Below are 72,089 nucleotides of genomic sequence, written 5' to 3'. Positions count from 1 at the left end.
TTGAAAAAAAGCACACGCGAAATCGAAACTCAGAGACGAGATAGACATCATGCGAGATAAACAGGGCATTGAGACACCATGCGAGATAGACAAGGCATTGAACCACCAACCACTATGAAGGTGTCCAATGCCATTCAAAAACTCGAACGAAATAAAGGTACAAGGGTCGACGACATACCCCAGTACTGCTGAAGGATCGCGGCGAAGAAATTTCAAACAAGCTAACCGATCTCATGGGCAAAGTCTGGGTACAGGTTGAAATTCCCCAAGAGTGGAAAACAGCTGGAATAATACCAGTAAACAAAAAAGGCGATAATGCGGTTTGTGGCAGCTACAGAGGAACATCTCTGTTGTAAAAGCCTTTGAAAGTCTCGAAGTGATACTTAAAAATTGACTTGAGCCTGCATGCATTCGAGAGGTAAGCAATGAAAAACCAGGCTGCTTTAAACCCAAACGAAGCTGCCGGATCCAAGTTTTCTCAATCCGCCAAGCCTTAGAACAAAGAAGACACTTTATAAACGAAACAAATCTGATATTCATTGGCTTCAAAGCAGCGTTCGATAGTGTAGATAGAGAGAGTATCTGGAAAGTTCGTCGCAACCTTGGTCTAACAGATAGTCTAATAAACCTTTTGAAGTCTATGTACATTGAAATTTACGGTCAAGTGAGTCAAGTGAGAGTCTTCAATAGCATTTCAAGAAATTTTAGTACTATCAGTGGTGTCAGACAATGGTAAATCTGGCACACTTGTTTTTTCATCTGACAATCGTTTAGGCAATATCCAGAGCCCTCGAAGGAGAAAATCTGGGAATTGCACTAGACGATATGCTTGTTGAGGATCTGGAGTTTGGAGATGACATCTGCTTGTTCGACGATAATACGGAGGACGCACAGAAGCTCTTTGATCGATTTGCTCGAAACGCAACATGCGTTGGACTCGAAAAAAAATTGACAAGACCAAGTTCTGCTCTCACAGCATTGTCTAGAATTTTACTGTCAACAACCAAGAAATAGAAGGTATAGAAGACTTTGTGTCTTTGGGAAGTAGAATCCAATTGAATGGCGATATATCAAAAGAGGTCAAAACCCGGGTTGGAATGGCAGCCGGAAAATTAAACAGTTTAAAGCACACTTGGAATCGTAGAAAAAGTCTCGAAAGCAATAAATCCAAAATCTACAATGCCTGTGTCAGAAATGTTCTGCTTTATGGATTCGAAACTTGGCCCATCGAAGAATCTGATATCAACCGAATGGAAGCCTTTGAAAGCAAGTGCTTGCAAAACATTCTCAACAATGGATACAACCTACCAACATAAGACATGAGGCTGAAAGCAAAACTGGATAAAAGCATAGCATTGACCATGCAATTCAGAAGGTTGAATTGACTCGATCATGGTCTTGGCTTGGACCCCTCGGAGATCCCAAGTACTTCCCTAGAGTTTGAAAAAGGAGACGTCTGGTGACGACCCCCAGGTTGCAGCAGAAAATCGTGATTCAAAATAGTTCGTGATGAAACTAAAAATCATCTGAAGCCGCCCAAAACTACGATCAAGACATGGGAGAGTGAGTGGTGTGAACGATGCAAAGACGTGGCACAAAAAGGAAGCAGTGGAGAGCTTTGTGTCGGTATATCACTGTGGCGGACGATGGGCACCATTACCTCAAATAGACTTACCTGGACCTGGGATGAGACAATTCACAGAGAAGACAAAACTTTGAAGGATTGCTGCAAAAAGCGCACAGTTAACAAAGAAACAGAGGGTAAAAATGACGCACACCCACAAAGAAGGTAGATAAACGATTAAAATGACTAGCTAAAAAACCTGCAAGTTTATAAAAATTTCCAATTTAAACTCTTTGTTGCAACGAGAGAATTTCATCCTTATTTAGTCATTTTAATTCTGATCGTAGTGAATTTTTTTAAAATCGGAAAAAGACAACAGTACACCGAAAAGAAAGAACAATCTTCGACATGCTGTTGTCTACTGCTTAATATGGTAATAGTTTTTTTTACGTGAACGCCAGTTGTGCAAAAACGCTGACGTTGTGGTTAATTCACAACCGTTCAGATCCTTCTTAGATTATCAAACGTAGGTACTCAATTAAGAATGCGATAAGTTTTGTGATTATAATTTTTAATTTTTACTCTGGAGGAAACGGGGAGGTTGACTTTACGCAGGGCAACACCACGTTTAGCTTTGGTTTGATAGAATATTCAGGTTTTCTAAAACCCGAGTAAGGTAAAGGAATAAATTGAAATCATCAAGTCGAAAATTGATGTAATGGTTTTTTCTGGTAAAAGCGACAACTTTTCTTTCTTTTGACGAATAATTGTAAATTTATTGGAAAATGAACAAGGTCTTAAGCGAGCCTGCAGTCGATGAGCGTTTTATGCTAAAAGTAAAATTGAACAAGTATGCAAATCGAAAGAGTTACATATCTGGGAATAACTTAGGCAGGCTCTAGATAGAAAATAATTTTGGTTTTAACGACCTTAAAAAAAGCAACGTTGGCAAAACTTGCGATGTTTCCGGAGTGATCTTGAAATATTTTGATAGACCTAGACTGCAAAAAGTAATCACCAAGCGTTTTAAAAAAACGGCAATCATTTGGTGACTTAGGTTTCATTTTTGTTATAATGCAAGCTTATAAATTTGAAAACAGCAATTGTTGGATGACAACATCAGGGTAGGTTAGTATACTCATATCAAGACCTCTAAAACTGTTTGCTGAGCAGTTTGAAGTATCTTCTGCATAGTTATGTTCCACAGGGATGAGATAAGCTCTGAAAACGTTTTTAAAATTAGAGACTTTTGATAATCATTAAAATAACCGTGAAAATGAGAATACTAGATTTGTCAGAACGACCAAAATAAATCTTAAACATTTTTCTTAGTGGTGTATAGAAAGTTCAATCTAGCAGACGAGAATTTGAAGTCGCCTCCTTGTCGAATAAATGATCAAAAGTTATCTGCCTAATGCTTTTAATATTATCTGCCATAATGCTCACAGTTACAATCATGTGCTTACATTCTTCTGTAGGCAAAACGCCATATGAAGTTGCATGCAGTAGGATCTAACTTGACCTCAATCAAACTTTTTCACTTCAATAGCTCCTAAACGAAAAGCAGTTCTGTAAAAAATAAACAGACACACGAGAAAAGGATTGTATCTGGAAGATACGGATAAAAATACCTCCTCAACTGAAAAGATTTGAGAATGAAGGAAAGTGCAAGAATATTAAAAATTTGATAATCTACGTCGAGAACAAACAGTAGCTGAAGAGCAAAACAACGTAAACAATAGCAGAGCGCTTTTTCGAAAGCTAATGGAAACCTAACAGATAGTTCAGCAGATCCTAACTAGCAAGAGGCAATGCAAAAACAATTTGATTCCTCAAAGAAAAAATTAAACTGAGATAAGTTAAGACAAAAAACCTGTAAGTATTGGGTGGCAAGAAACTACTGGAGTTAAAGTCAGATTTGAGGTATTCGTCGACTAAAACAATGAAAAAATCTATTTCAGATTTAAATTCAATCTGAAATTTTGTTTTTCTTAGCTATTTCAGATCTGAAAAAATCTATTCCAGATCTAGTTTCAGATCTAAAATTTTTTTTTCTTGGCTATTCCTAGTCTTAAAAGTTCCCACAATTGACGTAGTTTTTTCACTCAGCTTGGTTGATTTGATTACTTTAACACGTTGGTTTCGGTTCAAAAAGTTGAAAACATGAAAAAAAATCAGTAAATTATGATCAACAAGGTTTTATTAACAAGGTTTTAATTTGAGAAGTTTTTTCCAATGATCTTCTTCTTTCGTTCTCCTTCTTTCATTCTCCTTCATGATCTCCTCCTTCCCTAAAAATTGACGATAAAAACAGTTTCGTATACATAAACCTTAAAAAAACATAGCCGACAGAAGCTTGGAAAAAGCAAACATGGAAACCAATAAATTGACCAAAAAATATTGAATCTTTTTAGCTTTCCAAGAACACATATCAGTTTAAAATTCTTTAACTTTCAAGAAAACATTACAGTCAAAAGGATTTTGTCATGATGAAATAAAATTTATTCCAGCAAACTTAATGGCCGAAAAGCAACGGAAATTATTTAAAGGTGATTCGTTATTTGAATAGTGATGTGGCGTTTAAACAGAATTGAGTGCAAATTTTTTTAAAAAAAGACAAGACTTCAATGAAAACGAATACGTCCAACCCATTGATTTTAATTTTTAAAAAACAAAAAAGTAGATATGAAATTTCAGATGCTACCAAATCTAGTTCGCAAATCGTAAAACGCACCAGGTTGTTCTTTTGAGGTTTCTAATTTTGCTGACTTCTTAGTGTGTATAGAAAGCTCAATATAGCAAACGAGAATTTGAAGTCGCCTCCTTGTCGAATAAATAATCAAAAATTATCTGCCTAAAGCTTTTAATATGGCTCACTGTTACAATCATGTGCTTACATTCTTCTTTAGGTAAAACACCATCTGAAGTTGTATGCAGTAAGATCTAACTTAATTTTTTTCATTTCAACAGCTCCTAAACGAAAAGCAGTTCTATAAAATTTGTACAGAAAAGCGAGAAAAGGATTGTATCTGGAAAATTTGGTTAAAAATACATCATCAACTGAAAAGATTTGAGAATGAAAGAAAGTGCAAGACTATTAAAATTTTGATGATCTACTTCGAGAATTAACAGTACCTGAAGAGCAAGATAACGTAAACAATAGCCGAGCGCCTTTCGAACGGCAATGGGAACCTAACACTTAGTTCAGCAGATCCTAACTGGCAAGAAGCAATGCAAAAGCAATTTGATTCCTCAAAGAAAAAACTAAACTGAGATTAGTCAAGACAAAAAACCTGTAAGTATTGGGTGACAAGAAACTACTGGAGTTAAAGTCAGATTTGTTGCAACTCAATTTGGATGACAAAAAAACACTTTAGAGGTATTCGTCGGCTAAAACAATGAAAAAATCTATTTCAGACCTAAATTCAATCGGAACTTTTGTTTTTCTTAGCTATTTCAGATCTGAAAAAATCTATTCCACATCTAGTTTCAGATCTGAAATTTTGTTTTTCTTGGCTATTCCTAGTCTTAAAAGTTCCCAGGTCTGACATAGTTTTTTCACTCAGTTTGGTTGATTTGTTTACTTTAACACGTTGGTTTCGGTTCAAAAAGTTGAAAACATGAAAAAAAATCAGTAAATTGGGTTCCCATTGCCTGATCGTAAAAAGCACCAGGTTGTTCTTTTGAGGTTTCTAATTTTGCTGACTTCTTAGTGTATATAGAAAGCTCAATATAGCAAACGAGAATTTGAAGTCGCCTCCTTGTCGAATAAATAATCAAAAATTATCTGCCTAAAGCTTTTAATATGGCTCACAGTTACAATCATGTGCTTACATTCTTCTTTAGGTAAAACACCATCTGAAGTTGTATGCAGTAAGATCTAACTTAACCTCAATCAATTTTTTTCATTTCAACAGCTCCTAAACGAAAAGCAGTTCTATAAAATTTGTACAGAAAAGCGAGAAAAGGATTGTATCTGGAAGATTTGTTTAAAAATACATCATCAACTGAAAAGATTTGAGAATGAAGGAAAGTGCAAGACTATTAAAATTTTGATGATCTACTTCGAGAGTTAACAGTACCTGAAGAGCAAGATAACGTAAACAATAGCCGAGCGCCTTTCGAACGGCAATGGGAACCTAACACTTAGTTCAGCAGATCCTAACTGGCAAGAAGCAATGCAAAAGCAATTTGATTCCTCAAAGAAAAAACTAAACTGAGATTAGTCAAGACAAAAAACCTGTAAGTATTGGGTGACAAGAAACTACTGGAGTTAAAGTCAGATTTGTTGCAACTCAATTTGGATGACAAAAAAACACTTGAGAGGTATTCGTCGGCTAAAACAATGAAAAAATCTATTTCAGACCTAAATTCAATCGGAACTTTTGTTTTTCTTAGCTATTTCAGATCTGAAAAAATCTATTCCACATCTAGTTTCAGATCTGAAATTTTGTTTTTCTTGGCTATTCCTAGTCTTAAAAGTTCCCACGTCTGACATAGTTTTTTCACTCAGTTTGGTTGATTTGTTTACTTTAACACGTTGGTTTCGGTTCAAAAAGTTGAAAACATGAAAAAAAATCAGTAAATTGGGTTCCCATTGCCTGATCGTAAAAAGCACCAGGTTGTTCTTTTGAGGTTTCTAATTTTGCTGACTTCTTAGTGTGTATAGAAAGCTCAATATAGCAAACGAGAATTTGAAGTCGCCTCCTTGTCGAATAAATAATCAAAAATTATCTGCCTAAAGCTTTTAATATGGCTCACAGTTACAATCATGTGCTTACATTCTTCTTTAGGTAAAACACCATCTGAAGTTGTATGCAGTAAGATCTAACTTAACCTCAATCAATTTTTTTCATTTCAACAGCTCCTAAACGAAAAGCAGTTCTATAAAATTTGTACAGAAAAGCGAGAAAAGGATTGTATCTGGAAAATTTGGTTAAAAATACATCATCAACTGAAAAGAGTTGAGAATGAAGGAAAGTGCAAAACTAATAAAATTTTGATGATCTACTTCGAGTTTTAACAGTACCTGAAGAGCAAGATAACGTAAACAATAGCGGAGCGCTTTTTCGAACGCTAGATTTTCAAATGCTGCCAAATCTAGTTCGCAAATCGTAATAAGCACCAGAGTGTTCTACTAAGATTTCCGTTTTTGTTGACTTCTGATTGGCAGAAAGTTGGATTATTGTAATTTACTTAACAGTCTCTGCCCCCGTCGTTCAAGAAACAGGAGGGAGATTATTGCTGAAGAGGTTAAATAATTCAATTTTTTATCAATCAGAAGGTAACAAAATTAGAACTCTCAATAGAACGATCTTGTGCTTATTTACAATTTTTTTGTTGCAACTCAATTTGGATGACAAAAAAAACACTTGAGAGGTATTCGTCGGCTAAAACAATGAAAAAATCTATTTCAGACCTAAATTCAATCGGAACTTTTGTTTTTCTTAGCTATTTCAGATCTGAAAAAATCTATTCCACATCTAGTTTCAGATCTGAAATTTAGTTTTTCTTGGCTATTCCTAGTCTTAAAAGTTCCCACGTCTGACGTAGTTTTTTCACTCAGTTTGGTTGATTTGTTTACTTTAAAACGTTGGTTTCGGTTCAAAAAATTGGAAACATGAAAAAAAATCAGTAAATCAGGTTCCCATTGCCTGATCGTAAAAAGCACCAGGTTGTTCTTTTGAGGTTTCTAATTGTGCTGACTTCTTAGTGTGTATAGAAAGCTCAATATAGCAAACGAGAATTTGAAGTCGCCTCCTTGTCGATTAAATAATCAAAAGTTATCTGCCTAAAGCTTTTAATATGGCTCACAGTTACAATCATGTGCTTACATTCTTCTTTAGGTAAAACACCATCTGAAGTTGTATGCAGTAAGATCTAACTTAACCTCAATCAATTTTTTTCATTTCAACAGCTCCTAAACGAAAAGCAGCTCTATAAAATTTGTACAGAAAAGCGAGAAAAGGATTGTATCTGGAAGATTTGGTTAAAAATACATCATCAACTGAAAAGATTTGAGAATGAAGGAAAGTGCAAGACTAATAAAATTTTGATGATCTACTTCGAGAATTAACAGTACCTGAAGAGCAAGATAACGTAAGCAATAGCCGAGCGCTTTTTCGAACGGCAATGGGAACCTAACACATAGTTCAGCAGATCCTAGCTGGCAAGAAGCAATGCAAAAGCAATTTGATTCCTCAAAGAAAAAACTAAACTGAGAGTAGTCAAGACAAAAAACCTGTAAGTATTGGGTGACAAGAAACTACTGGAGTTAAAGTCAGATTTGTTACAACTCAATTTGGATGACAAAAAAACACTTGAGAGGTATTCGTCGGCTAAAACAATGAAAAAATCTATTTCAGACCTAAATTCAATCGGAACTTTTGTTTTTCTTAGCTATTTCAGATCTGAAAAAAATCTATTCCACATCTAGTTTCAGATCTAAAATTTTTTTTTCTTGGCTATTCCTAGTCTTAAAAATTCCCACAATTGACGTAGTTTTTTCACTCAGCTTGGTTGATTTGATTACTTTAACACGTTGGTTTCGGTTCAAAAAGTTGAAAACATGAAAAAAAATCAGTAAATTATGATCAACAAGGTTTTATTAACAAAGTTTTAATTTGAAAAGTTTTTTTCCGATGATCTTCTTCTTTTGTTTTACTTCTTTCATTCTCTTTCATAATCTCTTCCTTCCCATAAAATTTACGACAAAAACAGTTTCGTATATATAAACCTTAAAAAAACATAGCCAACAGAAGCTTGGAAAAAGCAAACATGGAAACCAATAAATTGACCAAAAAATATTGAATCTTTTTAGCTTTTCAAGAACACATATCAGTTTAAAACTCTTTAAATTTCAAGAAAAAATTATGATCAAAAGGATTTTGTCAGGATAAAATGAAACTTATTCGAGCAAATTTAATAGTCGAAATGCAACGGAATTTAATTCAAGGTGATTCGTTTTTTGAATAGTGATGTGGCGTTTAATCAAAATTGAGAGTTAAAAAATCTTGAGAGTGAATTTAATTTTGAAAGACAAAAAAGTAGATATGAATTTTCAAATGCTGCCAAATCTAGTTCGCAAATCGTAATAAGCACCAGAGTGTTCTACTAAGATTTCCGTTTTTGCTGACTTCTGATTGGCAGAAAGTTGGATTATTGTAATTGACTTAACAGTCTCTGCCGCCGTCGTTCAAGAAACAAGAGGGAGATTATTGTTGAAGAGGTTAAATAATTCAATTTTCTATCAATCAGAAGGCAACAAAATTAGAATTCTCAATAGAACGATCTTGTCTTTATTTACAGTATTTATTTATAAGTGTTGAAACTCTTGATGGTTCGAATGATGAAAAATTTTTGACCCAATAAAATCTATAGTCATTCTTATCGGCTAGATGATTTTCACGCGAAACCCAAGTCATTATTAGCAAAAAAGTTTTTTACGCACAGCAAATGTTTGCTGAACAGTTAGTGCAGATATACATTCGTTTCTTAGTTCATAAGTTCTTTCGTTTTGTTTTTTTTTCAATTTTGAAAATTGGTTTGTACGTTTTTCCAAAACGCAAACTCGATTTGGCAGTATTCAAAGATTCAAAGAGTTTTTTTTCTTTCAAAACTACGTTTAATGGCCTGTACTTATTCGTTTTCTTTGAGATTTTCAATTACCAATTTTGATTAGACACCAACACAATATTCAAATAAAAAATCACCTCCAAAAGTTTTTCAATGCTTTTCCACCAATTTTTTTGCTCGATGTAAGCTTTATTCTCGTCCTGATAGAATGCTATCGATCATAAGCTTTTTTGAACTGAAATTATTTCTGGGAAAGCCACAAATATTCAGTAAGTTTTGGTCATTTTTTCAGTTTCCATGTTTTGCTTTTTTCCAAGCTTCTGTTAGCTGTCTTCTGTTGGCTATCATAAGGCTATTGATCATAAGTTTTTTTGAAACTCAAAAGTTTTAAACAGAAATTTTTTCATGTAAAGCTAAAACTATTCATTAATTTTTTGATCATTTATTTTTGGTTTTCCAAGCTAGCTTCTGTTGGCTGTCTTTTTTTTGCTTATAAATACAAAATTGATCTTTTCGTGAAGTTAAATGAAAAGAAGAGATCATGGAAAAGGAAAAAAAGAAGGAGAGCAAAAGCAGAAGATTGTCGGGTAAAGGTATTTTATGAAAAAACCTTGTTAATAAAACCTTGTTGATTATTTTTTCATTGAGTATTTCATTCATGTTTTCATCATTTTCAATCAAGTGCAACTGATAAAATAATTAATTTAACCAAACTGAGCCAAGATATTAAGTCAGTTGTGAAAACTTTTTATACTAGAAACTGCCAAGACAAACAAAGTTTCCGATCTGAACTTAGATTGAAATAGATTTTTTCAGATCTGACAAAGACAAAAAAATCAAATTTTCAGATCTGTAATTAAATCTGAAGTAGATATTCTCAGATCTGAAATAACCAAAGAAAAATAAAATTTCAGATCTCAAGTTAGATCTGAAATATCCCATCCTTAAAGCATATTAAAGGTCGCCACCGCTAACTTGGGTCGAACAGTCGTTCACTTTTTACGTCGAATTGGTCAAAACATTGTTGGCATCCAATTTGCAGTCGAGTAAAATTATCCAATCTATCCTCTGAGTTGCTCAGTATTATCGAAACAGAAGGAATAGAAAAAGAGGGAGGGTCGAAACAGTCGAAACAGTAAAAAAAAGGAGATAAATTGCTGCTCACTTCGATTGATAAATTTTCATTGGTGGTTTTAAAACAAACTTGAATGCCCTTTTCGTATATGTTCTCTCTAAACTCGTACCTAATAAATGTTCTTATTCAGATCTTCATCATTTTTCCACTTTAATGAAATTGATCGAGATACGTTTTTGAAGCAACCTGAAGCATTTAATCATTTCAAACAATGAGAAAAATTGTTAGAATTGACATAAAAGTCAAACTATTTATCTGAAGGAAACAAAATTTTTTATTTCGATTTTCAATGAGTACTTTTTTTATCCTTATACAGAAAATCAGGAAAACTAAAGAGATAAAATTGCATCTTGCTAGATGTTTGACCTTTGGGGAGTGGTTGAAAAAATTAGGATTAAATGGAAATAATTCTGAAACAAGCCAGGAAAATACTTCAATTAGTTTTGAAAATTGAAAATTGATTATTAAAAAACAATATCGAGAAAATAGGAGGCCAGTAAAGTATCAATTAAACTATCAAAAGAGCTAGGACGTGGGATGCGGGACCGATATCTTCTCCCTTCGGCAAAAAGGAGAAACCTACTCAAGAAGACTGCCTGCAGGTGGTAGCATAGTTTGATAAACTGTGAAGTAGAAGATTTATTTGTTGTTTTTTGTACTGTTATGTTTGTCAAGTGCTTCCGACCTTTGCTTCTCTGAAATTCGTTTCATAGAAGTTTCTTCGCTTTCGTAGAGTTAATTCATAAATAATTAAGGCAACATTTTCTTAAAGGTTTTGTTATCTACTAGGAGACGCGAACTTAACTTTGTTTTCTGTGACAGATAAAGCTGTCGAGGTGAAATTTTCAGGTGCTGTTTCGGCTGGTCACTTAGTGAGTAGAAGATATCTCGACGACATTGTGTTAGGCTTCGCGTCAAGTCAAGCGTTACAAGTTGGCCTAGTCTGCTTCAGCGGAGGCAGAGCAATAAGCAGAAAATAGTCTAAGAGCAGAATGAGTCCAAGAGCAGAAAAACAGAAAAATATTATTTTTTTTGATTATATGGGAAAATTGAGAACCTTCTTAGATTATCAAACGCAGGTGCTCAATAAGTATGCGGTGGGTATTGTGATTATAATTTTTATTTTTTACTCTGAGGAAACGGGGAGGTTGATTTTACGCAGGGCAACACCACGCTTAGCTTTGGTTTGATAAAATATTAAGGTTTTCTAAAACCTGAGTAAGGTAAAGGAATAAATTGAAATCATCAAGTCGAAAATTGATGTAATGGTATTTTCTGGTAAAAGCGACAACTTTTTTTTCTTTTGACGAATAATTGTAAATTTATTGGAAAATGAACAAGGTCTTAAGCGAGCCTGCAGTCGATGAGCGTTTTATGCTAAAAGTAAAAATGAACAAGTGTGCAAATCGAAAGAGTTACATATCTGGGAATGACTTGGGCAGGCTCTAGATAGAAAATCATTTTGGTTTTAACGACCTTAAAAAAGCAACGTTGGCAAAACTTGCGAAGCTTCCGGAGTGATCTTGAAAAACTTTGATAGACCTAGACTGCAAAAAGTAATCACCAAGCGTTTTAAAAAAACGGCAACTTAGGTTTCATTTTTGTTATAATGCAAGCTTAAAAATTTGAAAACAGCAAATGTTGGATGACAACATCAGGGTAGGTTAGTATACTCATATCAAGACCTCTGAAACTGTTTACTGAGCAGTTTGAAGTATCTTCTGCATAGTTATGTTCCACAGGGATGAGATAAGCTCTGAAAACTTTTTTTAAAATTAGAGAATTTTGATAATCGTTAAAATAACCATGAAAATGAGTATACTAGACTTGTCAGAAAGACCAAAATAAATCTTAAACATTTTTCTTAGTGGTGTATAGAAATTAAATATAGCAGACGAGATTTTGAAGTCGCCTCCTTTTCGAATAAATGATCAAAAGTTATCTGCCTAATGCTTTTAATATGGCTCACAATTACAATCATGTACTTACATTCTTCTGTAGGCAAAACACCATATGAAGTTGCATGCAGTAAGATCTAACTTAACCTCAATCAAACTTTTTCACTTCAATAGCTCCTAAACGAAAAGCAGTTCTGTAAAAAATAAACAGACACACGAGAAAAGGATTGTATCTGGAAGATACGGATAAAAATACCTCCTCAACTGAAAAGATTTGAGACTGAAGGAAAGTGCAAGAATATTAAAAATTTGATAATCTACTTCGAGAATAAACAGTAGCTGAAGAGCATGACAACGTAAACAACAGCAGAGCGCTTTTTTGAAAGCTAATAGAAACCTAACACATAGTTCAGCAGATCCTAACTAGCAAAAAGCAATGCAAAAACAATTTGATTCCTCAAAGAAAAAATTAAACTGAGATTAGTTAAGACAAAAAACCTGTAAGTATTGGGTGGAAAGAAAATACTCGAGTTAAAGTCAGATTTGAGGTATTAGTCGACTAAAACAATGAAAAAATCTATTATCTGAAATTTTGTTTTTCTTAGCTATTTCAGATCTGAAAAAATCTATTCCAGATCTAGTTTCAGATCTGAATTTTTTTTCTTGGCTTTTCCTAGTCTTAAAATTTCCCACATCTGACGTAGTTTTTTCACTCAGTTTGGTTATATTGTTTACTTTAACACGGTGGTTTCGGTTGAAAAAGATGAAAACATGAAAAAAAATTCAGTAAAAGTTTTTTTCAGATGATCTTCTTCTTTTGTTTTACTTCTTTCATTCTCTTTCATAATCTCCTCTTTCCCATAAAATTGACGACAAAAACAGTTTTGTATATATGAACCTTAAAACAACATAGCTAACAGAAGCTTGGAAAAAGCAAACATGGAAACCAATAAATTGAACAAAAAATAATTAATCTTTTTAGCTTTCCAAGAACACATATCAGTTTAAAATTCTTTAATTTTCAAGAAAACATTACAGTCAAAAGGATTTTGTCAGGAAGAAATAAAACGTATTTGAGCAAATTTAATGGTCGAAAAGCAACGGAAATTATTTAAAGGTGATTCGTTATTTGAATAGTGATGTGGCGTTTAATCAGAATTGAGTGAAAAAATTTTTAAAAAAAACAAGACTTCAATGAAAACGAACACGTCCAACTCATTAATTTAATTTTGAAAGACAAAAAAGTAGATATGAATTTTCAAATGCTGCCAAATCTAGTTCGCAAATCGTAATAAGCACCAGAGTGTTCTACTAAGATTTCCGTTTTTGCTGACTTCTGATTGGCAGAAAGTTGGATTATTGTAATTTACTTAACAGTCTCTGCCCCCGTCGTTCAAGAAACAAGAGGGAGATTATTGTTGAAGAGGTTAAATAATTCAATTTTCTATCAATCAGAAGGCAACAAAATTAGAACTCTCAATAGAACGATCTTGTGCTTATATACAGTATTTATTTATAAGTGTGGAAACTCTTGATGGTTCGAATGATGAAAAAATTTTGACCATATAAAATCTATAGACATTCTTATCAACTAAATGATTTTTACGCGAAACCCAAGTCATTATTAGCAAAAAAGTTTTATACGCACAGCAAATGTTTGCTGAACAGTTAGTGCAGATATACATTCGTTTCTAAGTTCATAAGTTCTTTCGTTTTGTTTTTTCAATTTTAAAATATGGTTTGTACGTTTTGAAACTGAAAAAATGACCAAAACTTACTGAATATTTCTGGCTTTCCCAGAAAACATTTCAGTTCAAAAAAGCTTATGATCGATAGCATTCTATCAGGACGAGAATAAAGCTTATATCGAGCAAACAAATTGGTGGAAAAGCATTGAAAAACTTTTAGAGGTGATTTGTTATTTGAATATTGTGTTGGTGTCTAATCAAAATTGGTAATTGAAAATCTCAAAGAAAACGAATAAGTACAGGCCATTGAACGTAGTTTTGAAAGAAAAAAAACTCTTTGAATTTTTGAATACTGCCAACTCGAGTTTGCGTTTTGGAAAAACGTACAAACCAATTTTCAAAATTGAAAAAACAAAACGAAAGAATTTTTGAACTTAGAAACGAATGTATATCTGCACTAACTGTTCAGCAAACATTTGCTGTGCGTATAAAACTTTTTTGCTAATAATGACTTTGGTTTCGCGTAAAAATCATTTAGCCGATAAGAATGTCTATAGAATTATTGGGTCAAAATTTTTTCATCATTCGAACCATCAAGAGTTTCCACACTTATAAATAAATACTGTAAATAAGCACAAGATCGTTCTATTGAGAGTTCTAATTTTGTTGCCTTCTGATTGATAGAAAATTGAATTATTTAACCTCTTCAACGATAATCTCCCTCTTGTTTATTGAACGACAGGGGCAGAGACTGTTAAGTAAATTACAATAATCCAACTTTCTGCCAATCAGAAGTCAGCAAAAACGGAAATCTTTGTAGAACACTCTAGTGCTTTTTACGATTTGCAAACTAGATTTGGCAGCATTTGAAAATTCATATCTACGATGTATTCGTTTTCATTGAAGTTTTTTTAAAGATTCTTTAACTCTCAATTTTGATTAAACGCCACATCACTATTCAAAAAACGAATCACCCATTGAATTAATTTCCGTTGTTTTTCGACTATTAAATTTGCTCGAATAAGTTTCATTTTATCCTGACAAAATCCTTTTGTTCATAATTTTTTCTCAAAAATTAAAGAGTTTTAAACTGATATGTGTTCTTGAAAAGCTAAAAAGATTCAATAATTTTTGGTCAATTTATTGGTTTCCATGTTTGCTTTTTCCAAGCTTCTGTTGGCTATGTTTTTTTAAGGTTTATTGATACGAAACTGTTTTTATCGTAAATTTTATGGGAAGGAGGAGATTATGAAAGAGAATGAAAGAAGTAAAACAAAAGAAGAAGATCATCGGAAAAAAACTTTTCAAATTAAAACTTTGTTAATAAAACCTTGTTGACTATATTTTTTGAACTTTTTTCATGTTTTCATCATTTTGAACCGAAATGCACGTGTTAAAGTAAACAAGTCAACCAAACTGAGTGAAAAAACTATGTCAGACGTGGGAACTTTCAAGACTAGGAATAGCCAAGAAAAACAAAATTTCAGATCTGAAACTAGATGTGGAATAGAATTTTTCAGATCTGAAATAGCTAAGAAAAACAAAAGTTCCGATTGAATTTAGGTCTGAAATAGATTTTTTCATTGTTTTAGTCGACGAATACCTCTCAAGTGTTTTTTGTCATCCAAATTGAGTTGCAACAAATCTGATTTTAACTCCAGTAGTTTCTTGTCACCCAATACTTACAGGTTTTTTGTCTTGACTAATCTCAGTTTAGTTTTTTCTTTGAGGAATCAAATTGTTTTTACATTGCTTCTTGCCAGTTAGGATCTGCTGAACTATGTGTTAGGTTCCCATTGCCTTTCGAAAAAGCACTCCGCTATTGTTTACGTTGTCTTGCTCTTCAGGTACTAATTATTCTCGAAGTAGATTTAATGGGTTGGACGTATTCGTTTTCATTGAAGTTTTTTTTAAAGATCTTTTAAAGATTTTTTAACTCTCAATTTTGATTAAACGCCACATCACTATTCGAAAAACGAATCACCTTGAATTAATTTCCGTTGCATTTCGACTATTAAATTATCTCGAATAAGTTTCATTTTATTCTGACAAAATCCTTTTGATCATAATTTTTTCTTGAAAATTAAAGAGTTTTAAACTGATATGTGTTCTTGAAAAGCTAAAAAGATCCAATATTTTTTGGTCATTTTTTCAGTTTCCATGTTTTACCTTTTTCCAAGTTTCTGTTAGCTGTCTTCTGTTGGCTGTCATAAGGCTATTGATCATAAATTTTTTTGAAACTCAAAAGTTTTAAACTGAAATTTTTTCATGTAAAGCTAAAAATATTCAATAATTTTTGGTCATTTTTTTTGGTTTTCCAAGCTAGCTTCTGTTGGCTGTCTTTTTTTTGCTTATAAATACAAAATTGATGTTTTCGTGAAGTTAATTGAAAAGAAGAGATCATGAAAAAGAAAAAAAGAAGGAGAGCAAAAGCAGAAGATTGTCGGAAAAACGTATTTTATGAAAAAACCTTGTTAATAAAACCTTGTTGATTACTTTTTCATTGAGTTTTTCATTCATGTTTTCATCATTTTTGAACCAAGTGCAACTGATAAAATAATTAATTCAGCCAAACTGAGCCAAGATATTAAGTCAGTTGTGAGAACTTTGTATACTAGAAACAGCCACTTCGGAAACTGCCACTGACATTTCCGTTCTGAACTTAGATTGAAATAGATTTTTTCAGATCTGAAAAAGACAAAAAAAATCAAATTTTTAGATCTGTCATTAAATCTGAAATAGATATTTTCAGATCTGAAATAACCAAAGAAAAACAAAATTTCAGATCTCAAGTTAGATCTGAAATATCCCATCCTTAAAGCATATTAAAGGTCGCCACCGCTAATTTGGGTCGAACAGTCGTTCACTTTTTACGTCGAATTGGTCAAAACATTGTTGGCATCCAATTTGCAGTCGAGTAAAATCATCCAATCTATCCTCTGAGTTGCTCAGTATTATCGAAACAGAAGGAATAGAAAAAGAGGGAGGGTCGAAACAGTCGAAACAGTAAAAAAAAAAGGAGATAAATTGCTGCTCACTTCGATTGATAAATTTTCATTGGTCGTTTTAAAACAAACTTGAATGCCCTTTTCGTATTTGTTCTCTCTAAACTCGTACCTAATAAATGTTCTTATTCAGATCTGAAATAGTCTTCATCAGTTTTCTACTTTACTGAAATTGATCAAGATACGTTTTTGAAGCAACCTGAAGCATTTAATCAATTGAAACAATGCGAAAAATTGTTAGAATTGACATAAAAGTCAAACTATTTATCTGAAGGAAACAAAATTTATTATTTCGATTTTCAATGAGTACTTTTTTTATCCTTATACAGAAAATCAGGAAAACTAAAGATATAAAATTGCATCTTGCTAGATGTTTGACCATTGGGGAGTGGTTGAAAAAATTAGGATTAAATGGAAATAATTCTGAAACAAGCCAGGAAAATACTTCAATTAGTTTTGAAAATTGAAAACTGATTATTTAAAAACGATATCGAGAAAATAGGAGGCCAGTAAAGTATCAATTAAACTATCAAAAGAGCTAGGACGTGTGATGCGGGACCGATATCTTCTCCCTGCGGCAAAAAGGAGAAACATACTCAAGAAGACTGCCTGCAGGTGGTAGCATAGATTAATAAACTGTGAAATCGAAGATTTATTGGTTGTTGTTTGTACTGTTATGTTTGTCAAGTGCGTCCGATCTTTGCTTATCTGAAATTCTTTTCATAGAAGTTTCTTCGCTTTCATAGTGTTCAGGGGCGGATTTAGGGGGCGGGGGTCCCCCCTTTGATACTTTTTCAGAAATCCATTTTTGCCCGACCGACCCTAAAATTTTTCTAAAGGCGCCTTTGGCGCCAATATATACTAACTTTGAGGGGGAGCGCGCGCCAAAAAAACGCGATTTGTTTGTCAAAATTTTTCATAAAGTGCCCAAAAACGGCTTTTTTTGACTGTTTTTTCAAAAGTTTGCCTGCGGCGCAGAAAATTTTGCCAAAATAGGGGCAAAACACTGCTTTGGGAGAGCTCGAAAAATCAATTTGGTCGACCTAAAAAAAAAAGGTCGTCAAAATTTTCAAATTTTTTTTGAAAATTCGCCCTCCCTCGAGAAAATCCTAGATCCGCCCCTGATAGAGTTAATTCATAAAAAATTAAGGCAACATTTTCTTCAAGGTTTTGTTATCTACTAGGAAGCGCGAACTTAACTTTGTTTTCTGTGACAGATAAAGCTGTCGAGATGAAAAACTTTTCAGGTGCAGTTTCGGCTGGACACTTAGTGAGTAGAAGATATCACGACGTCATTGTGTTAAGCTTAGCGTCAAGTCAAGCGTTACAAGTTGGCCTAGTCTGCTTCAGCGGAGGCAGAGCAATAAGCAGAATATAGTCTAAGAGCAGAATGAGTCCAAGAGCAGAAAAACAGAAAAATATTATTTTTTATTGATTATATGGGCAAATTGAGAAAAACAATTATCAGAATCGTCAAAAAAAACCAAGAAAATGAAAAAAAAAATTTATGAATTGATTAATTTGATCAAGTTTTTTATTATCGAATTTTTATAAAAATCTCGATTAAATTACTCAAATTATGCAAAAAATATTAACTTTTTTGTTAATATTGACTATTATTATACTTAATTTACCGATCAGCTTATAAAAATTAATATTTTTCTGTTTTTCTGCTATTGAACCCATTCTGCTCTTAGACCATACTGCTTATTGACTGGCCACCGAATTCAGCGTTGTTGTAAGTTTCTACAGCTAAAAAAAATCATAAACTTTTGCAGCAACAGTAGAACACATTTTTTTTCTGGGGATACCCAGTAGCTGAGACATTAGATTTTTATGCCTTCTTAGTTTTTTGTAGACACTCAAGCTTTTTCCGCACTCAATAAACACCCCATGATGCCAAACCTGCTGCCATTAAACTACACTTTCTCCGGCAGTTAGTTTAGGAGAAAAGTTCGTACATTTTTTTTGTCGACAGAACTTTTTTGCAGACTCTTTGATCATGAGGTAAGCAAAAAGCAAAATTGCACGAGACTTTTTATAGGGAACGAGCTAATTTGAAGACTGATTTTTTTATAATTTAAGTTTCATTAGAAAATTTCAACAAAAATTTTTGCATAATTTTCATCTGAAAGATGATTAAACTGGTATTCCACATTTTACAGTTTTTATTTCAGTGACCAAAAACTTCAGTTTTAATTTTAGAGACCAATTTATGAAAGAACCTTTCTGAAAGATGATCAAACTTGTACTCTACTTTTTTCCGAGCGGCTTTTGCAAAAAACTTAGAATGGATTTGAACTTACGTAAACTTCCCGGGAAATAAAAGTTAAAATCATTCAGCTCAACTTATACGGTACAACTTTGTGCGCGGTATAACAATTTGTATTACGCTTTTAAAAACATAGCTGAGAACTTAAGAAATTGAACGGGAAATTAACGTAAGTTCAAATGCATTCTAAGTTCTCAGCTATGTTTTTAAAAGCGTAATACAAATTGTTATACCGCGCACAAAGTTGTACCGTATAAGTTGAGCTGAATGATTTTAACTTTTATTTCCCGTTCGGGTTCTCACAACAGACTTGCGACCTTCAAAAAAGACTTCGTACTAAAAACGGTAGACTTTGAATCCTTCACAACCATTGCTGTTTCTCGCTTCCGATCACGTCACGAACTTGACAATTTACATTACCTAAAAGAAACTTTATATCAAAGCTTTCAACCGTGTTTTGGATTCCAAAAAGTTGACTTAATGTCGAGAAAAGTTGGTCTGACCTTTTTCGTTTTTCAGACGAAGCTCAAGAAAATTTATGACAAACTTATGAATTTCGAGACATTTAGAAAACCAATGAAAAGATTCGAGAAAAAAGTTATTTTAATTTTAAAAGATTTTGACAGCAACTGGCTATCCTGACAATGATTGGATTGACTTAGAAGCGCTATAATTGAGATTCAGTTTTTAGAAATTTTTTCTAATTTTGAAGAAGAAATCCAGCTGTATTTTATTTTCATCATAGTCAATGCTAGTTTGGCGCTCATGGACCCAAATTTAGATTTCTTAGTCGTCTGAAATATAAAAACGCAGTTAATTTTCACGCTTATATGTATTCTAGTGATAATTATACCTCAAAATGCGGCGCCGATAGCTTCCGCGATCTAAAGTCTAACGGGAAGTTTTAAAATCACGCGCTGCGATCTCCCGTGCGGACTCACCCAACAGACTTCCGACCTTCACAAAAGACTTCAGACCAACATGGTAGACTTTGAATTCTTCAATACAATTTCAAAACATGTAGGCATTTGTACACCTTGACATGTACTTTTCTGATTTATATATTTCATTTGTAGCGTAAGACCTTTTTTTGCTTTTTTCTCTCCTTTTCTCCGCCTTAATAACTATTTTTGATGTTGTTGTCCTCTGTCTGTTCTGTTTAATTTCGGTCATTTGCTGGCGGCACTTTGGGATTAACTCGATTAAATCCTATTCTTTAGGAATTTTTCCATTTATCATTCCCCATCAGCGGCTTTATATGTGATCATTGGCACTAAAAAGACAATAAAAACATACCTTTTAACGGGACTTTTTGTACTTCATTTTATGCGGATAATCAAAATATCATTTTTCACTGTCATGCTTATACACAGACAACTTGTTCCTTCCTGTAATATATACGTTGATTTTTCTGATAAATTTTCTTTTAAATGCCAGATTCTCGTAGTTAAAAATTTCCCGTATCTTTCAGGTCAAACCATTGGAAAAAACCTGAGCATATTTTGTTCATTCGGTCTCTATGCTTAAACTAAATTAATTATAATGGAACTAATGAACGGTATCCAAAAAATCCTGATGGTTTCATAGCTGCCAAAATTGTTTAAAACATTTTGTTTCCTTACTACTTATTAATTTTGCTTTTAACTTCTCTTTCAAATGGTCGCTTAAAATCATTATAAATATCTTGTATCTCAAAAGGTTTGCTAGAAAAGTTCAATTATTCAATGACCAGAGTTCTACCTGTTTCAATTTTTGGGCTAAAAAGTATTTGAAGCAAGTAGTAGTATATGCCACTTCAGTGCAGACTGCTTGAAAATTCAGCCAATTGGAGGCGTGAAATTTTTTCCAATTTCCCGTGGTTGGAAAAAATCAGAAAGTCTCTTACCTCCATTTAACTCAAGTGCAAAAAAAGAGTTGGAATAAATTACTCTTCTTATAGCCATTCTTTCTCATAACCAATGTTTTCATGTTATCTTAATAAACTTTCAATCTAAAAACGTCAAAATCTTTCTCTGGCGTCATTATTTTTTCCAAATGTCACAAGCTGAAATGATTTTGAGTTATTTCAAAATTTAGCTCCACAATGGCTTGCCCACTTTTTCAATCAATAAGTAAATCACTTACCATCGACTATCAGCCATGAAAGACTGTTCACGGCTGATGGGTGACAATTTCACGGTCGGTTGACCGTTAGGTTTTTATTATGAAGACTGCATGGTGTTTTACGGCGGATTATTATTTTTACACTCCGTTAGTTGTTTAATTGTGTTTTTTTTCTGCGCCCTTCGCTCTAAGCTTGCATTCCTGTGTACCTGGAAAAAAATTGTTGCTCTCAAAACTAGTTGATCATCTTCGTATATCATAAACTATAATGACCTTTTCTGAGTAACTAGTGTTTTTTCTTTTCCTAGTTCTTTGCTTCATTTATTGTTTCGAAGCTTGTAAATTCTGAAGCAATTTCCATACTTGGTCTCAAAATGGATGTGCAAGTGGAGTCTAACGGCTTCGAAACTCCTAAATCGATCCTAAGGCGAACCCACGAATACCCAATGAAGCAGCTCTCTCATAATAGTGACTTATCTAACGGGTCGCTAAAAGCTGTGGACTCAAAAATCACGACTGTAATAGACTCCAAAAATACCTTTTACCCTGGAACTAATCTCCAGTACTCACCTGTTCGGAAGTTGCGAATCCAAGAACAGTCCTGGACGGCCGGGCAAAAAGCGGCCAAACTGGCGGTTATTTTGGCAATTTTGATCGCAGTTGCTCTTTTGTGTGCCTCTATTATTCTATACAGTTTTTCTACAGAGTTGGATGCGTTCAGCTGTGGGACTAGCGGAATTTGTGATTTCGGATCTGGCAAAGTCTACCAAGGTAAGAGTTTTGAATGCCGACCGAACCTAAATTTATTCTAAGGATGCTTTTGACGCCAATATATACTACTTTTGAGGTGAATCACGCTCGGATGAAACGCAACGTTGGTCGAAATTTCCAAAAGGTGACTAGAAGCAGCTTTGACTTTGACCTGGTACTTTTTCAAAAAACCTTCATTTCAATAAAAGCTAGTCTAAATAGACAGTAAAGCTGAAAACTCGCAATTAATTGAACCAAAAGCATACAAAATTTTTTAAAGTAGTCTCAATGTCTAGAAAAATGAATTGGACAATGTGACTAAACAACTACACAAAAATTGGACAGATACCAATTGACATGTTGCAATGTATCATAGTGCTAAATCAGTTATCCAAGTCTGTTTAGTTCTTGATAGTTCCTTTTGTCAAACATTTCATTTCATCTCAATGCTAAACATCTTTGGCAGGTGTTTGGCCTTCGGAGTCTTTGACACCTTCGGATATTATCTAAAACATTGTCTCGTTTGATCTAAGCTATAATCAAGTTGCACTTTCTGGAAATTTTAATTCAAGTATCGAATTAGCGTTTTTCCCATCAGGCGCAGTCAACAGGCCCAAGTGAGGAAAAAAACCCACTAGGAATTCAATCATTTTGGCCAGCTAAAAGTGTGGAACACCCCATGTTATGGGAGTTTTGGTTGAATCGCTTCCAGTGGGGAATGGTCGCGAAACATTCTATAAATCCAAAGAATTATTGCTAGGCGGATAAACTGGACGAAGTTGCCGGAAGAAGTGGATGGAAAAACTAGGTTAGTGGGGGAACAAATTTTAATCTCGAACTTATACCTTTGCCTGGGAGAGAAAAGACAGGAGGAGTTTCACAAACGTAGACCACATCTGGAATTGGTGGGAGACGCACGTTATCCGAGGGTGCTCGATGCGATGGAGGGGGAATTCAAAAAGGAACGAAATGAAACCTACGAAAAATTTCAGATGTTGTCGAGAAAGCGGAGAATCGGGGAATCATTGGAGCAGTTTCATGCTGTTCTTAGTGGATTGGCGGCGTGTCGTTCATTCGGGACACTGGAGTCACGAGTGTTACGCGATGTTTTCATTGTTAATATGACAAATCGTGAGGCCCAAAACGAGTTGTGCAGGGCCACAAAAACCCCGGAAGAGGCGTACTGGATCGCTCTCTCTTATGCGCGAGGGGACAAAAAGCTAAAACTTATGTTACGATCGGAGGCACAGCGTCCAGCAGTACCGGAGGCGGCGGAATACAAATCAGGACGGAACCGGTGGGAGCCATTCGAGGAAGATATCGAAGTAACCGGGGGAGAAGACGCAGCCAAACGAAAGGCCAAAGATCGTACCGAGGGGGCATAAACACGGAGACCGGAGGTGCTACATTTGCGACAAACCCGGGTTCAAGAGAGAGCACATGAACGAGTGTGCTGCCAAAAATGTGACTTGCAACTTCTGCCGGAAAATTGGGAACTTCGAACGGACCTGTCGGGCCAAGAAAAACAATAGGGAGAATTCATCGGTCGGAATTATTCAGGGGCAGGATAGTCAGTGACGATTCGAATCCAAAGAAACGGGGGACGAAGAATCGCAGCACGAAAGCTCGGTGGGATGGAAGAAGGATGGTAAAGAAAAAAGAGTCCGATCATGGGATTCCGATAGTTCGGGGGGGGGGGGGGGGGCTTTATCGTGATGGCAGTACCAACAAGGAAGCAGACGGAGCTACGCGTAGCGGGGGCGAAATTTCCCATTCAATCAACAGGCGAAAAACTAGTGTGTGCATCGACAGTGGGTCGGTAATCTCAATATTTACCATTAATGAACTCCGAAAACATTAGGCGCCTCAGGTATAAATTTTCAGGAAGTCGAGCCGAAGGACAAAGCATTTCGCAATACGGGAATAAACCAATGAACTTACTGGAGACGATGTGAGTAGAGCTGGCATCGAATGGGTGGAGTACAGCTGCTGTAATCAAGGTAATTTGAGGAGCTCGACCATCAGTTATCGGACTAGACTTGATGGCCCGCTTAGGATTGCATTTAGTCCAGAGAAAGCTGGGTCAGGAAGTGATGGCGATCCAGGACGAATCCGGTGTCGACAACGGGGTTCAGTTGTAGAAGTGGGAAGATTAGTTCAGTAAGCCATTCACTTATATCTTTAAACGGGTGGGAAAATACGTAATTATAAAATGTAAGCCGAGTTTTTTGCTAACTTGATACCGATTCAACATAAAGGACGAAGGGTCCCAATCGTGCTGCAAGAGAAGTTCGACGGGGAGATTTATAAACTACTTAAACAAGGGCATATAGAAAAATTGGAAGAATGTTCAGACAAATTTTTTGTATCACCACCGATCAGCACGGCGAAGAAGGACGGTTCGGTAAAACTCGCACTGGAGGCACGTGAATTGAATTAGCAAGTACAAAAAAATAAGTACCAAATGTCAAATTTTGAAGAAATAAATAGATTTGGCTAACTGATTTAGCACTATGACATACCCTCTTGTAAAAACAAATGTACTGCACTGGTATTGATTTAGGTAAATTTAAAAAGTATACAAAAAGTTTTCAAACACAAAGTTTTGATTGGCCCCGCCGACCCTAGAATGGGAAATTTCGCCCCCGCTACGCATAGCTCCGTCTGCTTCCTTGTTCGTCCCCCTCCCCCAAACAATCGGAACCCCATGATCTGACTTGTTTTTCTTTACCATCCTTCACCCATCCCACTGAGCTTTCGTGCTGCGATTATTCGTCCCCCGTCTCTTCCGATTCGAATCGTTCCTGACTAACATGCCCCTGAATAATTCCGACCGATGAATTCTCCCTATTGTTTTTCTTGGCCCGACAGGTCCGTTCGAAGTGCCCAATAAGGTGGCAGAAGTTACAGGTCGCATTTTTGGCAGCACACTCGTTCATATGCTCTCTCGTGAACCCGGGTTTGTCGCAATTGTAGCACCTCCGGTCTCCCGTGTTTATGACCTCTAATTTAGCCTAAATTTAAACTATTTAGCCTAGATTTTCTCATTTTTGCTGCATTAAATTTAGTTTGCAGTTTGCTTTTGTTTTAAAAACATGCGGAACGAAAAAATTTAAAAAACACAAAACTTCAAAAACAATGAAAACTTTTTGTTTTATTTTTAAAAAATGTCAAACCATTTTTGCTTTTGCTGATTATTTCTTTAGTATTTGATTTTCACAAGTTCAACATCTGCGGTCAGAACATCTCGTGTTGCATTTACAGCGAACAGATAGCCTTGCTACCCCTAAATTTATTTGTTTGTTTGAAAAGAGTGTAATATCAGTGCTACTATAGAATATAAGTTTCAGTACGTTTTTTCTCTCTACGATGAAAAAGAGCAAAATTACCATAGAGAGTTGTTAAAAATTTATCTAAGCTTTTCGATATTTTTTTTCTGACGCTCCATTTTGCCAAATTTGGAACTATGAGATGATCGCTCAAATGCTTCTTATTTCATGACAAAGCCGGCATCATACATGCAAAGAAACAACCTGACGAAAAATTCTGTCACGTTATGTGATGTCGACCAGCACAAAATTTCAGAATTTTTGGGAATTTGTTCATTACATATTTAAAAAAATACCATCTGAGGTCTCAGGTCTCCGAAGCTTACTTCCGATTCAATGCTTATTTGATCAACAAACAGACTTGATCTATTTTAGCTATTATGAATTTTTTTACATAAGAAAAAATGTCTGAAACCGGCAACAAACTCCTGGAACTGGCAAAAATTTGTATCGTTAGCAATAAGTTAAATCAAAGATTATCTTCAGGGCCGGATTTAAGAGGGGGCAGCGGGGGGCGTACGCCCCCTCCCCCAGGGATTCGACCACCTGCCTACCCAAAGTTTCCCCCCTTTGTACTATTGTGAGATATCCAGACTTGGCGACGGATCCTAAAATTTTTCTAAAGGCGCCTTTGGCGCCAATAAATACTCATTTTAAGGGGGAGCGCGCACCAAAATTTAGTCAAGAAGCGCGCGCGCAGAAAATTTGGTCAAAACAGCGTCTTTTAGTGCTTCAGGTTAGCTCGCAAAATCAATTTGGTCGACCTAAAAAAAGGTCGTCAAAGTTTTAGAAAATTTTTTGAAAATCCGCCCCCCTCAAAAATCGAGAAAATCCTAGATCTGCCCCTGGTTATCTTATTAATTTCATATTCTGCAAAAAAACAACAAAAAAACAACTTTTAATGACGGCTGTGCTGTTTTCGGTTACCGGATATTGTTTGTTGATCAGACGCCATCTTGAAAAAATCTTGTCAATAGAAGATGTTATCTTAAATTATTGACTCTCTGATATCAGAATAAAAAGAATAAAAGTGAACTAATTTTAAACAAGACTCCTTGTTAAACACGAATGATCCCTTAAACAAGAATTCAAGCAGGAATGTACCATCTGCCTCTAAATGGTCTCATTTAAATTTGATAAAGAAAAATTTTTTTGTCTCACAGCAGCTAACACAAAGTTTGAGAAATTTGAGTCATTCAGGGAATTAATTTGACCAATATCTTGCCTCAATTCGAATTGGAACTTCTAGCGTGCAGGATAATTCACCGCTCGCAATCAACTTGCGCCACGCTCTCAGCTTCATATTTGAAACCTTCAAAAAACCCGCAAAAAGTTTTTAATTTTCAAATCCCCGGATTTCTACCAAAAAAGAAAAAAACATTGCCTCTGAAATATCATTTGAGATAAGAACTCAAGGAACCAAAACTTAATTGAGTATAAGAAGGAAATTTCATAAAAATTACTATTTTGATTGTCGAATTTGGTCTAGTAAAACAAAACCACCGCAAACATAATTATAAAGTTACTTTCTTCAAAGGTTAGAACCACAGGTGCAAACTTTAAATGCATCTTTTTTGGGCGTTGTCGAGTGGTAAAAAAATTATACGCTAAGCATTTATTTATGTTCAGTTTTGCAACAAGCTTCACAATATAATTTTGCTCGAACCGTTTCATTTCTGATCTCTTGCACATAGTTCTTGATTCAAAACTAAGTAATCCTCTTTAACTAGTTCAAACTGATGAAAAAATTCAATAACGAGTTATAGATCAACCCAACAGGTAAAATCAACGAATTAAAAAATTCAAATGGCGAAGTGACGATCAAAGAATTGTTTCAAAAACCTCGATTTTTGATGCTTGAACGTTATTGAGCCGGGAAAGGTTATTTGAAAATTCTTCAGCAAAATTCGTGAGTAAAATCAAACAGTTACCTAACTGCCACCAAACAGCAAAGCGGAGCAAAATTGACATTAAAACCCAGAATATTAGAACGAAAGCTGCAGATATCTGACAGAAAACTATATAGCTAAAAGGACTGCATCTTTATAGACAAGGCTGAAATGAATCTCATTGATTTCTAAAGATTTTATGGGAGTTGTTCCTGCGTAAACTTGATTACAAAATTGTTGCCGTGGCTATAAAAGCCATATTTATCATTTTGGCTGTTGAAACCAAAATTTTTTGTATTTGATTTCCTTGTAACTATTAGTTTTTTTAATTAATTAAATAATAAAAAAATTTAATTTGACGTTTCGTTTGTTTCCCTTTCATGTCAATTTTTACATTGATAGCTATATCGCACTATTGCCTAAAATTTATCTGTCTTGAATAGTTTTTTGCACTTTTGATGCTTCATTGTTTCTCAAAAGGCTTTCCTATACATAATTTTTTTCAACTAACTTTTTCCATTGATAAAAATTGATTATCTTAGACTTCTGTAGCATAACTATTGACACTATGATTGAATACAAATGCCATTTTCAGAAGTTGACTCCGTTTTGAATAGATAATAATCGATTGTAATCCATTTCAAACTATTTAAAAAAACCTCCTTTATTGAATTTTTGGCTAAATTGAATGATTACTTGAAACCTCGTGCAGACGCAGAAAACTTATTTTTGTAGTATTTGAAGTCATCTAGTTTTTTTAAAAACATTGCAATGGGTTCCTTAAATATAATTACGTTTGCAAAAAAAAGACTGTGTTGTAATTATGAACTGGAGTTTTTTACCGTGAACAACTTATCGTGCAACTTTTTACTCAGTTTCATTACCGAATACTAACAACTTCCAGATTCCTTCGCACTTGGCCATTCGTAACGCAGTCACTTTTGCTCCTCAGGTCCGGTGTTCAAATCCCGGCCTGGAACTTCTTTTTTCATTAAGTTTGCGATAGATTTTTTTCCGGTGGAACTTGATTTGCTGGATTTTAATTTATCTGTGCAACTTTTCGGCTTAATTGCCAGATATTTTTGTGCTGTAAGAAAGTATCCTGGAGTTGCAAGCTTTCGAAAAAGTCTGTGGGGAAATATTTGACCCGTTATTTTTTCGTTTTCTCAAAAACTACCCTTCCAAATCTGATATTTGGTCTAAATAAACACAACAGGTTTTGGAAAGCTCCCTGCATAAGCGGCTACATCAATTTTCATACACATAAAGTTATGGTCCGGGAATAGTCAAATTTTTGATTTTTTGACCGTTTTTTGAATAATTTTAACTTTTCTCGAAAACTAACCTCTCAAATCTGAGACTGCTAGTTCAATGGAGATAAAGAGTATCGGGCAGCAAGAAGTTCGGCTGCAATAACGGCCACTCACAAAAATTTTGATATCAAAAGTATAGCCCTCGGAAAAGTCGAAACTCTTTGATTTTTTTAAAACTGACTTTCTCGAGAATTACCCTCCCAAATCTGAGTTTTTGGGTTTAATCGAAATTAAAGGTTATGTGAATATGTTTTGCATCAGCGGCTATGCAAAAAAACTCTTTACATAAAAAACAATGCTTCTCAAAAATGTTTTTTTTTTGACAACTTTTTGGACTTTTCTCGCTAACCATCCTGCCAAATCTCATATCATAAGTTTAATCAAAACAACAAGTAGTTGAAAGCCTGCAATTATAATTTGCTACGCTGCATTTTGTTTTGAAAAAGAAATGGCCATCAAACAAGGTAAAAACTTTGAAAATTTGACTTTTTTTGTAATTTTTTTTCAATTGTTTTGAAAACAACCATGCTTTTTTTCAGGTTGTTTGTTCAATCGAGAAAGCCGGTTTGGAAATTTTCTCCACTTTAGCCGCCACGACCAGAAAAAAATCCTTGCTTTCTGAAAGTTTTTTGACCGCTATGAAAAAATCGGTTGCGAGAATTTTTCCTGCAGAAGCTGCGACTCCTTAGTTTTTTTTGTAGGAGAAATGTTGTGTCCTATTATCTCACTCCTCTCACTTACTTTAGTAGAGAAGTCACTAAGTTTAGGGCAAAGTCCAATTATATCCCGCAACTGTTTACCAAATTTATACAATATCAAACACGTTCCTCCCGCGCCCCCTAGTTGTTGTTTTCTATCGAGATATACAAAAACTTTGGTTCGCCTAGTTTTTAACCTTTTCCCATTTTTTCTAGTTATGCTTTTCATGTTTGTGTTGTATCGCAAGTAGTGCAAAGATCCGCCCGACTCTGTGTTGATTTATAGTTCATGAAAATCCGGTGAGGATTGACATCGTACGGCATAGGTATTCGATTATTTTCGAGACAGGAACTTTAATGATCTTCAAAAAATTTATTCGATTGCTATGTAAGAAGACAGCCATTATACCCACAAAACTTCAATCAGTCTGACTCAAAACCAAAATAGATGCTTTAAAATGAATGACGTCATTATAATTTTTTTGTAGTATCATTCCTTTTTGGTTGAAAATGACACTAGTTTCAATGGCAGGCTTATACTTTTCTCTTATCGGATCATATTACACTTTGGTTGCAAGAAAAAACCTTCAGATTAACAAATTTTTCTACTTATATATGTTTAATTAGCGTGGAGTGCGATAAATTGTAACTATTTTTGGTTCGTTTTTTGCCTAGTTCCTGAAGTGAACTAAATTTTTCTTCTGCTATGAATAAATTGAATTTGATTGTTTTCATGTGTTATCTGAGATTTTGAGAATAATTTTCTTAAATGAGAAAATACTAATTAATGTATTTAATTTGTTGCTAATTCGTAGCAATTTTGACAGTGGATAGGATAGTGTATCTTAGGTGCTTAATCCAAAAATGGGTTTGTCAAAATGAGCATTAGAAGGAGTTAGTTTTGAAGCGCTGCCAGACAAGAATCTTCGTGTAACTTGATCCTTCTCCACGTACTCTTTCAATCTGTTGCCGCGACATTTCGGATAGAGATATTTCAACCAATTTAAAACTGAGATATTTCAGCCAAAAAAAATCAAGACAAATCGACCAGCAAAATTTCAGCCACTTTACTATTGCAGCAATATTTCTAGACGTTATCCAATTAAAACAGCATTGGCAAACACTGAACACTTGCTCCGCTTCCCTTTGCTGCACTTATATTCGGCAAGAGAGGATTATTTCGCAAAAATCAGTTTTTTTGCCACTCTAGACGGCTTCAGAGGTCTGAGCCTGAAATTGGCTGAGAACTCTTCATTTTAAAATGGCTGTAATGTCTGGCTTATTTTTGCAGAAAAGCCTCGGTATTTTTTTCCCGAAAAGTCTCAATCTGAAATGTCTGAGCAAAAAAGCTTTGGTTATCGAAAAGAGTAACGGAGTTTTTGAGCTCAGGGTCGATTTTTTCTCCAGACAAATTTCGATTTTTAATTTTTTGACAGAATATGTAAAAAAGTCTTTTGTCTGTGAGTGTGTTTCACCTAAAATTGTATAAGATTGTAGAAGTTTAAAGGTGGCCAGGGGTTTTTAGCAGACCAGGCTTTTAGCAGACAAAAAATTATCCAATCAAAAACTTTATTTTTTTGGAAAAAAAAAGAATAAAAAATCAAATAATTAATTTTTTTCGACTGCCTAACAGCAAAAAAAGCAACGGGCCCAACACAATTTTAGCTTATAGCTGAAGGTTTATAGAGTTTGTCGACAAATCAAGGCAATTACTTCCCAATATTTCATCTTAGATCAATTTCCAACAAAACATAAAACTTTCAGTCTCAAAAGATTCTGGTCCAGGTTTTGAAAATTTCATGTCATCAGAGGCGGATATTTCGCTTGACTTAGGCGTCAAACATGGTCCCCACAACCCTTAAATTCCAAACATAATCAGAAATTGTTCCAAACGTTCACTTTTTGCTCACGATTTCTTGAATTTGTCTTAAAGTTTTTGCTAAAATTACAGTGGTTTTTCCATTCGGTATAAAGGACAGACTAAAATTATTTGGATAATTTTTAAATTTTTGAATCAACTAAATGCAAAGTGTTACAACCAATTTCCTGAACTTTTCGCAAAATGAATCGAGAATAAAGAAACCAACAAAGTTCAAACAGCCAGTTTTATTAATAAGTCGCCAGTTTCACTGGAGATCAACAATGGCCGCAAAAGTCACAATTTCGTTTTCTTGATGTAACAGGAATTTCTTTTATCACAATTCAAGGTTCATGGAGGCTCATTTATCCCTTAGGAGAAATTTTTGGGGGCAATTACTAATTTTCGGGTTTCTTTTGAGGCCAAACTTTTACCTTGTTTTTTGGGATCTAGGATGCAAAAAAAATCTACCTGGTCGGAACCATCGAGAAGTTCGTTAGAAAAATTTTGCAGTATGTTTTTGTATGCATTTACCAAAGTTGCGATTAGATCAGTTTTGTTTTTGCTTAAATTTTTTTGTTTGTGATGCTCTAAATTACTATCGCTGGAAGGGTAATTTATTATATTGTTCTGTTGTGAATCGAAAAACTTTAAGCAAGAGTCGATTTAAGTGCATTTGTAATATCGCGTACACTCTTTTTTATAATTTAAATTTAAAAAAATATTTCTGAAAAGGTTTTGACCTCGATTTTTTTTAAACCAAATTTTTGAAAAACTAAATCAACAAAGCTGAGAAACAGCTTAAAATTTATTGAAAGAAGTGAGAGAGGAGTTGACAACCCCTGAAATATATGACTGAATTACTCACTCAGCTAACTTGTCACTTAAGCCTGCTAGTCATAATGATTTGTTTTTTTTTGTCAAAAGACTGGTCGGCTGAAAAAACTAGCCCCCGGTCGCCAATTTGACAATTTGGATCATAAACGCGTGATAAATAATTTCGTGCTAATAACGCATAAGCAGTGGTTTAACAAATGCTGCTCTTGGAATTTTTTTCATGCTTTGCTATATTTGAATTTTATCACTTAGTAACTTAACTTATCGTGTGGCGGGACAAAGTTTAAAAAATTACAAAATTTTTTCCTTGATGTACAATATTCTTTTCAAATTTTTAACAAGGTTACCGTTTTCTATAGAGGTAACAGGCTGCTGGTCGAAACATTCAGGCTGCTGTTGCATGAATTGTTTTTCTACGCACTTACGAATCAAAACTCTAACCTCGTTAACCAAAACAAAAAATCTTTGATAAACTGAAACTATCTAATTAAAAAAGAATAAATGCATAATAGTTTGTTGGAGATTGGCCAGATGCTTCTCTCTTACTGAACTCAAGCGCTTATCTAGAATTTTATACTCAGTGAGATTTTGAAAAAGCTTCCAAATACTTCTTGACCTGTTTCAGTTCAATCAAAATAATTATCTGACCTCTCCTAAGAAAACCAAGACAAAAATACAAAAACACTCCATTCCGATTGAAGAATTTCACGAAAATCTACCTGATTTACTACAATTTTGCTTCAACTTTTTACAAAGATATCAGTTCAACGCCTTAGCAAGGGCACAATATTTTCAAGGGCACAAAGAAAAACAGAATTTATTGAAGTCAAATGATCGCAAGTTTTCAAGAATGTAGTTTGAGGTAAAAAAAAAACAGTAAAATGAAGTGTTAAACTGCGATGAATTTAAAAACAGAGACCAAAAAGTCTCATAAAAATTGTCTCATAGAAATTTTGTTCTGAAATGTAACATTTTATGAAACGTAATACGTAGCAACTGCACTAAACAGGAAATAAGATAACTTTAAATAAATTGTAAATTTCATGAATAAACCCTCGAAAAAATCCATTATAATCGATTAAAATCGATTATAATGGATTATATTGACAAAAAAATATTAGGATTATAATCCATTTTTAATTGATTATAATAGATTATTTTGTCATTTTATTGCGGACCATATTATGACAATATAATCGATTATGATCCATGGGCGCTCGGTGCGGGAATCTATTATAATCTATCAAATTCCAATATAATCGACATAAAATTAAAGTTTTTTAATGGATTTTTTTCTCCATATAATCGATTATTCTACAAAATTACCAGATAATTGATTATTAAAAAATCAATTTTTTGTTCGACCACAAAATCGCCAGATAATAGATAATAATCGGAGAAACTTCGGTGCGGGTTTGCAGCCGGTTCTTCCGAACAGCTACTTAAACCGAACGAATTGATTCAAAATCCTAATTAGAGACAACTTTCTTGTCATCGCTTGAGCGAAAAATCTTTCTGTTAATTATAATCAGGAAAGTCTTTATAAAGAAAACAAATCAGAAGGTACCATAACACTGCTTTCTTGACGCCAAAAGTCACAATAAGTGGCACGGAGCGAGGTCGATTAATTTTTACCCTCTGTATCCTGGCATTCAAATAGTCACTAACTGCCATGATAAGTTTTTTCATGATAAGTCAAAACTGCACTTTAAAACTTTCGTCTACAGGATGGATGTAAAGAGGCTAAAGTTCAAAAGTTTTTTTTTCACATCAAAATTGATAAAAACACTTGTCAATTTTGTCATATGGCTCATCAAAATAAAAAAGCGTTTGGGTAATAATGTAACGATTTTGCATGAATCTATGTTTTTCAGGGCTTATGAAACCTGTTACTTCGGCAGAGGCGAATTTTTAAAATTTTGCGCTCCAAGATCAAAAAAGTTTTTTTGTCGAAAACTTTTTGGCCGGTAGTTTTCGACATTATTGGTTAAACCTGACTTATGAATAGATGTAGCACATGAAAATTTTCAGATCTATAGCCTGGTCGTTTCTGAAAGTTTCACGTTGAAAAGAGCCTAAGCTATGAGTAATAACTCTTCCGTGCCTTTTTTAGGAAGAAATGAAGGTAATTCATCCACTGTGCAAAAAGTTCAGCTATCGCAAACACAAAACAAATTTTGATTTTATGTGCTTTTTAAAATCTTCTTCAAAAAAATTCTCTTCAGTCTCAAACATAGCAAAAAAAAATTTGGGCAGAAGAACCAAACTAAAGAACTGATTGAACGAATTTGCTTTTTCATTATGAGTTTTCGCTGTTTTACCGGACGATGTCATGATGACAGGTTAACTTGATTTTTTTTTGCTTAAAAGTTATCTAGAAGTCAAAAATATTTTTTTTGTCAGTGAGATTAATTTTTTCAAAAAAAAATTCAAATGATAACAAAATTTGCAGACTTAGATTCTGCAGAATTATTGACAAACGCCAAGACATCGACGTTTGCAGCTTCCTAATTGTTGAAGTACTCTTGTATAGCAGAGGCATCGTTTGAGTTGAAGAAAAATATAGTGCATATATTCGACTCGATATATTTTCATTCTCGAGGAAGCAATGGCATTTAATAGTAGCTTATAGCGGCACAAATTGAACACTTTACTATTTTTTTTTTAAAATAAGATAATCAAATAAATTACACAATTGTAATTTGAAGAGTTTTGTATCCCCAGAAGCTCAGGAAACAGAAGAAGCCTGGCGCAGTACTCAGTGCGTAATTTTGATTGGAAGTTAACTGTGAAATGATCCTTCATTGAGACTAGGGCTACAGATTAAGTCAAACTATCATAATTTCTATATACAAAATGTTTCTTTCTCGATGAGTAGGTTGAAGCTCTAACTGATTAAGACACTATGGTCCGCTAGTAAAATGAAAAATCATTTTAAGAAGAATCGCTGGGGTGAAAAAGCCCCATCAACTCCAGGTAAATAAAAATTAATTTAAAACTTTATAAATTACTAAAACCTATAGCTTTACAAAGACTCAATGTTGCCAAAGTTTTTGGCCATGCAGGCAAGTTTTTGTGAAACCGTGTCAAAACTTTCTGCAACGCGCGCGCTCCTCAAAAATAGTCTAGATTGGGCTTAAGAAACTTTTAAATATTACGGGGAAGTAGCAATATTTGCCGTGCGATTTGTCGTAATAATACCTGAAATAAGTTTACCCAATTGATAAAAGAAGAATTATGATTTGTAAAGATGATAAAAAAATAGTTGTCTGCTGTAGTGTTATTGATTAGGACTTATACGCTGGTTTTTCCTCCCCCCCCCCCCCCCCCCACCTGCAAAATTTTACTAGTAAAAATTATGTTCACTTTGTTCGATTGTTATGAAAATTGACATACGGACTAAATAAGTTATGACAAACATATTTGGTCTTCATAATTAACCTTGTAAAACCCCCGGTACACCACCATAAAACTCATGTTCGTTGAGGTGGGGAAAAGGAAAAAGAGCCGAATGTTTTCCCGGCGCTTCTGTACTTTTTTCGGACCATTTGGGGGAGGGTGTTAACTTGGTTCTGAGTTCGAATTTTCAGCCAATCAGAATAGAACATTTTACATGCGGCGCTAAGTAGATTCAATTTAAAATGAACGCTTGGGTGGATGATCTTAACTTGGTCTATTTGGGAGGGGGGATGCTGACTTGATCCCGTTATTCTTCTCATGTTTCAGGCGTGAACGACAAAAAAGCTCCTTGGAATCAGATGCGTCTCCCCCACACCCTGTATCCACTGAGTTACCACCTGAATATCAATCTCCAGATGGACTTTTTCCGAATGACTGGATCAGTATCCATATTTCTAATGTGTACTCAGAATGCGACTAGTGTTATAGTGTTGCACCATCGGCCTAATTTCGGATCTGATAGTGGCTATCAAGGGAGGGGACAAACTGGTCTTGGAAACCCTGCAGGCGGAAGATATGAGGTTCGTTGGAAATTTGCTGCGGTTATTTTCGTTGATAACAAATGGAAAATTCAAGAGAGCAACATTTAGATAGTTTTTCTGAGCATGTTGTAGTAGCATAAAAATTTGTGCCAAACTTGTGACTCGTTTTCGCGGGATTATTAAAATACAACAACCTAAGCTTTATTCAAAGAAGAATTGCGGTATGCTGCGCAAATAGTAGGATTAGGTTCCACCAGCAATCGTCGCTTTAACAATGAAACACGAAAGTTAGTATATCAGGGCAAGTCCTGAATGTTCCCACTGCACTTTAAATCCAATTTAAAAGTGGTTAAAAATTTTTTATCCCCCACAAGCTATTTAGCGTCTCCTGTCTTAATAATAAGACCAGATGACTTGCTTCAATCGAATTTGGAATAATTTATTTCACCACTTACAAATTATATTGCGCCTAGTTATCCCGAATTGACCAGGCTAGCGATTTTTTCCCCGTACTTTTACACAAAAATTCACAGGTGAAATATCCTGTGACTTTTGAGCTCCGAGCAACGGTATTTCAGATGGTAGAAAAAAATCTTTGGAAAACGCATAAAAGAAAATTGACTAAATAAAAAACCATTCCAAGCATAGATTTTCTATTATTTTTTTCTAAAGTCAGAACAACAAGACTACTCTTATCAAAAGTTACTGCCAAAAATATCGGACCAAATAAGTGATTAGCTTTGAAGCTAATAACGAAATATTTGCAATAGTCAGCTTGCCTCAATCAAATTGAGTTCTGAGCCAGAATATTTCACTATAGGTACATATAAAAAATGGGAGACTTCAAAGGAATTATATATTCCAAATTTTCAAACCCCCATAAATTACGAACAAGACTGCTCGTATCAGGGCGAAGCCCTGAATATCCCGACAGCCTTTTAAGGTTTATGGAGCAGTAATAACATTAAAAAATTATATGTAAGAAAAAAAAATGAAAAAAAAAAAATTTCTTAAATTTGAAATTTTTAATAAAAATCATCCCCCAACACGCCATACAAAGTACAAAAGGATAGATTTTGCTCCTTGTAACAAACCAATTATGGCGAATAAGCTTTTAACCAATTTGGAACAATTTCTAAGACGGATTAACTCTCCGCTTACGCGTTAATTGTCCCAAATTGGCCAAAATGGCAATCTTAAAATCCCCATAACTTTACGAAAAATGATCACAGGTGAAATATCTTTTCAAATTTGAGCTCAGGACAACAATACCTTTCGAATGATATTTAAAAAATTCCGTCAAAAAGTCGAAATTTGTCTGAAGAAAAAAAACCCACCCCGAGCACAAATATTCCGTTACTTTTGTATCGAAAGTCGGAACAAAAAACTTGTCGGCAAAATTTGTTGAAAATTTTCAAACTCACGCATCAAAATGCTTCAGAAGTAAAAAAAAATCCCCAATAAAATTATTTCTTGAGAAAAAAAAAACACCACACGCACAGATATTTTGTCTCTATCATCGAAGGTCGGAACAAAAAAAACTAAAAGAACATTTTATGTTTGAATAATTTTCGAATCCTAGTGTAATTTTATTGGGATAAATTTGTGTATATGGCTTTTTAATAGATTACAATGCTTCCATTTTCATGTTGGTATAAATTATTCTGGTTGAACAGAAAGTTTCCTTTTGCAGAAAAAACTATAGAATTTGTTATGCATCAATGTACCAAAGAGCTTAAAATTTTAAAGTGAGTTTAAAATATTCGTTATGTTTGAATGCTTGAAGAAAGTAGCTAATTAGATGTTTTTTTTTTACTTGCTAGACAAATTTTCATTGAGTTTTGCCATCTTAGCTAATTGAGATAATTATTGCCCGCAATGTTCCCAATTTTTTATCAACTCATATCGTATGCAACGAGTCAACGTGGCTAAGGAATCTTTCTTTAATGAAACAAGACTTCTCGAATTAGGGCAAAGATTTATGCCTCACTTTGTTCGAAGGTAGGAACAATAAGGATAGCTAACTGATCCTAGTATGGCATTACTGTGCTCAAAACAAACCAATAGAGCGTGTGCGAAGCAACAAAAGTATATAACTTGCCATAAGGACTGGCACAAGCTTTAATAAAATTGAACCCTGACGCGAGCAGTCTTGTTGTAAGGACATGCAAAAATATCACAAGTATGGTTGTTATTGAGACTTTATTATATGTACGAAAGGTTGCCAAAAGAGTTGCGTGGTAATGTATTGACTTTTCTAAAAAAAACTTTGATTGTATTGGAGTTTTGCACAGAAGCGTTTAAAAAAGGCAAAGTCAATATTTCAATCTCAAATGAGACTTCAATTGAAAATAAAAACTCCAAAACTTCTTCTCAACACCTATTAAACCGAGTTCTGAATGTTCAGACTGCCCATAAACTGGTCTCGAATAATTCTTGGTTAATGAAATAACCACAAACTCTTGATTTTAGCCTAAATATTAAGAATCGTGTATGGAATTATAAATTAGCCTGCCTCAATTGATGTGGAACATTTTTTGGTGCGGGATAGTTCGAAACGCGCGAAAAATGCGCGTTAAACTTTCCGCATCAAAGTATCACTGTGCTCTTTTAGTCACGTCTCTACTGCACGTTTCACTGCAATGGCTAAACTAGGTTAGTCTAGTGGTGAGCCCGACCACAAAAGTCATCATAGATTCCTGTTTTTGAGGTTTGGTCTGAATAAAAAAACCACCCCGAGCAAATTTATGCCTTTCTTTCTTCGACGGAAGGAACAATAAGGATAGCTAACTGATCCTAGTATGGCATTACTGAGCTCAAAATAAACCAATAGAGCCTAAGTGAAGCAACAAAAGTATATCAATCGCCCAAAGGACTGGCACAACAATTAATAAAATTTAACCATTACGCGAGCAGTTTTGTTGTAAGGACGTGCAAAAAAATCCCAAGTATTGTTTTTATTGAGACTTTATTGTTCCGACTTTCGATACGAAAGTAACGGAATATTTGTGCTCGGGGTGGGTTTTTTTTTCAGACAAATTTCGACTTTTTAACTAGCCATTTTACGGAATTTTTTTGTATCATTCAAAAAGTATTGTTGTCCTGAGCTTAAATTTGAAAAGATATTTCACCTGTGATTATTTTTTCGTAAAGTTATGAGGGTTTAAAGATTGCCATTTGGGACAATTAACGCGCAATATAATTCGCGCTATTAACGCGTAAGCGGAGATTTAATCCGTCTTAGAAGTCGTTCCAAATTGGTTGAACGAAGCTTAATTGCCAAAATCTATCCTTTTGTACTTTATATTGCGTGTGGGGGGATGATTTTCATTTAAAAAATTCAAATTTTAGAAGAAAAAATTTTCATTTTCTTTTGTTTCATTTAATTTTTTTATGTTATTGCTGCTCCATAAACCTTAAAAGGCAGTCAGAACATTCAAGGCTTCGCCCTGATACGAGCAGTCTTGTTATAATTAAGAAAGGTTGCCAAAAGAGTTGCGTGGTAATGTATTGATTTTTCTTTTAAAAAAACTGATTGTAATAGAGTTTTTCACAGAAGCGTTTAAAAAAGCAAAGTCAATATTTCAATCTCAAATGAGACTTCAGTTGAAAAAAAAACTCCAAAAATTCATCTCAACACCTATTAACCCGGACTCTCTTTGATTACGTTGGGGAATGGCTGAAACAGTTTATCTGAAATCGATCTCATAAAGGAAGACACTACTAAATTCTTCAAAATTATTTTAACCAAAATACTTTCTCAATGAGTTTGAATTGAATTTTTTATAGGTAATTTCGTCAAGTTTTCGTTTTGTGCCAACTTTTAAAGAAAAAAAGGAAAGTAAAGAAAATTCCCCCCGCTCTGTTTCTTTTTCACAAATTTTTGAATGTCAGATTAACAGCTTGTGATATTTTATAATTTGTTGGTGATGTATCTCACATGACTTGAGCTAAAATTCGAGAAAGTTGTTTATAACATGTTTTTAGATACTTGATCAAAAAAATTTTGGCGCTGGGCATTTTATTTTTGTGCTTTAGTTTCTCCCCTAAAACTTAAAATAAATAGTTGATAAAGCTTTTCTACTATCAATCTGATATGGTTCAAAAAAGGTTCTTTGTCCATGATTATTAAGATGAAAGCTTTTCAGCATCACAAACTGTGTTTGAAGTGTTTGATGAACTGTGAAGATGAAAATGAAACTTGAGGATGAAAATGCTGAACAAATTTTGTCTTTATGTTCACGGAAGAAAAATTTTTTTTTGAAAATTTGCTACTGTTTCAACCCGTAGCAAACTTTTTACCCCCCCAGAGAGTGAAGTGTCTTAACTACTATTACTAATAGGTTTTTAAATCTGGTTGCCAAAAGCTTACAAAGGGTCTCCCTTTGGTACTATTTCAAGGCAACCAATTCCGGCTGACCCATCCTAAAGTTTTCGTAAAAGTGCATTTAGCACCAATGTGCAGTCGGAACAATCAGGATTTTGCCTTTTAATATTAGCATTCGTGTCTCTGTTTTTGTAGTTTATTTGCACCGTTTTAGGTCATTTACACTAGTTCGAAAAATGCTAGTTTATTAGTCATTTACGGCGGCATACCCACATAAGCTCATATACTACTTTATCTAGCTGCGTCCCAAATTTGTTTATAATCAGAAAAAATTGTTTTATTATTTGGCGACATAAATTAATTTTCTGCAAGCACCTTTTGCGTATTAACTGACCTTAACAACATTTCCAGTTTGTTCCTCAATTCATGGACCATTTTTTTCAATTATGGAACGATGATGAGTTTCAAAATTTAAGTGCTTTTATATAGTTAGATTTTTTGTATTATTTTCTTAAGGAATAGATAGTTTATAAATTGATATGCACAGCCAATTCTCTGATGTAATGACATTAAACAAATTTATGCCCCTTGGAGCCCAAATTTCAAGATGTCGGCGCTACTGTCGCAAGCTGACATGAATTCCGTAAAATGCTAATTTTGTAGTAGATTGCCTCTAGATTCTTGTTAATAACATCTTAATTCAGCGCTTGATTGGCGACAGGGAGATTTTAAATTGCATTTGAAAACTTCAATTTAGGAAAACGGGGTTTTGGCGCGCCGCACTATTAGCAGTAGTGCTTTCCGAAGATCCGCACTTTTTACTCATTTCTGTCGACTTGGAATTAAATTTTTCTCTTCACGTTAAATCTAAAATAATCGAACTTGCTATGCATGTTAATGAACAGCAATTAAGGCTGAACAAAATTGGCGATCTCGTTTTTTTAGCCTTTTTCTGCCCATCAATTTTGTGTGTCATGTCTTATTCAAATTGTGAACGGAAAGCTAAAATGAAATCTATTTGCCCACTTATAATTTGAGGAAAAACGAGTAAATTTTTTCATGCTAAAATGGACAGAAGCTATTTTTTTCAAAACTCTTTTATATGACAGACTATAAATCAAAATCCTAATATGCTGATTTTTTGAGAAGAAGCCGCCCTCGGGAACACTAAATGTCATTGGCTTTCAGCTTCTGGAAGCAGTTGATAATTTAAAAACAAGAAAACAATGTCTGACGTAAAAACTGATTTATTTTTTCGGAATTTAGGAGAAAATGAACACGAAGTTTTTATATACCCACAAAAACATTTTACAACATGACACATGTGCTCAATATGTTTTCTTGTTATAATTGAAAAAAAAAACGCTAAGTGCAATATGTTTCGGTGCTTTACTTGAACAATCAAACGAGCAATTTTTGTCTTGATTTGTGTCACATTGCTTCTCGATGCAACATACACTAGTGGAAAAATAAAGCGCAAGCCTAAATTTTTCAACACATTTCAAACTTAAAATGAAATTAAAAGTTTGATCATGCGTTGCATCTTCCGTGAACAGGAAATGCATATTTTGGGTAGTCTCTTGAAAAAAATTACATTGAAAATGGTTTTTTACAATTTTGCCAAAAATAACCAAACTGTTGAAGCAATTAAATTTGCGGCAATTTTAGAGAAATGTTCATATTTTTGACGCCACAGGCTAAAAGATCGAATAATGAATGCAATGCAAAAAGATCACTAGAAAAAAAACAAGATTTATTGTAATGCGGGTATCAATGAAAAATGCTAAAACAGTTTTGTCTTCATTAATAAAGTTTTGAAAAACGACCAGTATATGGATGATTTTTTGAGACCCGAAGTAGCGCCATTTATGCGTTAGTACCCGAATATTTTATTTTTCCTCAAGATATTGCATCTTTCCTTTGTGCCGGACCAAGTGAAAAATTGTGCAAAAAAAACTTACAAATTTAAGTTGATCCAATTTTTCCTGACTCACCGGATTTGATGCCTAATGAACAGTTTTGTGACAGAGATTTTGAAAAAAATTCCGACCATTTCTAAAAAAACTTTGTCGAACTAAATTCGGCTTTTCAATATCTATGATTGTTGTTATTTCAATATCGATTACAACTTCAATTGAATCAGTGCCAAGTCAAATGCTTGCTTGCAGACATCCTTGGGCATCTACCCGCTTTTATTAATCAAAAATGAATTATAAGTAAATTGTTTGCGAAAAAAAATAAAAACACAAATCAGGTTTTTATTCTCCAAAATTAATTTAAAGGACATTTTTGGACAACATTTACCTTGAATTGTTACAAACTTTAGATTGAAACCATCGACAAGTTAATTAAGATACCCTCTACGGAAATGTCAATTTTTGATTTGGAGCACTTGCCAGTTTATTCCGGGCTTGAATTTGCTGCGTTTCTTGCTATTTTTGTTATGGTTTTTCTTCAGGAGTGAATATTTATTGATTGAGAGGAGTAGAACTTTAAATCATGAGTTGTGCAATAATTTCGACAAAAATATCCTTGTTCAGTCTGCCAATTATTGTCAATTCTGTTTTTTCATATAATTTCAATCCGTTGAAAAACCTATAAAAAACGGTGAAAACTGCCATTTTCAGACTCGGAATAAATCCTAAGTTCATGCTTGATTAAAATTGATTATTATAAATGTTTAGTCCAATATGATTGATCTCTTGCAAGATCTTGAACGTCCTTCAAACTAACTTTCCGTGAGGTACCACCGAGTGGAAAAATTAAGAACCCTTAAAGAAATTGTTCAAGAAATTTGTTCTTTTTCAGTAAGAATGTTTTTAAGGCAACATTGCTCTTCACAACCTTTTGTTGTTTTTCATTCTTTTTTATTTTTCTGAAACAACTTGTCTAGCGTTTTAATTTTCGGCGGCGGCATCTTTTGAACTTGAGTGAGGTGTTCGATCCTCATTTGGTTTCAATTGTTCGCCTAATTGAATTTCCATATCTTTAGGTTCCATAGACAGTATTTTTGCACTCCAAGGGTAGCTAATATAAATCAAAGCTTTGTACCCAAGACACTTTTTTTGCAGCCAGTTGCTTGAATTTACCTTTCGAAAAAATCTCCAAAAAATGAGATTTCAAAAAAATATAGTAAGATTTTGAAAATTACTTTTCTCTTGTTTTTTTTTTCAATTGACAATTTGAAATATTTTTTGGTCTATTTAATAGTTGACCTCAAATATATATTGGTCTTGTTGAGATGTGAAATATTTGTAATAACTGTTCTTTCCTTTCATACCCGCTAATGATCAAATGATTTGGCCCGATGCTTACCTCCCTCTGAAGTATTTCCAGAGTGCGTAAGTTCAAAGCACTCTTACAATCTACTTTGCTCGTGTGAATACTTCAGAAAATATTTTCTTTTTCAGTTATTTCCACAATGAGAGAAAAACCACAGAATTCGATTTGGAAATTTTCTTTGAAATGCTAATACCATTTTTTTCCATCTAACAGCTACTATGATTATTTTAGCATTGATTAATTTGAGGTTCAGAAATAGGGCAACAATATGTTCAATTCCAGGCGGAAATGTTCGATTTAAGGCAGCAAATTGCCTCGTTTTATATTGTCATAAAAGTGTTTGAGGTCAAATGCAGTTTCTTTGTTCTCTGATATTTGTGCCTTTAAAATGGATTCCAAGAATATTGTGATTTAGCTCCGACCTAATCTCCGTAAATTTTCAGCTCGGGGTGGCTACTAAACTGATATTTTACACTGGCGCTAACAGAAAAAAAACTAAATGAACTACTTATGTTTTCCTCCAATGTTGCCTTCAGTGCGGGTTATGAAATCAATATGGATAATCTGGTTCGGCGCGAATTTCATCTGCCAGAGATTAGCCTTAACTTTTTTCATTTTTTTTCCGCTTTATTTCACCTTTTTGTCACCCACTAATTTTGCCTTATTTCCAGAGTAACCGAAATTGGTATTTAGCAACAACTCTTCATAAAAAGTAATCGGAGGGAATTTTAATTGTCTTTTTATCTGTCTTTGGTAGATTTTGACAACCATCAAATATACCCTAGTTGATCAAGGAGTGTTATCTTGCAAGATCTTGCAAGAATCTTGCAAGATTTTTTTAAAGAAGATGCATCTCTTTAAAAGATCTTGCAAGAATCTTGCATGATCTTGCAAGACAACCTCCATTAATGATAACCTTAATTCTATCAGGACATGATTTTTTCTGTGAAAAAAAAATTTACACAAAAATGCAAGTAAATTGTAGACACTTTACCTGTACCAAGTAGAAAAATTTAAATACTTGAACAAATCAACATTAAAAAGAAATATTAATCTCATAATAAGATGAACTTAATTACTAATTGGATTTATGTGAACACAAGATACAAAATACCTCAAGCTAATTGAGTATTTTCATCAAATTAAAGAAAGTTTCATAGTTGGTTATCTTGCAAGAATAACCTCACTCTTTCAAGATCTTGCAAGATAACCTTCATCTTGCAAGATCTTGCAAGAATCTTGCAAGATTCTTGCAAGATAACTTCACTGTCTTGTGAAGTTATTGTGAAGTTATTCTTGCAAGATAACTTCACAAGATACAAAATACCTCAAGCTAATTGAGTATTTTCATCAAATTAAAGAAAGTTTCATAGTTGGTTATCTTGCAAGAAAAACCTCACTCTTTCAAGATCTTGCAAGATAACCTTCATCTTGCAAGATCTTGCAAGAATCTTGCAAGATTCTTGCAAGATAACTTCACTCTTTCACGATGAGATATTGATGTAGTCGTTACTGTTACTTTAAAAACATATGATTAATCGCTTTCTAGGAAATTGAGGAAAAAATATAGTTGACATTAACCCTTGAGAAAATTTTGAGGCCGAGTAGACCCAATTCGACCCTTCGAACCTTCGTCCCAATTTACGATACAGAACTTGCTTCAGTGTCTTTTGATTTCGATTCTGAAAAACTGATGAGCGGAAATATGCTTCCACACCTCTGAATCATTGTTTCAAAAGTTTCTAATTAACGTCATTGTTGGTCTTTTTTTTCAAAAAAAATATCTGAAACTTTTGTCACAAATTCAGAAAAGTGGTCGAAAAACCGCTCCCGTCAAAAAATTCTTGTGCACCCATTGTCCAGATTATTTAAATTAATTTTTTTTTGAAAGCTTATTAGCTAGAGATTATTAGCTGATATTTTTAGATCATCAACTCCGAGGAGAACTGTCTTTCTTATTTTTTAATAGGAACATTTTAACTACCCCCCCCCCCCTTTACAAAGAGACAAGTCAATGGTTAAGCATATGAGAACTTCGTACCTGGCAACGAGTCTCCCCCTGGTCAGTTAAAGAGATCCTCTCAATGACAGTGAATTCGACCCCCTGTCGACCTAAAGGGTCCCACTTTGATATCTATTTTTGGCTGACTCACCCTAAAACTTTTCTAAAGGCGCCTTTGGCGCCAACATATACCAACTTTGAGAGGAGAGCGCGCGCCGAAAAACCGCGTTTTTTTTGGTCAAATTTTTCCAAAAACTGCCGCCTAAAACGCCTTTTTTGGCCTGTTTTTTTTTCAAAAGTTTGCCTGCGGGGCAGAAAGTTTAGCCAAAACAGGGTCTTCTTGGTGCTCTGGGAGAGCTATGAAAATCAATTTGTTTTTATGAGAAAATCAAAGTTTTTATCATTAGTTAAAACACTTGAGACAAAAAATCTTCGTTTTTTGGCTATTCTTCACGTTTATTTTTTGAGCTGACATAATAACACAGTGGTTGAAAAGAGGGCGCTTCCTCTTTATTTCTGCTGCTTTCAGTTGGAATTAACTGGAGTGGAAGTTTTGGCGATGGGTGGTAATTGGACGTGATGGGTCCACCCGGCACATCTCCCTCCGATCGCCTAACTTCATTAGCAGGAGCCTCTGCCCCCAACCCAACCGCCCACTAAATTCATTATAGTACTAACTACCCCTACCACCACCACCACCCTCCGAATGCAAATACGCAAAGCAACAAAAGATTGATTTCAGCTATTAAATCTGAAATTGAGAAACTTAGTTATAATTTTGGAGCTTATATACAGAGTAAGATAGAAACCGGTTTCAGTTGAATTCCAGTTGAATTCCAGTTACAGATCTATAATAGGGAAAGTTCAATTTATGATGAAGCTGTTCATGCCACAATGTGGGCGGCTTCATCTAAAAATAGGACATGCTTGCATTTAGGGTTCTGTGTTGTATTGAACAGTTTGTCTAAGGCGCGGAACTGGAACTTGATCGAGGGCGTTGCATAATAAAAAAAACTGAAAAAAGTTTTCTCAATTAATGTCATTGAAAATTTTAGTCATTTTCAATTAGCGTCACCGAAAAAAATTAATACGATTTGCTGTTTTCTCCCCAATAAAATTGTGAATAAAAATGGTCTGCAAAAAACCGCCCTCCTTGTTTTGATCTCATAACTTCGGTGCAATTTTTATGTCATAACAGGGGCCCAGTTTTTAGCAGGCTTTTTTGGCATAAAAATGAAAACCGAATCGACCTTTCGTCATAAGCCAAGGGTCCCCAATTTTGCACTATTTTACCTCATCCATTTCGGCCGACTTATCCTAGAGTTTCCCTGAACGAGCCTATGGCGGCAATGTATACTAACTTTGAGGATGAGCAAGTGCCGTAAAAAAACCGACGGGAAAAGTTTTGTCAAATCATGGTGTTTCAGCAAAAATCATAAAACTAAATTGATCAAATTAAGAAAAAATTAACATTTTTTTGAAATGTTTTTTAAAGTCCGCTCTTTATCCCTCAATAAAATTTAAAATTCAAGGTCCACCCCTGATTTTGGGGCTAGTTTCCTAATCAAGACAAATATCTCACGGTGTGTCAACAAGGTGTCAGGACTGTTTCCCCAAGTCAATAGCCCCTATGCCAACTTGCCCTATACTAACTAGCCCTACAAGGCAACTTGTCCTATGCCAACTTGCCCCACATGACATTTTGTCCTATGCCGTTTTGTCCAATACTTAACACTTTTACTTGATTCTTTGATGTTCAAATTGAGGACCAGCAAGTGCTAATGTACACTGGACTCGTTTTGAGATAACCAAAAAACTATAATCGAAAATATTCGAAGCTGAGCCTGAAAAACCACAAATTTTGGTAATTACACGCCAAACTTCGACAATAATCCTCAATTAGCGCCTTTAAAACAAAATGAAACACGGCTATTCTTTCATTTTGCTTACCATTTCGATCATTTTGCTCAATGTTTACCATTTCGATCTTAAACATCCAACATAAATACAATGAGTCACCTTACGTGGGGAATATCGCAACAAAATAAACGAACGCTAATTATTGACGGACACGATTTCACAAAAAAACAAACGACAAAATCTACTGAGCACCGGAGATGCGCAAGATACAGTTCACACAAATGCTGCATGCTAGCCATCACAGCAGGAGATGAACTCGTCTCAACAAAAAACGAGCACAACCACGATGTTAGACCTGGGAGAATTGAGGCAAACACGATCATGCATCAAATGAAAAAAGAGGCCAGGTAGCAAATTATACCTGTTAATAGTAGTACAATTGCCACTTGTCTCCAGGAAGTAACTGATGAGAAAGCTGTTCAACTATCCTTGCCCAGTCGTGCAGCAATAAACAGAACTCTTAACCGCCAGAAACAGAACGTGGTCCCGTCCGTGCCAATTCTTAAAGACAGGCATTTTTTAATTCAGACGGAATATTCTGGTTTCTGTTTATTGGACAGTGGAGATATGGATCCTGAGCGAATTTTGATTTTCGGTGATCGAGATAATGTTCATGCCTTAAGAGTTCACAATTCTCTTTAACTTTGCGACGGTACATTCAAAATTTGCCCAATGCAATTTTACCAGCTTTATACCATACACATTCAAATCGGTGGATTTTACCCACCATGCTTTTATGCTCTACTGCCAAACAAAACTGAACAGACGAATTTAAAATTCCTGAAAGCCATCGCGTCTGTCTCTGATAACGCGCAACCATCGAGGATCCTTCTAGATTTTTAAAAAGCTGCCGTAAACGCTTTTACAAGTGCGTTTCCAGAGTCTTCAATCAAAGGCTGTTACTTTCACCTCTGCCAGGCCTTTTTACGCAAAACTAACGAGCTAGGCTTAAAGAAAGCCTATGAAAATAACTGCGAGCTAAGCTTGGCACTGCTATCAAAACCCGCTCTTAGTTTTGTTCCAACTGATTTAGTGGAACAACCAATCGAGAGCGTCATTGAGGAGATTGAGCACGTGGTGGACAATTAGATCATGAGCGAAGCCTGTCAGATAAAATTGACGAACTTGCCTCATACTTTCAGAGAAGTTATATAAAGGGCAAACAAAAGAGCGAAACAGCAGGCAATCGTTATTCCCTATGAGTCTCTGGAACCATTCCCAAGAAGCAGCGGAAGGCTTGAAATGAACGACAAACGCCGTTGAAGGTTGGCATCTTGGAGTGACAGAATTATTTCAAGGGAGCCACCCAAGCCTCTACATCTTCTTGGATAAGATTCAAATGGACTCAATAAATCAGAAGTTCAACATTTTGAAGGCTATGGGGGGAGCGCAGAATCAAGGGCGGAAGAAATATCGGGACATTCATGCAAAAATTCAAATCATTTCTAGTACTTTCAACATAGACCATTTTGTTGACTATTTATACACACTAGCTCATTTAACTCTTTTTAAATTGTTGGCATAGTTTCCACTTAATTGTCGGCATTTGTTTTTCGCATTTGAAACTTATTTTTATAACGTCACCACTTTTTTTAACTTATAGCCATCGTACAGGGTTCAAGTTTTGAGATATGATAAAGGCCAATACTGCAAAAATTTTGTTCTTTCCCTCTTCCCGCCCCCTATTCTGGGTTACCCAGTATAGGGGGGCTTTAGAGGCGATGCAGTACCTGCGGTTTTCCATTTCATCAATTTCATACTAAAATTTTTTGACTTCTTCTATTTTTGTTATTAACTGTGCTATAGGGGCATACAAAATCTGCAATCAATCTTTTGAAATATTTAACTCGAAATGGAAATTGCATTGAAATTTTTTCGCTTTCATTTTGTTCATGCATGCTTTGAACTCATTTTGATACAGCGCATGTTTTAATGGTTCCGCATTTTATTTCAAGCTTAATTGTTCAACAAAAATTTCTTTCATTTTTATGCCGACATTATGTTCTACGAGCATATCAAAAAATTTGGGGCAAGTTTTCTTTTTTATCTGGGACAAGATGGCATTGGACAAGTTGTCATCTGGGGCAAGTTGGAATTGGACAAATTGGGCTGGGACAAGTTGACTTGGGGCAAAATTATATGTAACCGTCAACAACACTACAGGATCTTTTTTGAAAACCAGAGTATCACAAAGACTGAATCACGTACATAATATCACTCGTGCCGAGTATAAGAGCAGCGAATATCCGATACATAAGATTTCCATTCTAATCCTTTACAATTGTAAATTTTAGACCAAGAAGTGGATTATATTGTCATTAGAAGAAGTTTTGAAACAAAAAAATGATAAAACTGTTATGAGTTGAAATTTGACAAAAATATCTACGTGTAATATATGTAAAATTTTAGACGTGAAAAGTATGTCAATTGGGAACCATATATGCAGCATCTGTACTAAAAAAGAAATGAGATAAATTTAAAACAAAATTGTAATATTCAATAATATTTTCCCAAAAAATCTTTTATAAAAGATTTATTGTTGACTTTAATGATTTATATTCACTATAAAATATTAGGACATAACTTTTAATGGATTATAATTGATCTTTTTAATACTTTTATAGACACTGATATTTAATTGACAATATGCTCAATCATGATTCATGGGCGCTAGGTGCAGGGTGATTACTCCTCTAACCGTCATTTTTGGAAGACAGCACCGCACATCTGTGAGAGTGGGAGGATGACTTCAATTCGCCTTCTATCGATGTTCTGTGCTTGCCAAAAACATTTATGAAACATTTCTTTATTGAATTAGAGCAATGTTGATTTCAAGGTTTTCAACCTAGAATCTTTTCAAACTTTTTACAGCACTTTTTCGAAATAAATTATTTGAATCAAATTTTTGCTCATTATTTACAAATTTTATGCCCGATTTTGTAATCTTTGAACAATCAACGTTTGTGAAACTTGAGATAATCAACCAAACACGTGTGTATGTCCACAAATCTGCCCAAGGTATTGAGTAGTTGTCAAAAATTGTAAAGAGGAAGTCCCATTAACAATTTTAATTTAAATGCAAAGTTGACGTTTCGCAAAAACAAATGAGGAACCTAGACTTATTGAGCTGAAAAAAAATCGAAACTCAGTCGCTCGTCCTTAGCTAGCTGGAACTTTGATAAAAGTCACGAAATTCATACAGAACTTTCCCGACACTGGGCAAAAGCTTTTTGGAATTTTTTAACATTGTTCGAGTCACGGCTCAAAAAATTTCCTTATCATTTATCACTTTCGAACCATTCCGATGATTATTCGTGGTATCTGACTGTGCGTAGAAAACAAAAAAAGATTACAAAAACTAAAACACACCCGCATACAAAGCTCCTCCATTTTTTCAGCGGTCGGAACAAACAAGAAACTCGTGAACAAGCTCAATTGTGATTTCAATTTTAAGTATATTGCTCAGAAATGTGGTCCTAGTTGAAGGATTTAAATTATTTTTGTGAGTGGCAAGAAAAGTATTTTTCATGACTTCGTTATTTTTTCAGCGGTTCAACAAATTTCTCGTTAGGTTTTTACAGATTTAAAATACGATGTGAGGCTGAGGGAAAGATAAATAGCTCAGCTAACAAACTTCTTTTCAACATTTTGCCAAAACTTTACTGCTTGGCAGGCAAGTTTTTGGAAAAAACCGACGGGTCAAAATAGATAATTAATGCCCACAATTTTTTTTGAAATTTTGTGTACTGCATGTGGAAGCTAATAACAAAAAATAAACCAATGTCTAGTAATGCTTATGTATTTGTCTCTCAGTTTTTTTATTCGATAAAGGAATCCAGCGGCAATGTACATTATGAGAGCGGTGATGGGTGGTGGCGGTTGAGTACTCTTCCCTTGAATCATAAGTTCGCCAGATGCTCTGTTTTATTTTGGCAACGTTTACTTAAGACAACGTGTTTTAGGGACCTCGTCGAACTCCTGAAATTTCACCAGAGGACCTGTTTGTATCCCAAATAACGCTCTTCCATCTGGACTCAAATCAGCCCCTGTCAATCGACCAGGTGTTTTGGGTGCCCACCCACGAGTTTCTGGTGTTGACTACCCGGTCTGTCCTGAGAGTGGGGAGTGTATACAATTTGACCCTCCCTATTTCGGCGGAGTTGATGGGACCTGAGTCTGTATTCGATCACACAAAAGAGTCTTTTGCGAGTGTTGGCACGATGTCTCACTCCATTCGACAAAGGTTGCCATTTTTGTTTTCTAAGCTTCAAAAAAACACAAGGCGACTTTTTTACCCAGACAAAAGCATCGGGAAGTTCCGGATACTAAATGTGATAATATTTTCTAGATTTCAATTAAAATTTAAAAAATATTTGGACATTAAAGCTTTATTTTTATTTGTAAATTTAGTTTGTTGTAAATTTAGTTAATATTGGTAATGAATAATAAAGACTGTTACTTTTCAGACATATCTTCGCCCTGCGTGCTTTTCCTGCCAACCTGCGCTCTCTTTTCGCATGCCTAGATGAGCCCAGATTCAGATCCAACTTCTCAGTCATCATCCAACACGACTCAACCTACAAAGTGTTCATGCAGACCAAAATCGGTATCTACTTAATGGCTTCAATAAATTTTGTTGTCTAATTTCTACCGCCCTGTCAATTTTATCCATTTGGAATCAATGCATAAATAAACACCAATAGTTATATGATTTCAAGAACTATTTTGATTTCAGTTTCTAAAAAGTGGTACAAACTTTTGAAAAATTTTTGAAAAAATTCCAAACTTTTAAAATAAGTTTGGCTCACAATTTGTCTTTGAAACTGTTCTCAGATTATGAAATCAGCACTAGTGACTTTGTGAGACGAGGCACAGTGGATCAGTTATTTTCTGTGCCCATGCCGACGTACATGTTGTCAATGATCATAGTGCCAGATTCCTACCAATCCTACAGTTACCATTACGCAGGACCACACAACCGGTCAAGGCTGGAACATACGCCTAAGGTGAGGAGCTATGAGAAACGGCTTTAAAACATGGTGTATTTTTCCAGCTACTTCAATGTTTCTCGAAGGGAACTGATAGTAATATACTGAGTGACCTTGAGAAGGAGAGGCTAAAGCTTTCAGGCGATGTTGTTTCCAGACAACAATGATTTCATACGCCTCAACGACCAGCAAGAAACGCTTTTTCCGCATCGATCCGCTGCGCTAGGTAGAGTGGTTTGCGCAAGTGAATCAGTGTCTACTGCTATCAAAATAGTAGTTGTAAGCAAAAATTAATTTATAATTCATTGAACCTATTAACTGCTTAGCTCAAAACAAAAAAATATTGAAGACTATCGGGGATTGAAAATTGCCCTATTGTCCATGCTCTGGAATATTTTATGCGCGCTCTGAAGATTTTATTTATGAGGCTGAAAGTGTTAGACAAATTTTTTATGCGAACTACATCGAACTACAAAATCGTTACAACTTGAATTGAGCCAACATAATCGGTGGTCTAAAATTCGTACTAATCAAATTTTTTCACTTGAACTTTGATATTACCTAAAGTTATGGTTTCTTAATTGTTTCTTTCGCAACAACTATTCGGCGAAGCCCTGAATGTTTCGACTGCCTTTAAGGTTTATGGAGCAGTAAAAAAATTTTCTATGAAAATCATCCCCCCACACGCCATATAAAGTACAAAACAATAGATTTCGCTCCTTGCAACAAATCAATTGCAGCAAATAAGCTTCTTTCAACCAATTTGGAGCAATTTTTAAGACGGATTAAATCTCCGCTTACGCGTTAATAGCGCGAATTATATCGCGCGTTAATTGTCCCTAAATGGCCAAAATGGCAATCTTTAATCCCCCATAACAATACGGAAAACAATCACAGGTGAAATATCTTTTCAAATTTAAGCTCAAGACAACAATACCTTTTGAATGATATAAGAAAAATCCGTCAAAAAGGCTAGTTAAAAAGTCGAAATTTGTCTGAAGAAAAAAAACCCACCTCGAGCACAAATACTCCGTCACTTTCGCATCAAAAGTCGGATCAATAATCCGCTTTTTGCACTGATACACAGGCTGTCTCGTTTGAATCAAAATTCGTAACAGTAACGTAAGGTGTCCACCACGTATATCGAGCATTTAAATAAAAAAATATTTTCTACACATTCTTATTGAATGAATTAATAATTAAAATTGATCCAAACAACTTTCTTTACTACGAAACAGTGTTCTGACAACAAACATCAAATCTTTGTGTTCAATATATATCAATGTCTTAATGCTACGCTATCATTCAAAAAATGTTCAGACTGGAATTTAAAGATTGATAATTTTATGATTTATCAAGCAATAAAAAAATCTCCGTGAACAGCGGTTGATGCTTAAAAAAGTGCAATTTTAGTGCATAATTTTGCAAAAAACTGCAAATATTTACACAAAATTTAGTAAAATCAGCCCATGGTTATGTGCATAGTTCCAGTTTTTTTTTCTTATGTTCAGAACTTTGGCAAAGGTGTTTCAATAGTTGTTATTCAACTTTATTTAAAGACGTTATGTACCCACTTTTTCCGGAAAGTATGTTAAAAGCAGACAATTTGGTTCGCTTAATGATAGCTACCCAAACTTTTGCCGTTTTTTCTGGAAGTTTTTGCCAAAAAGCTACCACAGTCATTTAATCTCAGGGCGAAGCCTTATGTTTTGTAGGTTTTATTCCCAGGTTTTTATCAGAAAAAACTGTTGAGAAAATTATTTTTCAGCAGTTTGACTTTCGATTTTTGTTTCCATTTCCTGTCAAATTCAATTGCTATATTGAATGAAAACTACACTCTCACTTCAATTAATGTGCAAACAGAGCGTTAAACGTAAGGACTTTACGATAAAACTAAAGGGGTTAGTACAATAGTGCCGAAAATCAAAATATTGTTCAACAGTGCCGAAAATCATTTTGAATACTGCTTTTACTCATCTCAAATCACTCTCAAGTAATTATATTCAAATGGACGGAAATTGAAAAAACAAAAATAGCCATTTAAATTGATGCCGCTTGTTTAACTAACAAACGTTCCCCAAGCGCGGCGTCATAAATTTTTCTGAACAAGCAAGTATCTCAGCAAACTTTTATTTTTTTCTGGGTTTCTCTCCAAAATAAAACCGGAATTTAAGTGACGAAAGTTTGGACATATAATTGCAAATGCCTGGTCATAAAGTCGAAACGGCCGGAAGGACTTTTATTTCCTAGGATCTGTAGGACTTTTGTGTATGTTTCTTGTTGTTTCCAATCCAGGTGGCTCTGGTTGGGACAGGGGTGAGTGCTTCCAGTCTGTTTCCCTCTAGTGGCACAAGTGGGGCTGGTGGCGGTGCTGGTGTGAGTCTGCTCCTGCAGCAGCCTCTCTGTGACGTCATCCTACAGCTCGTGTGGTTCTGCCAGAGACAACTCAGTCTCCAATACCCAAACTTTTACATTCGTGAGTCTACACTTTTTTAAGGTCTAATTGTTTACGAAACTTATGTAGTTCATGCTTTTAAAACCAATTGTCTAGGCTGGAAGTTATTAAACAGCAGAACTGATAGTCGATTCAAAATGAATAAACTCTTGATTATGAGGCAAAAGTTGAGCCATTTCTTTTTTTTCTCAAAAACGCCAAATTTATTAGTCATTATTCTTGAATTTGAGCTCCATTATCCTGACTTGTCTGTTCGTCACAATAATAAGAAAGAATTCCTAGGCCGTAAAAGCAGTTATGGATAAGCTGGTTTCTCGTGAATTCGATCTGTAAGTTTTGATAATCATAACTACAAATTTTTCGAAAACTGTTGTGCGCTCAGCGGGAACTGGGGCCGTTCAACCTGTCGCATCGAAAATATTATGCAAAGAAACAACAAAAAACGATCCTAATGTCACTTAGTTGCGACTCGGAATGGGAACTTAAGAGCCCTTCTACAACCAGAGTTACTGCACGCACTAGCAAGAATCCTAAAGCGACATTTGATTGAAATTGCATGTCTGATAATCAAGGTGAAGGCTCACGATTATGTGAAGATATGAATAATGCCCCTACCTCCTCACATGGGAAAAAGGACAATGCTTGCTGACATGGAGTTGGTACGGCCATCAATATCACTAACAGATCATTTCCATAATACTGCTGATACGCTTCAATCAAAGATTCAAATAGATCGACAAAGGATTTAATACAGCTTAAACAGTGGTGATTTAGTACAGCTTAAATTTTTATCTTACTTAAGCATACTGAAATAAACGCCCCTTACCAGCAGCTGCTATCCAGAATTGCGTCGAAAAAAAAAATTCTGCCAGAATCCATGAATGCAAAACAAAGTAAAGCGACGGTCTCTGAATCAAGGAGACTTGGAAAATAGACTACGTTCAACAAACCGCCAGACCTTGAAACCGAAATTACATCAGAGTTACGCAACAACCCGGGTTGACGTCCATAAAAAATGCTTGTCATACAATTTCATATATGGCGACTATGAAAAAAATGCTTATCATACAATTTTCACACACAATTTAAAAACTGTATTAAACGTTTTTAGAGAAATACTTTTGTTCTATCTCTATCTTTTGAATCTTTCTGCTCAATAAAAACATGGTTTTAATTTTGGTCAAAAAATGTTTATCATAATATTTTCATATATGAAAATTGTATGATAAGCATTTTGCTATAGTAAAAATAAAATCTTCAAAATTATTTTAACGATGTTTCTGGATGAATTTACATGAGTTTAAAAAAATTTATTGAAAGAATGCATTTTGACTTTCAAAAACATGATTTTAATTTTGATCAAAAAATGGTTATCATAAAATTTTCATATATGAAAATTGTATGATATGCATTTTTTCAGAAACAAAAACACAAATTTGAGGTAAAAAAATTTTAATCCCTTCTTTGGTTGCAAACTTGCTTTTGTGCTCAAATATAAATTTTTGCCAAAGAAAAATTTTGAATGCAAAATTTGACTTTTTGTGTTTATAACGTAGTCCAGGATGAGTTTTTCACCCAAAAAATCCAAAAATCCCAAAAAAGTGTTTTTTTTTGTAAACACGATTATTATTTTTTTATTTCATTTGCTAAGATAAAAATGAATTTGTAAAAAAACAGGCCTTTTTTCTCAACTACCAAATTTTTCAAACCAAAAGTTATCTAGCCATATAGAAAAAATTAAAAGGAAATATAGAAAATCTAGCCATATAGAGAAAATTAAAAATTTCACAGTGTATAATTCCTTGTGAAAATGTAGATAATAACGTAGGTGGCAAAAAATCACCTAGTGCAGTTTATCTGCGTGGTATCTGCCAGTTACCCTCTGGGTTTTCTTATGACAAAATCTCCAGGGTTAGTGTTTCGGATGGAACACAAAATTTCAAAACAACTATTTTTTTTGGTATTATCATTTATGGAAAAAATGCTTGTCATACAACTTTATGGTATGGAAAAAACGACTATCATAATATTTCATAGTATGGAAAAAAAGCTTATCATGCTATTTTCATATTATTTTTTTGGTCTATGAAATAGTATGATAAGCATTTTTTTTTTCATAATATGAAATAGTATGATAAGCATTTTTTGTCAACCCGGGAATAGTGAAACAATACTGACAATCTGTAATTATATTGCGTAAAAACATTGCTTTTCGGTTCATGGTTATCTAATTTCCGGCTTGTTGACCTATCACCGGAAGGACAGTTTAGTTGCAATATACTAGCCTATACTGCGATCTCATACGACTAATTGCAACAAACTCCATGCCTTAAAAATTAGTAAAAGCTTAGAATTGTTAGTCTCAAACGACAGGAGAACAAAGAATGGAACTTTTAAACTATCCCTCTTGGTATCTAGTAACGAATTGCCACCCTTATAAAGAGCTAAATCAGCGGTTAAGCATATGTGAATTTTGAAGTGGGAGAAAAGAGATTCCGAAATATCAAACAGACTTTTTTACTGTAAAAACGCAGATGGCGCTCTTGTTTGGTGGGTGAACGGACACAAATCAGTGAATGGTAAATGCTTGTTTCCAAGCTAAAACCTAAACTTGCGGCAGATAGACACAAAAAAATGTGAGACAAAACGACATTTTTACTTGACTTAAGATTACTGAAACAGCTGCTCTTACCAACAGCTGCTTGCAAACGTAATTGATGATTTGTGAAAATGCTGCGTGACTTCTGAAGTTTCTAACTGTCTTTGAACGTCTATGAAGTAGTATTTGTTATTAAACATGGGAAACTTATTTAAAAGAATAGAAAACCATCCGCCGTAAGCCATGCGAAAACCATACGCCATCTTCGCTTGAAAGTGTGAAGTGATTAATTTAGCATGCCTCAAATCAGTTTGGAACGTGTTCTGACCCGGATTATATCGGTGTTTACGCGTTATTAGCACGAAGTGTATTGCGCGATAGCAATTCCAATCTGCAAAAACGACAAAGTTGATCCCCTGTTTTTTCTTTTTTGAAAATAGATAAAGTATTTTTATTAAAACGAAGAGCTCAAGACATCAAAAGTTTTCAGATAAAATAAAAACTTCCGTCCAAACTTCCGTCAAAAACAAACCAATGGCCACCAGGCCACACATCGCAATTAAAATAAAAACCACCCATGCACAGCAGGTCAATGACCTATCTAGATATTCTATATATTCTTTAACCTTGCGATGAGCAAGGGTATTGCAATCGGGTACTAGGCTTTTTCCCGTAAAAACTTTAGGCACAGAATAATCAAACGCAGAAGCGGATTTAGTGGGGTGGGGTGGCGGATGCCCCTTTACCCTCAGGGATTCGACCCCCTGCCGATGCCGACCCAAGGGGTCCCCACTTTGTTATATTTTGAGGTATCCATTTTTGGTGACGGACCCTAAAATTTTTCTAAAGGCGTCTTCGGTGCCAATTTATACTAACTTAAAGGGGGGAGCGTGCGCCGAAAAAATGCGATATTTGGTCAACATTTTCCAAAAAGTTTCAAAAAATTAGAGCAAACAATCAAAAACAATGAACAATCACAAGGGCGGGTATTTAGGGGGGGAGACAATAATTTTGAAGAGGAGAAGAAAATCTTGTCAAAATAGGGTCTTTATAAAATTTTGAGACCGCTCGGAAAATCAATTTGGTCGACCTTTTAAAAAGTCGACAAAATTTCAAAATTTCAGAAAATGTTTTAAAAATTCACCCCCCTCCAGAAAATCTTTAATCTTTCCATGCTTTTTACCCTTATCTAAATTAACAGTGACTAAATTTTTGTCTAATTGGGGAGGGCGTTCTACCTGTGAGTAGAATTAAAGCTTATTAAATTATAATTTAGCAATAACTAGACGAAAAGTTCAATTAAACACAGGCTGAACAGATCAAGTTTCTGATTACAAGAAGGAATCATTTTTTTGCGCTACGCAGTGGCGTGCGCAGAATTTTTTCTGAGTAGGGGAGCGGTTTTTCGAAGAAAAAAAATCATGTAAACTTTTTTTCTGGGGTCGAATAATTTGATTTTTCGAGCTCTCTGAAAGTAGTTTAAAGACCGTGTTTTGAGAGGTTTTTAAAAAAATTTGACCAATAAAATTGCTTTTTTGGTGCGCGCTGCCATTCAAATTAAATGGGGCACCCTTTGGTTGGTGAGGGGGTCGAATCCATGAGGATAGATCTGCCCCCTTCCCCCTAAATCCGCTCATTTACAAAAACCCCCACCCCTCCCCGGCCCATATTCCATTACACTTTCCCCATCACTTTTACCCAGGGTTAGTGTGCTAGTTGGCGAGCAGGGTGGACAAGGCTAATTTTGTGTACACGTGGGGAGAGGTAAGTAGTGAGAGTGTTATTTGCATCGGAAGGTATGAAGGTTTGAATGTTTCGAAGACCGGGAAAGTGGTTGGACGGAAGGATGAGGTTATACGTGGGGTGGTATTGAGGAAGAATCTTATTTTAATCCTTAAAAAATCTTAAAGTTTTAATTTTTTGGCTTTTGCAGAAATATCAAAAAGCACAGAAATTAAATTCAACCTTTTGGATTTACGTGAAAAAAAATGTAGTGAGATTAAAATGCAAGATAGCCGATAATAAAATACTTTAATGGATTTTTTTTCCGGAAGTAATCGATTATAATGACAATAAACATGATTTCATGATCTAATCTTGCAACAATACGTTATCGTTGCAAGATTAGATAATGAAATCATGTTTATTGTCGGGGTGAATGACAATATTTTAGATAACAGTTGTTCATTATAATCGATTTTTTCCATAAAGCTCAGGCGCGGTTTCACTGACTTGTTTGTCTCGACTTTTCGCTGGATTCCCTAAATCTTTTGGCAAAACAAGGTCTGAATAAAATTTGCAGAGAGCTCGAAAATCAATTTGGTTGACCTAAGAAAATGGATTTTTTTTTCAAAAAATCCCCTCCACCTCCAAAAAATTCTAAATTAATTTAAAGCATCCTTGTAATAATTAAAAATCTTCTGAGATTTCTGCGCTGCAAAAATGAAAACTATTTTGCAATTCGAACAGATTTTGAAGTTCATATCTTTGCTTGAAGTCAGCTAATTTATGCTGAGAATATTATTGACACCGGAAAGACAACTTGACGGCTGAAAAAGAAAGACCTGTTCACATGATCGAAGTCTAAAATCGAGTAACTGAAAAAGCCTCCGACTTTTATGTAAAGCAATGATTCACATGGTCTTATTAAAAACATCAATTGATCATCGTTTCAATTTTAATAAGTGTATGCGGACTCACGAAACTAATGGTGGGTTAGTCTAATTTTCCAACTGGTGAAATTAACCAAGTGATCGGTTGGAAAATTAGGAAAACATTGGATACCCATTAATTGAAAAAGCGATGCCTCCCCTCCACCTCCCATCTTTCTTAACAAGAATGATTCCTATTTATGCGACTTTAGTGGGCTGTACGTTCTGTATTTTGAAGCTATTTGAGACGCTATTTTTTGTTGGCAATCGAGGCATTTTTTATTCGACTTGTTGATGAATTTGGTCTGTTGGAAATTTTACTAATGAATGCAGCCAGTGTTATCTTGACCTTTAAATATTGAAGTTATACAATGGCCTAGAATTTTAATATAAGTTTATATCCTAAATTTTCACCCGGCCTTATTTACCACGGCACCTGAGAGTTGGGTGAAAAATTGGATGCCTTTTCGAAGTTGATGTATTGGAAGAATGATACATTAAACGAAAACGAACTTTCCGTCAGATGGTTGACAGTTTTTAAAAACAGAATTTTTTTTAAAATTTTTTTCTGAAATTCTTCGTAACGTGCTAACCAAAAGCAGCAAACTCAGCAGTTATTTTGATTTCGTCGATCTTGAAATTTATCTGCGTAAATTCTAGAGGTTGAAGTTTCTATTTGTTTTTTTTTATATACCAGACAAGATGCACGCATATGGTTACGGTAGCACCAAATCCTCTTTTTCATAAAGAAACAAAAAAATGAAGCAAATGACAATGACAAAAGTTTTTTAAATTGATGTTCTTGTGGCGGATTAGGTTAATCATACTTTTTATCTGAGCCAAATTGGGCAAATTCACTTGAATTAAGCCTAAAAGTCACACACCAAATTTATTTTAGTTTTCAAATAAGATCTTTCTAAAAAGCTTAAAGAAAGTGATGATATGATATTTTCAAACGAATGAAAAACCAAATTCAAATTTCTTTTCGATTTTTTAAAAATCTTCCGTAAAATAAAAAATGATGTCTCCAGCCTCTATTACAAATTTTTAAGCAAAACAACTTGCCTCAAACCAATATGGAATAATGATGGAGCCGGGTTAGGTAGCCACTTAAATGTTTAAAAAGAACGAAATATATTGCGCGTTTATTATCTCGAATGGGCTGAATGGACAATTTTTAAGCCGCTATAACTTGGCAAAAATTGACCGTAAAAGATTTTTTTGAGATAAAGAAATCTGAGCTCAGGAAGTCATTCTTTTTTAAAGGGTGTTAGAAAATCCATTCAAAGTTGGTTAGTTACAAAGTCGGAAATTGTCTGAAGGAAAACTCACTGAACGCAAACATTTCGTCGTTTTCTTTGAATTCGAATTAAGAACTTCAATTGCAACACAAAAATTATAGTAGAAAACAAAGCATGCCCTCTTAATCAGTTGTCAAATTATTGGATAAACTGGACCTGCTAGAATGAAATTTGTACATCCCCTCAGTGAAAACCTTGATTCTGATTTATAAACAATCGGTTTTTCAAAAAATTGGCGCGTTACCTACTAATTCAATTTTGTTGCTTCAACAAAAAAATTTATTCCAGTGAGTATTAGTTAAAACTGCTGACTAATTTTTTTGTTCAAACAACGAAATAGAATCTGAATGTAACGCGCCGATTTTTTAAAAGTAAATACCATTTTACAAAATATTTTTTTAGAGAACAGTCCGCCAAGCAAGGGCTACATTTGCATTCATCAAAGATCTTTTTTTTTGAGTGTTCGTCATTTAAATTTTTTCTTCATTTTTACAGTCTGCTATAATTATGAAAAGGCTTTTTTAATTAACTAACACTCAAAAAGAAAAGCTTTGATTATCAATATGATTGTCGAGTATGCCTGTGTTAGTTTTTTGGTGTCCGATCTTTTTATCACACCATACAGAAAAAATGACACTAATTTGAAAAACTTTCTATTTGTATTTTTATAAAACTATCGTCAGAACTCTTGCAGAGTAACCATCTATCCGTGTTTTGAATCGATTTTTGTTTGAACTTTTGATATATTTTTCAAATCATACACTCTTTCATCGGGACGTTAGAAGGCAGTCGAAACATTCAGGGTTTTGCTCTGCCTCACGCAGTTTTGCTTAACGTGGTGGGTCCAATACTTGCTCACCACTGGGTGTTCTTGATCGTTTTGAAAATCAGTTTACCCGTCAAAAGTTTCTTGGCCTTGACAGTATCTCCAGTGATACGAGGTCTTTTCTCTCGGAAATTAATGATATGAGCTCTATATCTTTCATTTCGGGTGCAAACAGCTCATAAAATTGCATGCGCTTGATTATTTTTAAATGATTGTTGTTTTTCAGATGTACACTTTCTGCCGAATAGCCCGGAGTCCAAAGGAAACTCCCGTTCTCATTACGAATCCATTTATGACCCAATCACAGAGTACAATAGGGCAGAATACAATTTCCTCAGTGGCTTCCCGTCGACCATAATCATGGACCCATCTAACAAGCCGTTTGAGGAAATAGTTCAGCATTTGTTCAGAGCTGTCATTTTTCATGTAAGGAATGATTTATTCGCTAGAATGATAAAAGGTCAAAAAACAAACATTTATCATTGAAATAAATCTTCATCATTTTCATTAACCAAAAACCAAACTTTCAAAAGCCTTTCGGTTTTGTTTTCTTCCATAACTTTTTTGGTTTTCAGTTCACTCACGTGGTGCTTGCTTTGAACTGGTGGGATGAATACTGGTCTGTGATTGGTCTGTCTGAGTTCCTGCTGAAAACATGGCAGAGTCACTACAGCAATCAACCATGGGCTGTCAACTTCACCCAACTGAACATCCATAGAAGTACATCCATGTATGACACAATCAGACCAACCAATCATATCGACGCCCTAGAGGTAGGATATTTAGGTATGAGTTTTTGTTCCGACTTTTGAAGGAACTGACGGAATATTTGTGCTCGAGGTGATTTTTTTCCAGACAAAGCGCAACTTTTTAACTTGCACTTTTTGAAAGTTTTTTTTTAATATCTCATTTGAAATAAATTGTTATCATGAGCTCAAACTTAAAAAGAAACTTCACCTGTAATTATTTTTTGTAAAGTTACGGGAGTTTAGAGATTGCCAATTTGTTCAATTTGGGACAATTAACGCGCGATATACTTCGTGCCACAGTGCTGATTTAAATTATCCGGAAAAAAACGAACATAATTTCAAAGTTCAAACGCTGATTTAAACCCGCTTTCTCAAAGTGGCGTACATTATACAAAAAATGCCTAGAAATTCCTAACTAATATTTTTTACCCCAAAATTGGGTCAATTTGACTTTTTTAAAGTTAATTGATAAGAACTTTATATCAAAAGAAGCCTCTCACAGAGCCCAATAGAGTTCTAGAAAAATAAAAGTTTTTTAAATTTGGAAATACGCTGAACCTTTATTTTTAAACAAAGGTTTTGATTTTTATGATGTAAAAATAATGGTTTTTGGCTATCAAGCAGCAGTATATTCATCCATACACATTTTAGAGAATTTAATTTTCTAGAACTTTGTTGTATTGTTTAAGAGGCTTTTTTTGATATAACTTTTTCATCATATAAATTGGTAGTTTAAGCGTAATTCTTGATTAATTAACAAAAAAATTGACCCATAATTAAAAAAAATTGACCCAAAAGGGTTGGCTAGAAATTTCTGGGAAAAAATGCACCATAGTAAATCTGATGAAATTCTAGGCAACTGTTGATCTGTTCATCTTAACCCAATATGAGAAAAACATGTTCGAAATTCAAGTAATGTTCGTTTTGTCCGGTTATATTATATCACCACTGTCTTAAAGCGTCAGCGGAGAAAAAGTTTGTCTTAGATATATTTCCAAATTAAATTGAGACATGCTTTTTGGTCTATTTATTACATTGCTATATGCAAAATATATCACTTTGTACTTTACATAGCGTGTGAGGGAATGATTTTCAAAAAAACAACTTAAAAAATTTTCGATTTTTTATAAATATTTTTTTCAAACTTTCAACAATTTTGTTCCGACTTTCGTAAAGAAAATAACGGAATAATCGTGATCGCGGTAATTTTTTTCTTCAGACAAACTTTGACTTCTTAACTAGCCATTTTTGACAAAATTTTTAAATATCAATCAAAGGAGCTCAAATTTGAAAAGATATTTAACCTTTGATCTCCGCGGATTTAATCCGTCGTAGAAATTGTTCCAATTTGGTGGAAGGAAGCTTATTTCCCATATTTGATTTGTTACTAGGAGCAAAATTTATCACCTTGTACTTTACATGACGCGTGGGGGGATGATTTTTACAAAAAAAAAGTCAAATAAAAAAATCGTTTTATTTTATTACGTTTAATTTTTTCATGCTATTACTGCTCTATAGACCTTAAGAGGCAGTCGGGATATTCAGGGCTTCGCCCTGATACAAGCGGTCTTGTAAACAATTTCTTGTCCCTTAAAGACTTAAACCAGTGAAATGACTGCTATGATTTAGACGAGAATGATTTTTCTGACAAAAATGAGAAACTTTGAACATTGCTTATGTGTGATCTTTTCACCTAATTTGGCTCGCTTCAGGTTCAATAGCATATTTTTATTTCAGTTTCAATTTCTCAAAAAGTTCTGGAGAGCAGTCCAAATAAATGCAAGAAACCCAGTTGAAATCTTGCCTTCGTTCCAAACTGGAGTCGCAAACTCTACAGCAATCAGAAATATGCAGATCATTCAGAATCCAATTGCAGCTATCAAGGTAACAAAATCTTACGATCAAAAAATTTCGCAAAAAGTAACACATCGCAAAAATGTTAATTGTTCGGAAACAAAACGAGATACAGTAGTCGCTGACTTACCAGAATACCCATAATTTAGAAATTGTGTTTTTTAAATTGATTTTTTTGGAGAAAAATGGCTTTAGCTACATACAAATACCATTTTTCTTGATTTTTTAAAAAAAAATTGCAAACTCAATTTTTATAACAAATAAATAAATTCGTTTGCGAGACCGAGAAAATACATATGTTAGATAAATTTAGATACTATCATAGCACCGCTTCGATTGTTACCCTTAGGCAAACGGCCTGTTTTAAAATGCCACGATTTTAACGTGCCTGATTTTTATTGAGTTGTTTTTTTTTCAGGCCGCTTCTTTGTTCAGCATGCTGTCATCTGTGAAGCGGGATGCCCTCAAACACATCATGACATCCACTCTCTGCAGATATGATGGTGATGCTGATAACCGTGGTGGTCTGTACATTAGCCGCAGCTGTGGCAGAGTGTATCATGTCTCCAACATCATCAACTCATTCTTAGACGTCAGTTTATCAAACCTTTTCTTACAAGAAAACCTTTCATTCGAGCAAAGCAGCTCATTTTTCCAGCGCAAAACACGCAAAAATACAGCATTAACTGCGATGAGTTTTCAATAAATTTTTCTACTCAATTCTTGAAAGCATTTTTGATATTTTTCAAAACAACTTGAGCCAGTTGGTAAAAAATGGACAAGTTTTTTGTGAAAACTAGTCAATAAAAAGGAGAAAAAACTGAACTAAAATACAATTATAAAAATAAACAGTATTGAAATCATTACAAACACTTTTCAAACAATGCATTGTTGTCATAAATTGGTGTGCTTCAGTTGTCGAATACAAACCGATTTGCGATCTCCACCCGTGAATTTTTCTTCAGATGGGCAAAGTACGAGGGGGTTCCAGAAATCACTCTCAAAACAAAGTAATCATTGTTCCCACTTAATTTCAATGTCTGATAGATTTCTTGCCTTTTCAAACCTATAACTTCTTTATGAAGAACATTTCTTTGTTATATTGTTTCCATACTTGAAAAATTTCCATAATTTTTTTTTGGAATATATATATGTTCAAACATATCGTGGTGATCTATCATAATTTTTTGTCGGAAAAAGAGGTAAAAGAAAGATACGTATAGTGTTAACTAAATTTGAAACATCGTTTTTTTCCAGCGCTTTCGGAGAAGTTATCATTTCCCAGAGCGAAATCACATCCAAAACAGCACCTCCTCACGAACTAGAGTCTCCATCATCTGAAACAGAACTTCAGCTGAACTTCTTCACTGTACTCCTTGTGCCTGTCCACTTCGTCGGGGTTGCCAGAGCTACGAGGTATGAGCCAGAAATGGCTGACGGACAATTTATGTGGCTTCGATTCCCCACTGAAAGTGAGTTCCTATTTTTTCGGATTTTAACAACGAAACAATACAATACGTTTAAGTATTTAAGTCCAATCTTCAATTAGATTTCAAGAAGGAAAAATACACATTTTGTAATGTGCCTGCTTAACACAATCTGTCTATAGAATGGTTTATTCATGAACAAATCTAGAGAAAGGGTCCACTTAAAAGGGTAATAACTGCTGAACCGGTTTTTGTCCTTTTGTAGGGTAATGTGAAAGTGATAGTTTAATGCATAACAGTTATGATCTGTAAACTTTTCAGCCCATCCGAGCAGTATTGGCAGAGGTCATCTTCCCCTCTCCCACTCTCCATCAGAAGACACCCCCTACTTCCTGGCCAACTATCCTCATTCCCAGTGGGCAGAACTATCTAAACGCCTGCTCAATTACTCCACAACACCTGTGAGTTTAAACTGTACCTTACATAAAAAAATATGCCCATTCTTCTAATTTTGAATTAAAAATGGAAAATTTACAATGCTTTTTTTTCACCGAGTATATTTGCCATGGTCATCCGCACGATCTTGCTCATTGGTTTTTTTTTGCGTGGGAGTGGGGTCTTCAACAAAAAATTTGAAAGTTTTGTAAACTTACTTTTTTGTTCGACCTACTTGATTTTCCGAATTCTTAAAAAACACTATAAACACCTTAGTTTGCAGAAAAAAAAACTTAACATATAAACATTTAATTGAAAAACAGGCCAAAATATCATTTTTGGGCTAATTTTTTGAAGTTTTTTTCATTTTCAAATGATTTGATTTAATCGCAGGCTTGGTTTTTTAGGTGCTCTCAGATGTGAAAACGAGATACTCTCTGCTATGCAGTGCCTATATTCTTGTACAGTGAGTGTTCAAACTAGTATTCCAAATCAACCAATTATTCTTCATAGTAGTTTTCCCGTTTTAAGGTTTGACACAAAGCAAGCTTTCAGTTGAAACATACGTGGCCAAGTTTTTTTAGACTTTTAAGTGTTCCGGTTTGCAGTTGGTGCGCACGTTTAGTTAATATTTCTAGAAGCTGCGTAAATTCAGATCATCTGTGCTCCAAGCTTTTTGAATCAGGTCCGAAGCAACTTTTTGTTCTAGGGAAATAAACAGAAAATTGGATATTCCATTTAAGAGCATGGTAGTGCGCCGAAATCAGTAGGACAACAACTAGTTATATTTGTTATAATATTTATCCGCGTGTACTTCGCTTTTAAGTTGTTAGTAGCCTTGGGCGAGCCATTTTGTTGACAGGAACAGTCGTCTACCTGCTCACATTCTGTTCGGCCTGGTAGACTACGGGGGGAGCGAGTATCACCCCCTCGGCTGGGAAGTGGTGGGGCAACTTACACACGCTTCCGTGACTCTGTTCCATTCCACGATGCCCTCTCTTATCAAGGTGGGAAAAAACTTAAATTCATCAGTGTTACTAAGTTCGGGGTAACAGAATTCGAGCAAATTATTTCAACAAGCACGAGCACAAGTTGTGGCTCTTTTTCCTTCGCTTCCCCCAACCTGCAAACTTTTGTTCACATTTGCCGATTATTATGAAATTTGGTACGCCGACTCTTGGTACGCAGAAATTGGTAGAAAAAATTGTGAAACTCATATTCCGAATTGGGGTTTGCTGGTCTTTGAATGAGGACTGCAATTAATTAAACTTGATTTATTATTATGTTTCAGAGATTCTATCGTCCGATCTGGTCTTCGATGTACAAACTGTGTGACTTAGATATCGACTTCTCTTCTCTGTCTTCATCCAACTCATACAAAACGTACTCACAGTTCAACAACTAATTTCCATAGATGACGCGTTTGCTAAGAAAGCAAAGTCCCAAGTGACGACAGTCACTTAGCCGGTCACTTTAATGGTTTTTTAAAATGAAAATTTCTCATAAATATCAATTTTTTCATGACACGAATGTTCTATGGTTTTTTTCATAATAAAGCTTGCTCACAATAATCAATATTTGCTGTCACGAATGTGTGTTCCAGGTGGGCGTGTCAGTCTGTGGTGTCTAAGTGGACCTGTTTCTTCGAGAGTGGATCAAACTCGATGTCATGTCATCGCAGAATGAGGGTGTTCCTCGAGTTTCTCATGGAAGATTACAAAACATCACACTCGAAAGAAGACAAAATCAGGCTAGTAATTCAGATGCTAGCTTTAAAAATCCTACCATCAGGATCCAGGGTAACTTTGATTAGTTATGAAACAGAAAGGTTGGGTTCGGTTTTGAGCTTATGAGCTTATCTAACGTACGTACAGTACGGTTATAAGCACATCTATTAATGGAAAAACTTTTATTCGGTCATTCAAATAGAAATAATATTTCCCAAAAAATTGTAGTGTAATTTGTTTTGTGATTTTAAAAATTTGAATGACATCTGAAGTCTCAAATTCTTCAAAACATGACAAAAATTGTTCCAAATGACAGGTGGTTTCTTTCTCTGGAGCATCACTCGACTGCGATCCAAACCGCTCTTTCCTCGTCCTCTCTCGACGTGTGGGAGGACTGGCTCCAATTGTTAACCACAGAGAGAAGTCACTTCAGTTCCACTTTAAAGAACAGCATCATCACTGGACTAGCCATGACTTACGACAATGATGTAAACGCCAATATACGGTATGAATGTGACGTTTGAACCTCAGGTCAATAATAAATGACTAAGGTAGAAGGCTCTGACTTTTTTTGCTGTTATATTTTTCTCAAATTTTCAAAAGCACTAAATTTTTCTAAAAAGTGTACTTCAATTTTGAGCGTGGGACGTTTGCTTTCTGCTAACAACCAAAAGTTCTGGGTTTCCTAATTTTGAAATTAAACTTGAAGCGTTTAGACTGTGGGAAAAGTTAAAAAGGAATGAGTTGCAACTTTCTGAACCAGAGGCAGTTCTCCTGATCAGTGGTCTCTGCGTCTACCCTCAAAGTGTGCTACTAACCCTCGATCACCTTAGCAACCTCAACCAGGGATACCCACAGGATCCAGGGTAATTTTGATTAGTTATGAAACAGAAAGGTTGGCTTCGGTTTTCGTTTGAAACTGAAGCATTATTTTTTCAATCCAGAAACATTTGTAAACATTTTGATGAAGGTACCAGAAACGTTCCGTGTAAATTAAAAATTTGATTAGTTCATTATAGTTCGTATGCTGGTCTTTTTTCGTTGATGAGCTTTAACCTTGAAAAAGATTGCCAGTATACTTGTTTTTTTTTAATCGTCATCATCAACTAAACATTAGGTCTATCCTAGCATTTTTGTCCAGAGGCTGCTTATTTACACAAGCGAAGTGTGGTGTACTATTACTAAGAGTTTTTCCAACTTAAGTTGCAAATAAAAGTGCTGATTTGGTAGAAATTTTGTCAGATTTCAATTTAATCATAATTACAACTATTTAAACAGCGGCAATTTATGATTATTTTTTGCTGCTTTTTTCATGGCTAGTGAAATTTATGAAAATGTACGGGATTTGTTAGTTTTTTTTTTTTGCAACGCTTTCTGAAACCTTTTGCAATTCAGCTGAAATTTCAGTTTTTCTCGAAAACTGCTGTACCAATTTTCAAAAAAGGGTACTAATTGAAAAACTGGCAGCCTTTCTACGTGTCTTAATATTCCGCCAATCTCTTTTCATTCTGCGACCTTCGAAAGTTTCAGTAGCGCAATTTTTGATCCAATTCTTTCGAATTTTTTCTTTTTTTTTCAAATATAAATTGCAAAAATCTGAGATGAAGGTTTCGATCAAAAGAACCAATAATGGGGATATCCCCTTCTCAATCGGCTATTCCCTAAACTTGCTGGGAAAAATTATGCCCTCAAACAAGCCCAAATTCTGACATATTGGTTAGTTCTTTAAACTTTTTTACTTTTCTCAAAAACTACCCTGCCAAATAGAATAATAAGTGTTGAACTGAAAGACAAAAAATTTATGCAAATCTTCCCTGCGCAAATGGATATGCCCTGCTTTTAGAAATTAATATGGCCTAGAAAGTGTCCAAATTTTGAAAATGTAACCGTTTTTTTTTGGATTTTTTTTCAGAAAGTAACGTACTGATTCTGAGGTTGATAGCTCATTCAAACTAACAAGGTGGTTAGATTTTCCATGCGTAATCTATTTCATCCTAATGTTTGCAGAAAAACAATATGAACTTCGGAAAAGTTGTTTTCATTGCTAGCTAAATCTGATATAAAGAACTCAATCTGTAAATCAGAGTTTGAATTCTTTTTCTTAATTCTATTATATTTTGAGCTTATAAGGAGATTTAATCCGTCTTAGAAATCGTTTCAAATTGGTTGAAAGAAGCTTATTTGCCATAATTGATTTGTTACTAGGAGCAAAATCTGTCACTTTGTACTTTATATGGCGTGTGGCGGGATGATTTTTACGAAAAACCTTGAATTAAAAAAAGTTTCGTTATTTTTCATTACGCTCCAAAGACTTTAAAAGGCAGTCGGGACAATCAGGGTTTTGCCCTGATACGCGCAGTTTCATTCCAGTTTGTATCTGCTTTAGGTTTCTTCAGAATGTCTTCAACAGCAGCCAATTTTGCCCAGTCATCCTTCAAGTGGCCTCTTTTATCACAGCCCAAACTGAACTTGACAAACTGAACCAATTTTTCCAGTTTCTTTCATCCAAAAATTTATCTACATGTGTTGACATGGAAACACAAATAAAGCAAAAGTTCATCGAGCAACTCGATTTGTACAGCCAAAATGTGGCGAAAACTCGGGAATGGTTGAAAGAATTTTTGTTCAATCGTATGAAGACTTAACATTGAAAACTTTTTGTCAATTATGAATGAAATTGTTTTTGCAGCCTAATTTATAATTTGATTTAACTTATTAAAGTTTTGCGAAAGAAAGAGAGCAATTGCGGCGCGATTACGCAAAAAAGACATGACACCGCTAAAAGAACGATCTCTTAAACTGTGATCCAGGATACAGAAAAGTTTTTGAGTTTTTGAGTTTCTTAAACACTTTCGTAAGTAAATGCCAAGATTTTGATTTTTTAAAATAATTTCGTGAGTAAACGCCAAAACGTTTCATGCAGTAGCGGAATTAGAGGGGCGGAAGAGCGGGGGGAAGGGTGAATGGCTGGGCCAGACGCCCTTCCATCCCTCAGGGATTCGACCCCCTGCCGACTCGAAATTTAGTGTTGCTAACGTCTACATGAAAGGTAATTTGAGGAAATTTGAAATTTGAGGAAAATGATGATTTCCATAAACATTCAAATCATACTTTTTAGCGATACTTTTCTTAGCGGTGTTGAACTGATCAAAAAATTTCAAAAAAAGCCTCAAAGCGTCTTTTATGGCCTTTTTTCCCCAAAAAATTTGCCTGTGACGCAGAAAACTGGGCTAAACATGGTCTTTAAAGTTTAAAGTGATTTGGAACAGCTCAGAAAATTTATTTGGTCGACTTAAAAACATGTCGAAAATTTTTTTGACATTTTTTTTTAAAATACCTCTTACAGAAAGGCCAACATCCGCCCTTGGTTCCAATTGCGCTCAGTTCTCAATATTTTTAGAGTTTTGCGGATAGCGAGATTTGAACCACAATTTTGAAACAAGTTATTCAAAGAGCGGAAAAATACCAATTTTACTAATGAAGACAATCATCGAATGAAGACATTACCCACGCAAATGTTTGATTCTAAAAGAACCAAACCCGGTTCGGTAGGTAGAAAAAAATAGGCATCGCGAGTTTTCAATATTTTTCCTTATAATTGAAAATTCAATAATCAACAAGCAAAAAACAAAATCGTTTTGATTTTTTTTAGTGAAAAAGACATATTTAAATACTTAAATCGATTTTGAAT

At 34.6% G+C, this 72,089-nt stretch overlaps 1 protein-coding gene across 1 annotated transcript; it reads left to right on the top strand.

Annotated features, from left to right (window-relative positions):
- Nucleotides 1-21,000: 21,000 nt before the first annotated feature.
- On the top strand, nt 21,001-71,057 carry LOC134841314 (uncharacterized). The gene is made up of 20 exons (XM_063857213.1): nt 21,001-22,011; nt 35,641-35,894; nt 51,349-51,629; nt 51,853-51,992; nt 52,220-52,392; nt 54,670-54,850; nt 62,433-62,632; nt 62,782-62,979; nt 64,693-64,839; nt 65,228-65,401; nt 65,725-65,819; nt 66,067-66,281; nt 66,558-66,697; nt 67,079-67,137; nt 67,534-67,678; nt 67,963-68,054; nt 68,275-68,421; nt 68,715-68,903; nt 69,115-69,264; nt 70,785-71,057. Exons 1-20 carry the CDS (start codon nt 21,615-21,617, stop codon nt 71,041-71,043), a joined length of 3,636 nt encoding a protein of 1,211 aa, XP_063713283.1. The 5' UTR covers nt 21,001-21,614; the 3' UTR covers nt 71,044-71,057.
- The last annotated feature ends 1,032 nt before the right edge of the window (nt 71,058-72,089 follow it).

The sequence above is a fragment of the Symsagittifera roscoffensis genome, chromosome 3 (assembly GCF_963678635.1).
Source record: "Symsagittifera roscoffensis chromosome 3, txSymRosc1.1, whole genome shotgun sequence".
NCBI lineage: Eukaryota > Metazoa > Xenacoelomorpha > Acoela > Convolutidae > Symsagittifera > Symsagittifera roscoffensis.
This window is presented reverse-complemented; position numbering and strand designations above follow the sequence as displayed.

Excerpts from the sequence above, each read along its gene's own strand:
- LOC134841314 (XM_063857213.1), top strand. The coding sequence starts at position 21,615 with ATGGATGTGCAAGTGGAGTCTAACGGCTTCGAAACTCCTAAATCGATC. Across the intron at positions 51,630-51,852 it reads TCTCACTCCATTCGACAAAG|ACATATCTTCGCCCTGCGTG; the intron begins GTTGCCATTTTT and ends GTTACTTTTCAG. Across the intron at positions 65,820-66,066 it reads GAAATCACTCTCAAAACAAA|CGCTTTCGGAGAAGTTATCA; the intron begins GTAATCATTGTT and ends GTTTTTTTCCAG.